The sequence below is a fragment of the Oratosquilla oratoria genome, chromosome 8 (assembly GCF_046742065.1).
Source record: "Oratosquilla oratoria isolate Oo_2021 chromosome 8, ASM4674206v1, whole genome shotgun sequence".
Taxonomy (NCBI): domain Eukaryota; kingdom Metazoa; phylum Arthropoda; class Malacostraca; order Stomatopoda; family Squillidae; genus Oratosquilla; species Oratosquilla oratoria.
The window spans coordinates 20,424,395-20,489,394 of NC_134784.1; the positions used below are offsets into that span (position 1 = coordinate 20,424,395).

General features: G+C 39.5%; 2 protein-coding genes across 9 annotated transcripts; one reads left to right on the plus strand and one right to left on the minus strand.

Annotated features, from left to right (window-relative positions):
• Positions 1–8,969: 8,969 nt before the first annotated feature.
• LOC143027628 (metallo-beta-lactamase domain-containing protein 1-like) lies at positions 8,970–46,871 on the minus strand. Of its 8 annotated transcripts, none has more exons than XM_076189008.1 (6): positions 46,196–46,258; positions 43,174–43,249; positions 42,668–42,832; positions 39,658–39,771; positions 25,091–25,164; positions 8,970–9,149 (listed from the first exon to the last, which is right to left on the minus strand). In XM_076189008.1, the coding sequence occupies exons 2-6, from the start codon at positions 43,184–43,186 to the stop codon at positions 8,985–8,987; spliced, it is 531 nt and encodes a 176-aa protein (XP_076045123.1). In that variant the 5' UTR covers positions 43,187–43,249; positions 46,196–46,258; the 3' UTR covers positions 8,970–8,984. The 8 variants fall into 8 exon arrangements, with proteins under 8 accessions (XP_076045123.1, XP_076045122.1, XP_076045124.1 ...); XM_076189007.1 differs by lacking the exon at positions 46,196–46,258 and adding an exon at positions 45,863–46,001; XM_076189009.1 differs by lacking the exon at positions 46,196–46,258 and adding an exon at positions 45,723–45,747.
• Positions 46,872–48,354: 1,483 nt separating this feature from the next.
• LOC143027462 (uncharacterized) lies at positions 48,355–50,457 on the plus strand. Its single transcript, XM_076188749.1, has 2 exons — positions 48,355–48,517; positions 48,646–50,457. The coding sequence occupies exons 1-2, from the start codon at positions 48,455–48,457 to the stop codon at positions 49,057–49,059; spliced, it is 477 nt and encodes a 158-aa protein (XP_076044864.1). The 5' UTR covers positions 48,355–48,454; the 3' UTR covers positions 49,060–50,457.
• Positions 50,458–65,000: the final 14,543 nt, after the last annotated feature.

Consider the following 65,000-nt stretch of genomic DNA (forward strand, 5'->3'; position numbering starts at 1 on the left):
TAGTAGAGTTTGTGTTAGGATTAGAAATGGAGAGAGTGAATGGTTGTTGTTGTTGTTGTTGTCGTCGTTCCCTAGACTGTCTGTCCGAGCAGTCCCGTCTCCCCAAGGAATGCCATAGCCGAAACTGGGTTTTCCCACAAATCCTTTATAGAGTGTATGTTGTGTTGTTTGCGTGCATGATTGTGTATAATGCAGTCTTCCATTATGTGTTGTATGGTATGGGGTGAAGTGTTACATCCTGGGCAGCTGTTCACAATGCGGTCATCCAGCCTCTTCGGGTAACTTAGAAGTGCTGGGTGGTGGCCACACTGCAGTCTGGCCAGGTGGACTCTGTCCTTTTGTGGGAGAGAGGATTCAGAAGGGTGGATATCAGGGGGTCTGGCATGCAGCAGTGTGTTGTCTTTCAGTGTGTTAATGGAGCGGTGAGTGATATGATTATGAATATGTTTCGGGAGGCTAGTATTTGGTGGTTGTGGAGGAAGAGAAAAGAGTATCTGTGTATGATACAGGTCTTTGGGTGTTGTTTTAATGTTTCTTGGTGTGTGTGGGTGTTCTGCCAGGTAGTGTAGCGGGTGTGATGTGTTTGTGGTGGCTGCGGCAAGTGTTTGTGTGCCACTCATGTTGAGGTGGTCCTTGACTTTGAGGACTTTTGTTTCATGGTGTAAATGGTCTGTAGGTGTTGTATTTGTGCAGCCTGTAATTGTTTTTAGGGCTTTGTTTTGTATGATTTGAAGGGTGTTGTGGTGTGTCTCACTGAGATTAGGAGCCCATGCAGGACTCGCATAATTCATCACTGAGCGTATGCATTGTTTGTATATTGTTGTATTAGTTTCTTTGTTTTGTCCAAATGTTGTTCCAGTGATTGACTTAAGTGCGTTAAGTCTAGGTGTGCATTTGTTTTTTATGTTTGTGATGTGTTGTTTGAAAGACATGGATGTATCGTATGTTACACCAAGAATTTTCGGTGTGTTTGTGTGTGGTATTAGAGTGTTGTTGATGTAGAGATGTGGTATGTATTTGTGTTCTTGTGTCCAGTTGGTGAGAAGTGTTGCTGTAGATTTGGTTGGAGCTATTTTGAGTCTGTTTGTGATGAACCATGTGTTGAGTGTATCAAGGTATGGCTGGATTATTTCTGCAGCTTTGTCTGTGTTACGATGTGTGCATGTGATTGTTATATTGTCTGCGTAAGAAGAGATTTGTATTTCTGAGGTGTCTGGTGTGGGTATGTCATGCATGTATAGATTAAAGAGCGTGGGGGATAGAACAGAGCCCTGTGGTACTCCATTCTTAATGTTTCTGATGTGCCATGATTGGCCATTATATGACACATAAGCATTCCTACCTGCCAGATAATTGGCCAGCCATCTTTTGGTGTTATTGTGCATGTCTGTGTTATATATTTTATTTGTTAGGTTGTGGCGGGGGATAGCATCAAAAGCTTTACTAATGTCTAATGTTATAAGAAATGTTCTGTGGTGGGGCCTATCTGAATTGATGCCATCTAAAATTCTTTGTGTGAGGTTTATCAGAAGAGTGTTTGTGGAGTGTAGTGGCCTAAAACCATGTTGTGAGTCAGCAAGGGGAATATGTGGTGTGACAAGTTGAAGTATTAGGCGTTCAATGACTTTAGAGGGGGTGCAGAGAAGTGTGATTGGGCGGTGCGATGTTGGGATTGTTGGGTCTTTGTTCGGTTTTGGAATGGTGATTATTTTACCATGCTTCCAGATGTCGGGTATAGTGATGTGTGAATAGCTGTAGTTCACAATGTTTGTGAGTGTGTGTATACCTTGTGGTCCAATGTGTTTTAGGTGGATGTTACTTATGTTATCAGGGCCACAGGCAGATGAGTGCTTGAGATTATGTATTATGTGTTTTGTCTGACTGTCTATGAAGGGTGTATAGTCTGAGTCTGTGGGAAAGTCTTTCTTACGTTGAATAGTGCGTCGGTTGTCAGGGTGAGAAGTGAGATGGCTTGTCTGTGCAAAATGATTTATGAGTGTGTTTGCTTGTTGTCTGTTTGAGGGTAGATTGTCTGTTGTTGTGATTATTGCTGCGTGTGAGCATGTTGTGTTACTGTTGGATAGTGTAATGCTGTTGAGTGTTTTGTACAATTTGCTGGTGTTTGTTTTGTGATCAAGTGTATTGATAAAGTTTTGCCAAATTTGTGTTTTTTAGTCGTGTATTTTATTGGCAATCACAGTGTTTAGTGTTTGTATTTGGTCTGCTATGTTTTGAGGGATAGGTGTGGGGGTATTGTGTTTAAGTGTGTCTCGTTGTCTGATGAGGCCTTGGATTTCTGGTGTGAAGTTGGGGTTGTGTGATTTTCTGTTGCCTCTAGGGATGTATCTCTTGTCTGCATTTTGTATGATTGTAAAGTGTGCACAGTGTTGTTTATGTTTGTGATTGGTGTACTGTTAAGTGTTTCAAAATGTTGTTCTCTTTTACTGAAGAGAGTGAATGGTTTGAGGTAAAGGTGGGACTTCATCAGGGATGTGTTATGTCGCCCTGGCTGTTCAATCTATACATGGATGTGGTGGTGCGAGAGGTGAATGCAAGGGTGGTGGGTCAGGGGTTGGAGATGGTTAAAGAAAATGGAGAAAAGAGGGAAATAAGCCAGTTGTCGTTTGCTGATGTCACTGCGCTTGTAGCAGGATCAGAGGATGGATTGAGGAGGTTAGTGTCAGAGTTTGAGAAGGTGTGCGAAAAAAGGAAACTGAAGATAAATGTGAGCAAAAGTAAGGTGATGAGATGTACAAGGGAAGAGAGTGACAGCAGGCTGGAGGTGAGCATTAAGGGTGAAAGATTGGAGGAAGTGGATAAGTTTTTTACTTGGGTGCGAATGTGGCAGGAAAGGGAGGAGTGGGGGTGGAGGTAGAATGTAGATTGAGAGAAACAAGTGAATGCCTTGATGGATTAAAAATTGCAATGAGAAATAGACATCTGGGAATGGATGCTTAGAGGAGGTTATATGAAGGAGTGATTGTGCCAACAGCACTGTATGCGGCAGAAACATGGAACATAAAAGAGGAAGAGAGAAGGAGTTTGAATGTGTTTGAGATGAAATGTCTGAGAAGTGTGATAGGGGTTACTAGGCTAGATAAAGTGAGAAATGAGGAGGTGAGGAGGAGAACAGGGGTGGAAAGGGAGTTGGGAGATAGGATTGATGAAAGGGTATTAGGATGGTTTGGACACATGGAAAGAATGAGTGAAGAAAGATTAGTAAAAGAGGTGTGGAAGGCAAAGGTGGAAGGAGTGAATATGAGGGGGCATCCTAGGATGAGATGGATGGATGGGGTGAAAGGGGCATTACAAAAGAGAGGAATGTCTGTTGAGGAAGGATGGGAGAGGATAGAAGATAGGGGTGAATGGAGAAGGGTTGTGTATGGATGATGCTGTGATATATAAGGGGGAGTGGGTGGGGGATGGAGGGTGAGGAAATATGTATGATAAATAATTTGACGCAGCCCGAGGGGATTTCTCCCTGTCTTCTCCTTTTCTGCATGAGGGGATGGAGAGGGGGGATCGCCGAATTAATGAAGCGACCTTGCTGTGGATGTGCTGTGTCTTGAGACACTGCCTCTGACCCAGGGCAGTGGACAAGATGCAGGGATGACCCGTCATCCAGGAGGTGCCAAGATGAGAGGGATAAATAGCCATTTGGTAAGTTCTTCACATTAGAATACCTGGATAGTAAGAAACCAAAGCTTTCATTGTCTCTCTGAGTTCCTGCACTTGATCTTTATACCAATTTCATCTCACAAAAGTTAAATACTTCTACAGTTCTCCATCAGCTTTTAAAACTTGTCTGCAATTATGTACATTTATTTGTATACTAGAGTGACTGCATAGCAGACAATACTTTAAGGACTTTAAATACATGAGAACAATTTAGCCTCACCATGGAGCACTTTACTGAGTGGTGCTTCCTACCAAACTCCAAAATATTCCACTCAGTAGTATTTTACCAAATACTTAAGTAGAGTTCACATATATGAATATCAAATAAATTTTTGGTAGAAGGAAAGCAGAGAGTGAAGGATAGGTGGAGAAAGAGGAAAAGGGCAGAAGGTAGGGAGGTGCTTAGCTTAAAGTAAACTACTTAAATGAGAAAGAAAAGGAGAAGGAATACAAGAAGAAGCTGAGAGAAGAGTGGGAGGGAGTGAAGGATAGAGTAGAACTAGGAGTGGAGGAGGAATGAGGATGGTTCAAGGAGGGAGTTACAAGGTGTGCAAAGATGGTGTGTGAAACAAGGAGGACAGGAGGAAATAGAAGGAAGGGTAGTGAGTGGTGGGATGAGGAGGCAAAGAAGGTTGTAGAAGAGAAGAAGCAAGCATTCACAGATTGGTTACAAAATAGGGTGAGAGAATCATATGGGAGGTACAAAGAAAAGAGAAAAGAAGTAAAGCATAAGATAAAGGGGGCAAAGAGGAGAGCAGATGTGAAATGGTGTTAGAGTATGACAAAAATTTTAAAGTAGTAAAAAGACGTTTTGGAAAGAAATTAAAAGAGGAAGAGGAGGCAAATCAAATAGAGAAGGTAAAAGGTGCAGATGGAGAGATGACAATGGAAGCGACAGCAGTAAGAGGAAGATGAGCAGAGTATTTTAGGGAATTGTTAAATGTGAAGAAGGATAGGGAGGGAAGGGTAGTTGCAGTAGAAAGCACTAAGAAAATGACAGTGATGAGTGAGGAAAATGGAGGAGAAATAAGGAAAGATACAATGAAGGTAGTTGTTAAGATGATGAGAGCAGGTAAGGCACATGGGTTGGATGGGTGTCATGCAGAATGTCTAAAAAAGAGAGGTATATTGATGGTGGACTGGCTGGTGAGGTTATTTAATGTTTGTTTAAGAGAGGGTAGAGTGCCAGAGGACTGGAGTAGTGCCTGTATAGCTGCACTGTACAAGGGAAAAGGGGACAAGTGTGAGTGTAGTAGTTTCAGAGGGACCAGTTTGTTAAGTATAGTTGGGAAGGCTTATGGGAGGGTTTTGATTGAGAGGATTAGGAGAGGAACAGAGGGTGAGGAACAGTGTGGGTTTAGGGTAGTGTGGGTTTAGGGCATGTAGGGGTTGTGTGGATTAGATTTTTGTGGTAAGACATATGTGAGAAAGCTTTAGAAAAAGGTAAGGAGTTTTTGGCGGACTTTTTGGATTTGGAAAAGGCTTATGACAGGGTAGACAGGAAGGCACTGTGGGAGGTATTACAGATATATGGGATAGGAGAAAAGCTGTTAAGAGCAGTCAAGAATATTTAAGAGAGTAGTAGAGCCTGTGTTAGAATCAGATATGGATAGAGTGGTTTGAGGTAAAGTTGGGATTTCATCAGGGATGTATTATGTTGCTTTGGCTTTTCAATTTATACATGGATGGGGTGGTGCAAGAGGTAAATGCAAGGGTCAGGGATTGAAGATAGTTAAAGAAAATGGAGAAAAATGGGAGATAAGCCAGTTGTTGCTTGCTGATGACACTGCACTTATGGCAGGATCAGAGGAGGAATTGAAGAAGTTGTTGATGGAGTGTGGGAGGGTGTGCAAAAGAAGGAAGTTGAAAATAAATGTGGGTAAAAGTAAGGTGATGAGATGTACAAGGGAAGAAAGTGGCAGCAGACTGGAAATGAGTATTAAGGGAGAGAGACTGGAGGAAATGGATAGTTTTAGATACTTGGGTGTGAACGTGGTGGGAAAGGGAGTAATGGAGGTGAGGGTAGAATATGGATTGAGAGAAGCAAGTAAATACCTTGGGGGATTAAAAAATGTAATGAGAAATAGACATTTGGGAATGGATGCTAAGAGGAGATTGTATGAAGGAATGATTGTACCAACAGCACTGTATGGGGCAGAAACATGGAACATAAGAGAGGAAGAGAGAAGGTGTTTGAGATGATGTGTCTGAGAAGTATGATAGGGGTTACTAGGCTGGATAGAGTGAGAAATGAGGAGGTGAGGAGAGCAGGGGTGGAAAGGGAGTTGGGAGATAGGGTTGATGAAAGAGTATTGGGATGGTTTGAAGACATGGAAAGAATGAGTGATGAAACATTGGTAAAAGAGGTGTGAAAGGCAGAGGTGGATGGAGTGAACCTGTGGGGGCAACCACGGATGAGATGGATGGATGGATGGGGTAAAAGGGACATTGGGAAAGAGGGGAATGTCTGTTGAGGAAGGACAGAAGACAGAAGATAGGGGTGAATGGAGAATGGTTGTGTATGGATGATGCTGTGATGCATGAAAGGGAGTGGGTGGGCAATGGGGGGGGGGGTGAAGGAGTATGTGTGAAAAATAATTTGATGCAGCCCGAAGGGATTTCTTCCTGTCTTCTCTTTTTCTGCATGAGTGGACAGAGAGGGAAGGTCACTGATTAAATTAAGCAGCCTTGCTGTGGATGTGCTGTGCTTTGTGACACTGCTTCTGACCAAGGGCAATGGGCAAGATGCAGGGATGATCCATCATCCAGGAGGAGCCAAGATAAGAGGGAGGGAGGGAGGGGGGTGAATGGGGGTGTGGAGTGTGTGGGGATGGAATGGATGGGAGTGGATTTTATGCCTTTAATTTTTTTGGCTACCTCACTTGTAAGGGGGAAAAAGCCTTTGGTATATGCATTTACCTAGTTGTATTTTGCAGGAGGAGAGCTATGCTTGTAGTGACCCGCAGTTGTATCTTTCTGCATCCAGTTCTTTCTTAAACTCATGTATAATTTTAGCACTCACTGTTTCCTCTTTCAGTTTGTTCCATGTATTACTCTGTGTGAAAAGCTGTTTTTTCTTTTTAGATTTCTTCTGTAACTGTCTTTAAGTTTCTTCTCGTGTCCTCTTGTATTTCTTCTGTCCCATTTTAGTAGGTCATCCCTATCAAGAATTTCCATCACTTTCATAATTGTGTAGATGGTTAACAAATCACTTCCTTCTCTTTTTTGTTCCAGGGTTTACAAGTTAATTTGTCCAATCTCTGTTCATCTGTCAACTTGCAAAGTGTTGGTACCATCTTTGTCACTGCTCTTTGAATTCTTTCTAGTTCCTTTACGTTTTTTTATTCCAGTTTGGGTCTTACCACTGTAACTGGTATCTTCTTTATCATTTCCTCATCCATGTAGTCAAAGGCCACTTTCATTGATTTTATCAAGTTATAAGTTGCGACACTGCTTCTGACTCAGGGCAGTGGACAAGAGGCAGGGATGACCCATCATCCAGGAGGTGCCAAGATAAGAGGGAGGGAAGAGGGTGGAGGGGAGTGGAGTATGTAGGGGATGGAATGGGTGGGAGTGGTTTCTATGCCTTTTTCTTTTGGCTACCTCCAGTGTACGGGGGGAAAAGCCTTTGGTATATGTATGTACAAGTTTTTCCAACTATTTTGTTAACTCGTTTGTCTGGTGTCATGTCATTTGAGATAATTACTCCTATGTCCCTTTCTAAGTTTACTTTTATAACTTCTTTTGTGCTAATTTCAAATTGACCCGATATTCTATTTTTCCTTTTTCCAAATTCCATACTGCATTTCTTAATGTTGAAATTCACTTCATTCTTTTTACTCCATTTCCAGACTTTGTCCAGGTCTTCTTGAAAAGATTTGCAATCTTCTTCTGTACTTACTCTCTTCAATAGTTTTGCATCATCTGCAAAAAAGTTCATATAACATTCCACGCCTTCATCCATGTTGTTTATATAAACAGCAAACATTATTGGAGCCAATACAGAGCCTTGAGGGACTCCACTTATCATATCTACCCAATTTGAGTTCTTATCTCTAAGTACCACCCTCAAGAAATCTTTCATCCATTCCAATAATTTTCTTTGTATTCCACCTATTGTTTCAATTTTTTTTAGTAGCTTTATGTGTGGTACTTTGTCAAAAGCCTTTTGTAAGTGCCAAATCATCTCCTTGTATTATTTCTATTAATCTTGAGTAAAAGCATATTAAGTTTGTAGTACATGATCTTCCACTTCTAAATCCAAATTGTTTGGGGCTTAGTATGTTGTTCTCTTCCAAGTGTTTAATCCATTTATTTTTAATAACTCTTTCACATATTTTTGCAATTGTGCTTGTAAGGGACACCGGTCTATAGTTTGTTGGATTTTCTTTGTCTCCTTCTTTGTATATTGGTACAATGTTTGCACTTTTCCAATCTTGTGGCACCCTTCCTTCTTTGAGTGAGAAGTCAATTATGTTGTGTATTTTATTAGTAAATTCATCTATACACTCTCTCAATATCCAGTTCGCTATTCCATCAGGTCCATATGACTTTCTGATGTCAGGGTTCTTTATTTGGTCCCTTAATTCTGTTTCACTGTTTTTTCTTTCATTTTGAGGGATCCTTCTCGCTGCCCTTCATCCCATATTTGTGAGCTTTCAATTGTAAATACAGACTTAAAGTGTCTGGTTATTACTTCAGCCATTTCTACATCTTCTATATATTCTTTGCTTCCTTTATGAAAACTACGGTTTAACATTTCAGAAATTACATTTGAGAACTTACCGGTCACCTTTGTTTCAACCAGCGTAGATTCTCTAAATGTAGATGCTTTAGAAATTCTAAAATTCTTGAAGGCATTCTGAACTGAAGACGTGATTCATTGGTTAGAGGTTTCCAAAAAAGAAGTCCTTCTTCGTCCTGAGCTCAGGGTAATCTGATCACTGTTCTGACGTTAGTGCACACAGTGTTCCAAGGGACTCTTACGAGTTCGAAAAGAGCTCAGAAGGCGGGTTAATATTTACTTTAAGGAATTTCTCAAAGTTAATTCCCCATTTATTAAACCAAAATTGTTACATTGATTTGATAGACAAAATAAAGAGGAGGGGAGTTTAATTGTATCTTATTTAAAGTTACGATAGGCGTGGTACAAAGTTTCAGGAAAGGCTCCTGAACCAAACAAAATAACACTTTGAGGGAAAGTTTCCCGTACTAAGGTAAACACTAAAATTCCCAATAACAATTACCACAACCTCTCCGACAACAAAAAGAAAGTACTTAATGAATACAACACTTTCGAGGAAAATTTACAATAACCTTTTAAGAGCTAGAGATCTTACTTGGTCCCTAGAGGATGGCGCAGTCTTACGAGAAGGTCTCAAAGAGGTAGGTTCTGGAGCGACACAGTCGTTTTCCGAAGAAATAACCTCCTCCGAGTTTGAGTCCTCTTCAAAGGGCTCCAACTCGCTAGCCTGCAAAATAGGATCCCCAGGATATTCATCCTCATGACAGGAATGTAACTCAGCATGGAGCTCTAGAGGGATTAAAAGTCTAATGTTAACTTTGATAGTTTCCATCGGGCTTAATGACAGAGACTGTATGTATCACATGGTCTTGGTCAGGAAAAGTTTCAACTACATGAACTAAGGGCCAGAAGGGTCTGGTTTTGAAAGGCAGTTTTAAAAAAGCAATGTCACCCTTTTCCCAGCTTCTAGAACTGTGGTGCACAGCTCTATCCCTTTCCCTTAAGCTGACCAAGTACTCTGTCAGTCATCGTTTCTTAAACTCTTCATAAAAATAATCCCTACAATCCATGACTAAGTTAAGAAGAGAAGGATAGTCTTCTCCTGATTCCCATTCAGGGACTTGTTTCCAAGTCGCCGAACATCAAGGAAGGAATGGTCCTTCCTATAAGGAAATGATTAGGGGTAATAACATCTACTTCGTTCTCACAGGAACGATAAGTAAGAGGTCTATTGTTCAAAACTTTTTGAACATCGGACAAAAGAGTGGTAATCTCTGCCAGGGAAGGAACAGACCTACCCAATACCTTATAGAGACATTGTTTCACTGTCTGAATCAACCTTTCCCATGTGGCACCATAACAGGCAGCATAAACAGGGATGGTTCTATGCTGAACAGGGGAAGTTTTAAACTTCTCTTCAAATTCAGAAGATGATAGAAGTTGTCCAATAATACTTCCCACTTGTATAAAGGATTTGGCATTATCAGAATAAACTACTGAAGGAATTCCATCTGTTAGTAAATCTAATGAAAGCCAAAATGAACTCAGCAGTGGGCATAGAATCCACAACTTCCAAATGGACAGCTCTAGTATTAAAACAAGTAAATATCAAAATGTAAGCCTTGACTTCATCTCCATTTCTGTCTCTAACAAATAAATACCCCATGTAATCCACACCAGTATAGGCAAAAGGCACACTTAAATTTACTCTAGAGACAGGTAAAGAGGAAGGAGAAAGATAGTTAACAGCACGGGAATTATATTTCTTACAAACTATACAACCCTTCAAAATGCTTAAAACAGCTTGTCTGGCTTTAAAGATCCACAATCCATGCATGCGAAGGAAATTAAGAGTAGCTTGCAGTCCCATGTGCATTACTTGGCAATGAGCAAATAATATCAAGAGTTTAGTCAAATGATGGGATTTGGACAAAAAAAGGGGATTCACTACCTCATATTTGAGGTCAATGTTCTTGTCAATTCTGCCCTTGGACCTTATGAAACCATTCTTGTCCATGAACAAGTTCAGTGGCAATTCTAGGGGGGGGGGGTGAGGCCATGCCCTCCCCCCAGTTTTTCAGCTGGCCCCCCTATTTTTTTTGCATATCCTATTTTTGAATTATATATACACATATATATACATATACATATTATATATATATATTATATATATATATTATATATATATATATATATATATATATATATAATACTGATAACCCACTTTCGGAGAACATACATACATACATATACCAAGGCTTTTTCCCCTTACAAGGGAAGTAGCCAAAAAGGAAAAGGCATAAAATCATTTCCACCCATTCCACCCCTGAATACACTCCACCCCCCCTCATCTGAGCACCTCACTTTCGGAGAAGAATAAGCGAAAGTATAAGATCTGTATATTTCGATCACTAACTGTGATCCTCTTCAGCAGATGTGAATTACAGAGTAGAGAACAATGTGTATTTATACAGAAGTAGTGAGGTAAGCAGGAAGGGACAGGGGCTCAGGTCACATGTCCGGCGTTGCATGGACCTTGGTGGATTTTGTCCACTGCTAATGTAGAAGGTAACATTTTATTTATTGCAAATGAAGATATACAATCTGGTGACCATTGACCATAAGAAATATTATAATTTGGAAAATTATTTATCAAAGAGGATTCTACCATTTTTCTTCTGAAACTGCATTTAGATTTGTAAATTATTTCAGTATCATTCCAATTTATCTGATGGTTTTTGTTGGCGACATGCTGAAATACAAAGGAATTTTCCTGCCCATATTTTACAGAGTTCTTGTGTTCTTTGACCCTGGTGGTAAGGTCTCTACCCGTTTGTCCCCAATATACATCCTTGCAATCTAAACAAGGTAACTTATAAACTCCTGGAGTTGTATTACTCTTGGATCTATGATGTATATTGACAACTTTACTGAACAAGTTGTTAGGATAATTGAAGATAAAATTTACTTTTTCTTTTGGTAACAAATGAGACAAGTCATTAATTGATTTATTATAAGGTAATTTTATACAACTATTATCCTACTTATGATTCATGGCAGAATGAGAATCTGATTTGTAAAAACTAATTTTGGCCTTACTAAGGGCTTTTTGTAAAAACCATGGCCCCCCCAGTTTTTCAGTTGGCCCTCCCACTTTCATAGTCCTAGAATTGCCACTGAACAAGTTCATTTGACTTACTAAAGGAGGTATGTCATTAGTATTGGAGTTCTGTAAATAAGCCATTTCAGTAGGGAAGGAATCCCTTTGCATTATACCCATCAAATAATTAGAAGCGACCTTAACTGAGTCAGCATTAGACTGCTTAAACAAAAAGACAGCCTTAAAGATCAAAGAAGTGTGATGTAAAAGTTTGCTGTAAGAAGAAAGCTTTAAGACATCAATTAGAGGAGGAGTGTCAACTTGCACAACAGCCGCATTGACAATGTCTCCCTTGATGCTGGAGGGAATACATCCCAAGTGACCCTTCGGCCATGTATGAGGTGGCAACATTAACCATTCTGGTCCATAAACCCACCAATCAAATTTTTCCTTGAACACCTTAGCACCGCAAGGTTTGGTTATAAAATCAGCCATATTATGTTCAGAAGGAATATAGGTATAGGAAATAGGAGTATACTTAGCTTTGAAATTTTCCTAAAGATTGGAAATATCCTTCAATCTATTATTAACAAATATATTCTTCTTAGGAGCTTTGTTGGTCAGGATCCAAGAAAGAGCAACTTGACTATCAACAAGGAGTACAACAGAATCAACCAGTGGGGGAGACACCACTCCTTCCACAAAAATAGTTTTGAGGCATTTTAAAGATAGTAAAGCTGCCATAACCTTCAAAGACGGTAATGTTCTTTGTTTAATAGGAGCCACCTTGACCTTGGCAAGTAGAAGAGAGCCATTAGACTCCCTTAACTCTCTTCTTTCTTGCCCTACATAGATGGCACATCCATAGGCTTCCTTAGAAGCATCAGCAAAAACAAATAACTTAAGGGGAGATTCAGAACACAAAGTTTTCCTTTTAACCCATTGACGACGGGTATCATGTATACATGTCATAGCAGAATTGCCACAGACGACGGGAGCATGTATAGGTGACATGACACTTGCCGACGGGGAAGTCATCCATAGCTGCACGAGTTGTTTTGGTACTAACGCCGGGCAACATGTATTGATGATTTCTCTACCGAAACGACGGGATATCATACATGCATGCCATATTTTTTATTTATTTATTTATTTATTTTTTATCTATTTATTTATTTTATTTATTTATTATTTATTTTTTATTCGTTCTACTTATTGTTCCCCCCATCCCTCTCCTCCTCCACCTCCCACACGCGAACCTGAAACAGTGGGGAGGGGGGGATGGAGGGTATGCTCCCCCCCTATCCCATGGGAGGGGGGATTCCCTCCTCTACCCCCGTTTCTCTCCTCCTCCACCTCCCATACACGAACTGGAGCCAATGGGGAGGGGGGGGAGGGGGGTATGATTCCTAACTCCATTTGCCCCCCAAAACCCCCCCCCCATCCCACTTTCCTTACACCAATTAGTGAAGGGGATATCATGGGAGGGGGGTATGCTTCCTAACTCCATTTCCCCTCCTACCCCCCCTACCCCCCAACCGAGGTTACAACAGGAGATCCTAGGCCTCTCTCGCCACTCGCTAGCCTGACATCATGCCACGCAAGCAACTCTCAACCGCTGCCTCAACCCCTGCCTGTTCTGGTGCTGACCCTGGTTCAGCTCAGCCTTCCACTTCTGGTCTTAGAGCCAAGAAGAGGACCCAGCGTCTTTCAACCCCTAGGCCTGACTCTTATGTTGACGACCCGGCAATTGCTACTCGACCTCCTCCTGCCTCAACCTCAACCCCTGCCCGTTCTGGGGCTGACCCTGGCTCAGGTCAGCCTTCCACTTCTGGAGTTAGAGCCAAGAAGAGGACCCGACGACCTTCAACCCCTAGACCTGACTCTGACTCGGAGGTAGACGACCCGGCACCTGTTACTCGTCCTCCTGCTACATCTCAACAACCTGCCACAAATGTAAGTGTGAAAATTTATGTTTGAAATGTAATTATTTTGATTGTAATATAAATGTGTGACAGTTTTCACATACACGTGCGAGATGCATATTTTATGTGATCTATTTTGTATATTTCAGGTCCCAGACTCTGACTTGGAGCTGGATACAGGGGGTGACGATGTCTTGCAGCTTCGGTCGGACAACTCTTCGTCAGAAGAAGAGGAGTGGTCTGACTTGGATTATGTGGACTTCACCCCATCAGACAACGACCCTAACACCTCGCAGGATTCAATCCCATCTGACGTCCCTCTTGCCAATATTCGTCAGGAAATGTTCAAGAGGAATGCTCCCGGGACCCCATCCTTCGTGTGGAAAAAGGCACAAAATATCCCACGGGTGAATGGTTTTTCAGCCTATCCAGGTGTAACACCATCCCTGGATGAGGAATCATCTGCCTGGGATATTTTTAGGACCCTCTTCCCAGACCATCTGTTGGACATCATGGCTGATGAAACAAACAGATATGCTCAGCAGCACCCACCCACCAGTTCCAGCCACATGAAGGATTGGGAGCCCATAACACCAAGGGACATAAGGACGTTTATGGGATTGAAGATGTTGATGGGCATCCACAGGCTCCCAGACCAGCGGGACTACTGGTCGAAAGACGAGTACTTGGGAGTCAACATTTTTAGAAAAAGTATGCCTCGAGATACTTTTAGTAAGATTGCCACCCACCTGCACTTCACCAACAACGAGGAACAACCCGATAATGACAAGCTCTGGAAGCTCCGCCCCGTCATTGATACCTTCACCGAGACGTTCCGTTCAGCCTACGTGCCCAGCAGAGAAATCACAGTTGATGAGTCCATCCTGCGGTACCGAGGGCGTCACCACGCAATTCAGTACAACCCCACCAAGAGGGGCCGCTTTGGCTTCAAAGCCTATAAGCTCTGCGTGAGTGACGGTCCAGCAGCTGGCTACACATGCTCCTTCAAAATATATATGGGGCAGGAGGACAGGGGAGATGTGCCAACCTCCCAGAAAGTTGTCGTCCAACTGATGGAGTGTGCCAGACTGTTGGATAAGGGGTATAATTTGTACTTGGACAACTGGTACAGTTCCCCTTCCCTCTACCACTACCTGCAGTCCAGGAGGACAAACGTGGTGGGCACTGTACGGCTGAACCGTAAATACATGCCACGTGATCTGGAGGCCAATAGGCGGGGTGATATTGACTTCCGATCCAGTAAAACCGGGATGTTGGCACTCCAGTGGAAGGACAAGAGAGTTGTCACCATGCTCTCCACTGTTCACACCAGTGAGACTACAGAAGCCGGCCAGGACAGGAGAGGGAACGTGAAAGTAAAACCGAAGGCAGTGGTGGACTACTGCAACGGTATGAAGGGGGTCGACCTCTCCGACCAGCTGGCAAAGTATTATGCTATCCCCAGGAAGGTAAACAAGTGGTATATCAAGCTTTTTTACCATTTGCTTGATTGCCTCGTAGTGAATACGTACTGTCTGTACAAGCAGCTGGGTGGAACATCATCCCAGAAAAATATGAGGCTTGGCCTGGTGGATAGACTACTGAACTTTGACCGTCGGAGAGGTCGCTCCAGAACCCCCTCGGTCCCTCCATCTGCCAACGGTATGGACACGCGGGTCCATATCCTGGTGGACACACCTGGCCGGAAGTTCCGACGCTGCCATGGCTGCTGGGAGCAGTCAAAGAAGAGGAAGATGGTGAGGTATATGTGCAGGGAGTGTAACCTCAGCTTCTGCCCTGCCTTCTGCTTCAACCACCACCACGGCCTCCAATAGCACAGGTTGACGTGCAGGTGGGAGGCAGCTAATAGAATAGGATAGATTTTTTTTTTTATAGGTTTAGTGGATAGGGACCTCTCAGATGGAATGAACCTTGACGTGGTTGAGAGGCTGAGTAACCAATATGGTAAAACATATTGGTGAAACCAATACATTCCAAATAGTATATAAAACAATCCATGTATTCAACTAAATAAAGATTTTCTGTTCTCGAGAGAGTGTCGCTATTGAAGAGGATGAGCTAAAGAATAGAAGATGGATTGACAGTTCAGAGGTCTTTGGCGGAGAAGAAGAAGAAGAAGAAGAAAATGATGAGAACCAAAAGCCGAACAGAAAACGGGTGGAAAAATTTGACGTAAAACACTGTCCCAAACGACGGGATGACATCTATAAATGCATAAACAATAAATCAATTTGCTGTAATGTTTACAGGCTTCAGTAAAAGACAAAATAGTATTAGACAATTTCATATTGTAATATATCTAGTACTTGATAATAAATTATATAATATATTATATAATGTATCATTATCATGGCCGATTCTCAAGTAATATGCCTCATAAACTCAACCTTATCAACCTCGAAAGTATTTTATATACAAAGCTGTATCGCCAAAGAAGGCAAACAGACACGAAAGGAAATTATTGTGTGAGGACTATACAATGTCGTCCGCCACTGTAGAGCGCCGGCATGAGCGTTACCGCTCGTTTTCTGTTGCCCGGAATACGGTGCTGCCAAGCCTACACCCGCCCCGTCGTCAATGGGTTAAAGGATAAGTCATTAACCTCCCTAAAGTTTTTGCATAACTTCTTCCATCTTGTAAGCAACTCGCTATCCAATTTCAAATCCCAATCTACCATTTTTTGGCACATCTCTCTAATAAGAATTTTTCCTTGTAATAACACAGGAGAAAAAAGACCTAATGGATCAAATATAGAAGCCAAAGAAGACAAAACTTGTCTTTTGGTTGAGGCATCTTTGTTAAGGGAAACATCCTTGATTCTTAAGGTATCATAATTTTTATTATAAATATATCCCAACACCTTTACCTCTTCCTTATTGCAAATGAATTCTTGTTCAAGAACAGAAAGAACAGAAGTCTGGTTGCATGTCCACTCCCTGAGAGGTAAACCTCCATTAAGCATGATCTCATTAATCCTCTCGACCATAGCAGGGAAGGAACGAAATTCATTGGTAGTGTAGACCAGATTGTCTACATACAATTCATCCTTAATTAAGGAGGCAGTTAGAGTGTCGGGCTGCATGGAAAGATGATGTTGTATAATGAAGTTCAGAATGAAGGGAGAGCAGATGAAACCAAAAATGATAGTATGATATCTGTAAGGAATATATTGGTCGTTAATCCTCCTAAAGAAACAGAACCTATTACGATCACCCTCACCCTTCAAACGGATCTGCAAGAAGGCTTTCATAATATCTGCTAAAATGACAAAATTGTTGGTTCTGAAGTACAACAAGAGAGAGAGGAGGTTGTTCATCAAATCAACTCCTGGGAATGCAGCTTCATTTAAGGAAGGGGCTTTTCCTATTTTGAGAGAGCAGTTGAAAACAGGTGGCAAGATCATCATTCTTGAGCACATGTCTATGGGGTATAAAAAGTTGGCCAGGGACTCTTTTAGTAACTGGTTCAATAATACCCAAGGTCTCTTGCTGGTCAAACACAGCTTCATACTCTTCCCTAAGGCCCCTTTGCTCAAGCTTGTCATAGACCTTTTGTGCCACTGCCAAGGCTATCTTTAGATTTGAGGGAACAAGGTGCACCAAATCCTTTTTCCACAGGATCTTTACATAATAGTGTCCATCCTCGAAGGAAATGGTCTGTTTAAATTTATCAACTTCCAAAGCATCAATGTCAGGGGTTTGTTCTTCTTTAATGCCAATGTTTTCTTAAGAATAAGAATTATCAAGACCATACTCTACATTAGAGTTAACAAAGACTTCCTGCAAGGGATCAAATTGTAAACTTACTGGTTCTAAACAGAAATTGACAAGTAACTTTTCTTTGCCTAAACTTTTGGGAGGAAAGTATTTAACAGTCCTTTTAGACTGAGTATGGGAAGCTTCCTTCTCAGGTTTCTTTAGAGAAATTCCATTGGCCTTTAAAGACGAACTGTGGAAAATAAGAGAATCCCCATTGTATTCCTCAATACAATTTAACAAATTGACTCCAAGGTCAGATTCAGGATTTATCCCCAAAGGTTCCTCCTTAAATTTGAAACTATCAGAATTTTGTACTTCATTAGAGGGCATTTCAGAAACCCCCTTTATCATTCTCCTTATATAGAAAGGTTTCTCACTAGGAGGGATATATTGAACCCCGGTCCCATATGGAATGAAACCATCACCAAATTTAATAACCTTGCAAGATGGGCTACCATATAAGGGGGCTCTCTCAATAGAAAACTGCTGAAAGTTTTGCAGAATGTCATTTCCAATGATGCCTAAAACCTTCAGCTGATCTCCCTTCACCTTGGGAAAACTAGGGGAAACATAAAATTCATGATTGTTCATACTTTGAAGTACAGAGGTTAATGAAGGAATTTGTATGGAGAAGTTGAACCCCTCTACTGCAAAAAACAAACTAAACAGTTTTAACCCAAAGGGGAGTTTGAGATTTGCAGCATAATTAAAATCCCTTTTATTCATTAGAGGTAAACCAAATGAAGAAACCAACTTGTCCATAGGAGGACTTAAACAAGGTCCTACTCTGTCCTCCAAGAATTCCTTGTTAATAATGGAAAACTGAGCTCCAGTATCTAATAGGAAGAGGCATTAGGCAGTTCTCTTGCCTCTGCTAACAGGAAGGGAAACCAAAAGAACAATTGAATCTGATAAACCATGGAAATTAAACATTTTCCCTTCGGAAAGAGGTAACTTGTTAGCCATAGGACACATGGCTCCATGGTGTTCGGATTTGTTACACACAAAACATTTATAAGGAAGAGCAGCCTTTAACCTGGGGCATTCCAAAGAGTCATGTCCATGATTCAAACATAGGTCACACAGTCCTAATTGAGTTGCTCTAGCTTTTCTGTGTTTAAGGGAAATATAGGAAAAACACTTTGAACTTCCATGGTCAGAAGTGGGGCAAAATCTACATCTGAAGATAGACTTCTTAACGGAATCTGGTTTGACCTTAAATGAGTGACTAACTCCTTTGCTAGAATCAACAGATTTTATCAAGGAATTTTCCTTAAGGTAAAGGGGCTGGTAGCATCACTTCATCTGGGTTTGACGTTAAGGTCGTCAGATCCCATTTTAAGTCTAACTAAAACAGATTGATAAACTTCTTTAAGTTGATTAAAATTGGGGTAATTTGAATTAATCACCCGAGACAATTGAATTAAGAAAAAATTTAGGTAATTTATTTAAAATTAACTTGCTAATCAAAAAGAGGCCCTCGCTTCCAGCCTTAGTAAAGTCAACTCCAATCCCCTTAAGGTCTTGTAGTTTAGAATCTACAGACCTAATGTAACTTTCTAGGTCCTTCAACTTGGAGACCTCAGGTGCATTAGTAATAGAATTTAATACCTTGTCTAAGATCTCCTCCTTATTAAAAAGCAAATCATCAAGAAGAAGGAACACAGTGTCATAATTAGAATCATCCACTGGTAAATTCTCCACTAAGTGAAAAGCCTCACCTCTGAGATACCCTTTTAAATAAATTAATTTCTGACAAAAGGACAAAAGGTAGGGAGGTGCTTAGAGTGAACTCTTTAAATGAAAAGGAAAAGAGGAAGGAGTACAAGAAGAAGCTGAGGGAGGAGTGGGAGGGAGTGAGGGATAGAGTAGAGCTAGGAGTGGAGGAGGAATGGGGATGGTTCAAGGAGGGAGTCACAAAGTGTGCAAAGATGGTGTGTGGAACAAGGACAGGAAGAAATAGAAGGAAGGGTAGTGAATGGTGGGATGAGGAAACAAAGAAGGTTGTAGAAGAGAAGAAGCGAGCTTTCACAGATTGGTTACAAAATAGGACGAGGGAGTCATATGAGAGGTACAAAGAAAAGAAAAGAGAAGTAAAGCAAAAAGTAAAGGAGGCAAAGAGGAGAGCAGATGTGAAATGGGGTAAGAGTATGACAGAAAATTTTGAAAGTAATAAAAAGATGTTCTGGAAAGAAATTAAGAGAGGAAGAGGAGGCAAATCAAGTAGAGAAGAAAAGGTAAATGGTGCAGATGGAGAGATGATAATGGAAGAGAAGGCAGTAAGGGGAAGATGGGCAGAATTTTTTAGGGAGTTGCTAAATGTGAAGGAGGATAGGGAGGGAAAGATAGCTGCAGTGGGAAATGCTAAGAAAATGACCGTGATGAGTGAGGAAAATGGAGGAGAAATAAGGAAGGATGAAGTGAAGGCAGTTGTTAAGATGATGAAAGCAGGTAAGGCACCTGGTCTGGATGGATGCCATGCAGAATGTCTAAAAAAAAGTAGGTACAGTGATGGTGGACTGGCTGGTGATGGTTATTTAATGTTTAGAGAGGGTAGAGTGCCGAGGGACTGGAGGAGTGCCTGTATAGTTCCACTTTACAAGGGAAAAGGGGACAAGTGTGAATGTAGTAGTTTCAGAGGGTTTAGCTTGTTAAGTGTAGTTGGGATGGCTTATGGGAGGATCTTGATTGAGAGGATTAGGAGAGGAACAGAGGGAGTAATTGGTGAGGAACAGTGTGGATTTAGGATGGGTAGGGGTTGTGTAGATCAGATTTTTGTGGTGAGACAGATATGTGAGAAAGCTATATGAAAGGGGAAGGATGTTTTTTGGGCTTTTATGGATCTGGAAAAGGCTTACGACAGGGTAGACAGAAAGGCACTGTGGGAGGTTTTGCGGATATATGAGATAGGAGGAAAGCTTCTAGAAGCTGTCAAGAGTTTTTACGAGAGTAGTAGAGCTTGTGTCAGGATTAGAAATGGAGAGAGTGAGTGGTTCGAGGTAAAAGTGGGACTTCGTCAGGGATGCGTTATGTCGCCCTGGCTGTTCAACTTGTACATGGATGGGGTAGTGCGAGAGATAAATGCAAGGGGGGTGGGTCAGGGATTGGATTGAATTTATGAAATTTGTGGCTATTTGCCACGCGCCGGAGCCAAAGGCCATTCAGCGCATATATGTGAACCAGTTATCTATACATTAAAATACTAATATACAATCTATTTTAGTTATAAAATCATAAAAGTTATTCTATATATTTAAAATATGTAGATGCTATTTTTCACATTCATAACAAGTAAGGTTTACTTCTCTACTCATCTACAACAAACAGAAGTATATCCTAAGCATTCACAACAAACATAAACTATATAATTAAATATCATAAAATAAATTCATCTTTTAAAAATTTGCAAACCTTTCCTACAGGGGCATCCATTCCTAAAATACTTGTTAGCGGTTTATTGGCTAAACTGAATTTTCTTCTTTGATCAGAATAGAGAGGACATTCAGTAAGTATATGCCTCACTGTGATGTTAATATTACAATTGGAGCACTGGGGGACCTGTCTCTCTGCTCCACTAGTTAGGAGGTACTTGTGGGTTAGGTATGTGTGCCCTATACGTAGGTGTGTTAAAACTATGCTGGACCTTCTGTCCATCCCTGTATAGGTCCAGGGGCTGACAGAAGGTCTGATTGATTTTAGTTTAAAATTATTGTTCGTGTTGGACCATTGGTCCTGCCACCTGACCCTACAGTATGATCTAATAAAAAAATTTAGGTCTTCGCAGGGAACCTTTATAGAGCGGGTACCCGGGGTGGAAGCTGCCTGTTTGGCAGCTGTATCAGCTTGCTCATTTCCACGAATTCCCACGTGTGAAGGAACCCAGCAGAACTTTATGTCAACTTGTTTTCGAGAGTGCAGGAGGACCAGCCAATTCTGCACCTCTTGGATAAGTTGATTAGAGGGTATCAATCCTTGTAGCGCTGTCAATGCACTTTGGAAATCACAATAAATAATATATGAATCCTCATTTCTGCTTGTGTTAAAAATAAATTTTAGACAGCTATAGATAGCATAAATTTCTGCATTAAAAATTGAGAATTGATTGGGAAGGCTCTTTTTAATTATTTTTTCTCCAAGGATGATAGCACATCCAGTTCCAGTAGCCGTTTTTGACCCATCAGTGTATACAGCAATCGAGTTTTTGTGTTCAGAAATATGGGCTAAGAAGTTACTTTTCAGTTGAGCACTTGAGTTGATGTTTTTGCTTTCCATTTGGCAAATGTTTATAGGTGGCCTACACCACGGAGGGTATTTTGCAAAAGTGATTTCCATAACTAGAGGAGGAATAAGGCCTACCTCTCTTGTACTATTGTTTAATCTCACTTCAAGGGGCTTAGGCAAAGTAGGTTTAGTGGGTGCTCTGCCGATAGGTTGTTTTATATACTTGTAGTTTGGATTAGAATGTGTAGTTAGTGCTCTTGACATATATCTGAGACCCTGTTCTTCCCTTCAAATGGAAAGAGGGGGAAAACCAGAGTCCACATAAAGACTTTCAACAGGAGAAGTCTTAAAAGCCCCAGTACAAATACGTAGCGCCATGTTGTGTACTACATCCAGTTTTTTCAATAGTGTCTTACATGCTGAGGCATAAACCTGAGAGCCATAATCAATCTTACTTAGGCATATGGTTTGATATAATCTTAATAGTGTAGTACAGTCAGCTCCAAAATTCATGCCACTAACAACTTTAAGAATGTTACATTGTTGTTTGACATTAATTGCTGTCTCATTTATATGGTCAGCAAAAGTTAATTTTTTGTCAAAAACAATTCCTAAATATCTAACTTTGTCTTCATATATTATAATTGAGTCTTCTACAAATAATGTACTTCCCTTTTTTGTGTTCTACAAAAGCGTATAGCTTTAGTTTTTTCGGTAGAGAATATAAATCCTTTGTTATTTGCCCATTTAGTAGCAGCATTAATTGCATTCTGAATTTTGATACAGGCTTCAACTGCAGTAGATTTACTACATATAAAAACAATATCATCTGCGAATGCTTGGCCAATTACTCCGACAGGGAGTTGTTCAAGTAATCCATTATGCTAAATGTAGATCAAAGAGAAGTTTGTGATAAGATTATTGATTGTTTGAATGGACTAAATAATACTAAGCTTAAAAAATTCTTAGATGCTCCAGGTGGAACTGGTAAAACATTTTTACTTAATCTAATATTGGCTAAAAATAAAGTTATTAATGGAAAATGTAGGAAAAAGTATTTCTGTTGCATCATCAGGAATAGCATCAACATTATTAGATGAAGGCAAAACTGTACATTCAATGCTCAAGTTACCATTTTCATCATCAATATCTGATGAATTTACAACATCAATAAGGAAAAATAGTAAATTATGGAACTACATTAAGAATTGTGATCTCATTATTTGGAATGAAGCTGCAATGTCACACAAAAATATGTTGGAAGCAGTTAATAAAACTTTTAAAGAGATTAAAAATAGCAATGATCCATTTGGAAATGTTACAGTACTACTTGCAGGAGATTTCAGACAAATATTACCAGTAGTACCAAGAGGAACAAAAGCTGATGAAATTGATGCCTCAATCAAATCTTCACAATTATGGAATCTATTTGAAAAATTATCTCTAAGGATCAATATGCGAGTTAATTCATTGAACTCAACTGATTTACAGTATTTCGCAAATCAATTGATTGAAATTGGTGTAGATAAAATCAATAGCTGTGATAATAGAATTGCATTACAATTTGGAAACCGAGTATCAACAATAGTAGTATTAATGGAATCAGTTTTTGACAACTTTGAATCTAATTACACAGATATGGACTATCTATCTGAAAGGGCTATACTTGCTACAATAAATGATGATGTTGACTCAATAAATAATGAAATGCTTGAAAAGATCAGTGAACCAATTTATACCTACAATTCAACTGATAAGGCAATAGATACAAATGAAGAAGTTAATTTTCCAGTTGAATTCTTAAACTCATTAGAAATATCTGGAACGCCACCACATTGTCTAAAGCTTAAAATCGGAGCACCTATTATACTGTTAAGAAATCTTAATTCACCTAAGTTATGCAATGGAACAAGAATGGTTGTTATAAGTTTGTCAAATAATGTTATAGAAGCTAAAATACTCAATGGCAAATATAAAGGTGAACAAGTGCTTTTACCAAGGATAAAGCTTATAAATGAAGAGCCAATTCAATTTTCAAGATTGCAATTTCCAGTTAGATTATCATATGCAATGACAATTAATAAATCTCAAGGACAAACATTTAAAAAAATTGGCTTAAATTTAACAAACGAAGTATTTACACATGGACAATTATATGTTGCTGTATCAAGAATAGGAGATCCAAGAAATTTATATTATTATCAAGAAGAGGAGAAGACAAAAAATATAGTCTACAAAGAAATTATCTAGAGATATGATTGCCAATGAAAAAATCATAAAAAAGTAAAAAAAAAAAAAATTACCAACAGTGGCGATAGTAACGTCCCTGCCCATCTTTCCGTCCATACAATGCAGTAATAATAATTTTTAAAATTTCTAAATGTATATCTCCTCTAAGAGTGAATATACAAAAATAAAATCCCCGCTAATTATTGAGTAAATTTCTTTGTATATTTTCTCATAATTTTATGTGAAATATCTGGCGGGTACATTAACAATGTGTTTGAGATGAAGTGTCTGAGAAGTATGATGGGGGTTACTAGGCAGGAAAGGGAGGAGTGGGGGTGGAGGTAGAATGTAGATTGAGAGAAACAAGTAAATGCCTTGATGGATTAAAAATTGCAATGAGAAATAGACATCTGGGAATGGATGCTTAGAGGAGGTTATATGAAGGAGTGATTGTGCCAACAGCACTGTATGCGGCAGAAACATGGAACATAAAAGTGGAGGAGAGAAGGAGTTTGAGATGAAATGTCTGAGAAGTGTGATAGGGGTTACTAGACTAGATAAAGTGAGAAATGAGGAAGTGAGGAGGAGAACAGGGGTGGAAAGGGAGCTGGGAGATAGGGTGGATGAAAGAGTATTAGGATGGTTTGGACACATGGAAAGAATGAGTGAAGAAAGACTAGTAAAGGAGGTATGGAAGGCAGATGTGGAGGGAGTGAAGATGAGGGGACGTCCTAGGATGAGATGGATGGATGGGGTGAAGGGGGCTTTGGGGAAGAGGGGAATGTCGGTTGAGGAAGGACGGGAGAGGACAGAAGACAGGGGTGAATGGAAAATGGTTGTATATGGATGATGTTGTGATGCATGAGGTGGATTGGACGGGGGAATGGGGGTGAGGTAGTGTGTGTTAGCAAAAATTTTTGACGCAGCCCGAAGGGATTTCTCCCCGTCCTCTCCTTTATATGGGGGGACGGAGAGGGGGGTCGCCGATTTAATGAAGCGGCCTTGCTGTGGATGTGCTGTGTCCTGCAACACTGCTTCTGACCCAGGGCAGTGGACAGGGTGCAGGGATGACCCGTCATCTAGGAGGTGCTAAGATGGGAGGGAGGGTGGAGGGGTGTGGAGTGTTTTCGGGGATGAAATGGGTGGGAATGTTTTTGTGCCTTGTCCTTTTTGGCTACCCCCCTGGTAAGGGGAAAAAAAGCCTTGGTATATGTATGTACATTAACAATCATCTTCCTTTAAAAAATTGGATAATTTTCATTGAGAAAAAGTAAATATATATTTTTTAAATTTTAAATTAAGAGTTTATCGAATTCATCAACATGCTGAGATCTCAGGGTCGAAGCCCTTTCTAACAAAATCTAGTTTATAATAAGAATTATGATACCTTGAGAATCAAGGATGTTTCCCTTACCAGAGATGCCTTAACCAAAAGGCAAGTTTTGTCTTCTTTGGCTTCTATATTTGATCCGTTAGGTCTTTTTTCTCCTGTGTTGTTACAAGGAAAAATTCTCATTAGAGAGATGTGCCAAAAAATGGTGGATTGGGATTGGAAATTGGATAGTGAATTGCTTGCAAGATGGAAAAAGTTATGTGAAAACTTTAGGGAGGTTAATGACTTATCCTTTAAAAGGAAAACTTTCTGCTCTGAATCTCCCATTAAATTATTTGTTTTTGCTGATGCTTCTAAGGAAGCCTATAGATGTGCCATCTATGTAGGGCAAGAAAGAAGAGAATTAAGGGAGTCTAATGGCTCTCTTCTATTTGCCAAGGTCAAGGTGGCTCCTATTAAACAAAGAACATTACCTTCTTTGGAACTTATGGCAGCTTTACTATCAATAAGATGCCTTAAAACTATTTTTGAGGAAGAACTGGTGTCTGCCCCACTGGTTGAATCTGTAGTGCTCCTTGTTGATAGTCAAGTTGCCCTTTCTTGGATCCTGACCAACAAGGCTCCAAGGAAGAATATATTTGTCAATAATAGACTGAAGGAAATTTCCAATCTTTTGGAAATTTTCAAGGTCAAGCATACGCCTATTTCTTTTACTTATGTTCCTTCTGAACATACTATGGCTGATTTCCTAACTAAACCTTGCAGTGCTAAGGTGTTCAAAGAAAAATTCAATTGGTGGGTTTATGAACCAGAAAGGTTGTTATTGCCACCACATACATGGCCGAAGGGTCACTTGGGATGTATTCCCTCCAGCATCAAGGGAGACATTGTCAATGCAGCTGTTGTCCAAGTTGATGCTCCTCCTCTAATTGATGTTAAAAGGTTTTCTTCTTGCAGCAAACTTTTGCATCACACTTCTTTGATTTTTAAGGCTGTCTTTTTGTTTAAGAAGTCTAATGCTGACCCAGTTAAGGCCGCTTCTAATTATTTGATGGGAATAATGCAAAGGGATTCCTTCCCTGCTGAATTGACTTGTTTACAAAACTCCAATACCAATGACATACCTCCTTTAGTAAGTCAAATGAACTTGTTCTTGGACAAGAATGGTTTGATAAGGTCCAAGGGCAGAACTGACAAGAACATTGAGCTCAAATATACATACATACATACATCATACATATACCAAGGCTTTTTCCCCCTTACAAGGGAGGTAGCCAAAAAGAAAAAGGCATAAAATCATTCCCACCCATTCCATCCCTGAATACACTCCACACCCCTGGGTCAGAAGCAGTGTCGCACAAGACACAGCACATCCACAGCAAGGCCGCTTCATTAAATTGGCGACCCCCCCTCTCCGTCCTCCCAAGCATAAAAGGAGAAGACGGGGAGAAATCCCTTCGGGCTGCGTCAAATTTTGCTCACACATAACTACGTCACCCCCCATCCCCCCCGCCCATTCCCCATTTTTTTGTCCAAATCTCATCACTTGACCAAAATGTTGATATTTTTTTCACATTGCCAAGTTTTGCACATGGGACTACAAGCTACACTTAATTTCCTTCGCATGCATGGATTGTGGATCTTTAAGGCCAGACAAGCTGTTTTAAACATTTTGAAGAGTGATATAGTTTGTAGGAAATACAATTTCCGTGCAGTTAATTATCCTTCTCCTTCCTCTTTACCTGCCTCTAGAGTGAATCTAAGTGTGCCCTTTGCCCATACTGGTGTGGATTACACGGGGCATTTATGGGTTAAAGACAGGAATGGAGATAAGGTAAAAGCTTATATTTTGATATTTACTAGTTTCAATACTAGAGCTGTTCATTTGGAAGTTGTGGATACAGGCACTCCTCGTTTAACGACCTACTCGGTTAACGACAACTCGGAGTAACGACAGGCTTTATGACAGACCAATATTCATTTAACGTAAATCTCCCGAAGTTACGACGTCGTGTACGATAATTAAGTTGGCTGAGGCAAATTTGTATGATGTTATAAATGAACTTGCACGGTGGATGTTAAAGATACGACCATCACTAAGTCGCCTTGCTAGGTGGTCTGTCGTCTGCTTCCCGCCATTTCTATATTTACTTGTTTTGAATTGGTTAGATTTGATTAATACTACCATTATCATTATAATGGTCTGCTATATATTTTTGATATGATTATGTTTGTACATTTATTTGGATCCAAGGAAAGAAGGTAATTATTTACCATCTTTGAAATATCTTGTTTTTGTAAGCAAATAAACAGAATCGACGCCATACCTTTTTGATTTGAACCCGCTCGACTTTTCTCGTAAGGCCGGCAGACATTGTGAGTTTTCTAACATTAACAATTTGGTGCCCAGACCCGGGAAACCCTATCTAAGCCCTTTAAGAATAAGGTTAACCCGTTTTAAGCTTAGACACGATGTCTGCCAATTTACAAGAAGCAAAGAAAAAGAGAGTGTCAGCCAAAGGCTGGGTGACACGAAGCGTCAACGAATTAGAAGGTTTAATGAGTGATGACGCTACCAGCCTCGAATTATTAGAAGCTGCTATTTGTATATTTGACCGCAGGCTTGCAGATCTTGAGAAGCACCAGACGGCAGTGGAGTTGGAATTGAACTCTGACGAAGTAGAGTCAGATATGGATGAAACTGACAAGTTTCAAAGATCTGCCAGGAAAATTAGAGCAAAGGCTGCCAAGCACCTGAAGGATATGACTGCCAATGTTGTAAGTGATTCTATCTCCGTTTCTTCTAAGGATAGATCAGAGGTTAGGTTACCTAGTTTAGAGCTCCCTAAATATGCTGGCGAAGCTATAGAGTGGCAACCCTTCTGGGACCGCTTTGAAGCTCTGGTTGACCAGAGTGACTTGCCTGTTATAAGCAAGTTCTCATACTTGCAGTCCCTCCTTCGAGGAGAGGCACTTTCTGTCATTCAAGGTTTGGTGCTTACCGCTGCAAATTATAAGATAGCATGTGATCTACTCAAAGAAAGATTTGGCAGCACTGAAAGAATCGTATTCGCCCATGTGTCGGGCTTAATGAACGCTTCTTTGATGTCTAGAGCTAAAGGAGCTAATCAGTGTGACTCCCTATGGAAGTTACGAGACCAATTGTTGCGGCATATAAGAAGTTTGGAAACCCTTGGATTCAGCGGCAACCAGTATGGCATGGTGTTGACTCCTATCATTGTAGCTCGCCTACCACAGGACATTCGTCTGGAATGGTCGAGGGAAAGTGCTGGACGTGAAGGCGATGTAGAATGGCTGATGAAGTTTCTGCAAACAGAGATCCAGCGTCGTGAACGATCGGAAATTTTTAAGGATTTGTCCATGGAGAAGAGCAACGCACCACAAGATATCGAAAGAAGAAAAGTTAGTTCGGCTTCAGCCTTGCAGACGTCAGCTGAAGAAGGATCACAACAGTGTGTTTTTTGTCACAAAAGACACAAGTCTGAAAAGTGCAATCAGATATTGAGATTGGATATCCTTAGACGTGAAGAGAAAGTGAAATCCTTAGGACTTTGTTTTAAGTGCCTCGTCAGAGGACATATGTCCAAGGACTGTAGAGGAAAAGTGAAGTGTGCGCAGTGCTCCGGTTATCACAATGTGTTGTTTTGCAGAACAGGCAAAACAATTTGTGTCACTAATAATTCACCAAGTAGACAGGGTGTCGCCCACACCCCCAGTGAACAAGTTAATAATGCAGTCAATACTGGTAGTGGTACTGTTGAGCATGTTGGCATCTCTCATGACCAGAGAGTTAAAAGGTCCACTGTTTTGCAAACTGCTAAGATCAAGACTCTAACTAATGATGGGAAATCTGTTGATGCTATTGTAATGTTTGATTTAGGGGCAGACACTACTTATGTGAGCCATGATATTGTTAGAAGAATCAAACCTAAGTGGGTTACATCTAAGTACACTTCATACTCAACCTTTGGGAATAAGAAATCACAAAATAGAAAAGAACGGAATGTATATGATGTGAAAGTGATTGACACTCAGGGTCATCCTCACTCAATATTAGCGGTCGAAGTTGAGACCATTTGCCCACCCTTAAGCCGTCAAAGGATTCCCTCTGATGTTTTGCGGTCCCTTTCACATCTACAGTTAGCTGATGACTATGGAAGTGATCGTGACCTCACTTTGGATATACTGACTGGTGTGGATAATTACTGGCGTTTTGTTTCCCCAGAGAACTTTATAAGATGTGAAGATTTAGTAGCCTTTGAGTCTTTGTTTGGTTGGATATTGTCTGGTTCTTGTATGAAAACCCAAGAAGAAAATGTATTTCACCAGATGTTATGTGTAAGTACTGCTAAACCTGTTAATGAATCTGAGCTCCATGAATTTTGGAGCCTTGAAAGTATTGGAATATGTGCTGGGAGGGATAAGCCTCCCAAAGACCCAGTGTTACATAAATTTGAGGATTCAGTTGAGTTTGTTGATGGCAGGTATGAGGTTGCTCTTCCTTGGAAAAGTGATGTTTCTAAATTGAGTCTGCTTAAAAATGAGACTGGAGCAAGGAAGAGGTTAGCTACGCTTAACTCTAAGTTTGAAAGGAACCCTAGTTTAAGAATTGAATATGATAAAGTTCTCAAGAGTTATGAGGACAGTAATATCATAGAAGAAGTACCTCAATCTGAAATGGAAGGCCCCTATCCCATTTACTATCTGCCTCATAGACCTGTAATTAAGGAATGTGTTTCATCAAAAATTAGGCCTGTGTTTGATGCTTCAGCAGTGGGATCTAATGGTGTTTCTTTGAATGACTGTTTGGAATCTGGGCCTTCACTAATCCCAGATCTAGTTGAAATATTACTAAGATTCCGAAGATGGAAAATTGGCTTGACTGCTGACATGACCAAAGCTTTTTTGCAGATCAGAGTTCAGCGCTCAGATCAGGATGTTCATAGGTTTTTGTGGCAGTGTGGACAATCCTTACGTGTAATGAGGTTTGTAACGGTACCCTTTGGTAACACCAGTAGTCCATTTTTACTGAATGCCACTATTAGACATCATTTGAATTCATATCCTGTTTCAGTGACAGTGCAAGAGCTTCAGGAAAACTTGTATGTGGATGATTGGCTCTCAGGAGCAGATACTGTTGAAGAAGCCAATACAATGTTTCTTGAAGCTCAGAGTATATTATCAGATGCTGGCATGACTTTGTCCAAGTGGAATTCTAACAGTAAGAGTTTAACTCATCAACTTAACCAGTTTTTTGAAGTTGGTGAGACTACAAAGTTATTGGGAATGCATTGGAAAGCCTCTAAGGATGTGTTTTCATTCAAGGGACTTGATTTGGATTGTAACTTTGATTTGAATTTCACAAAGAGGAACTTATTGAGTTTGATTGCTCGACTGTTTGACCCACTTGGTTTAATAAGTCCTTACACCATGTATGCTAAAATACTGTTTCAGGAAATTTGGCGTCTAGGACTTGGATGGGATGAAATCCTATCACATGACTTGCAGCTGAAATGTCAGCTGTGGATTGATGGTATTCAAAGTATTAAGACATTTGAAATCCATAGATGTTATTACCCAGATTCATCTTTAAGTTCATTAGTAGGATTGGAGGTACATGCTTTCAGTGATGCTTCTGAAAAAGGTTATGGTAGCTGTGTATATCTACGTATACCTAAATCAGATAAGGAGTTTCATGTATCATTTGTTATGGCTAGGACAAAGGTTGCTCCCATCAAACGGGTTACGTTACCCAGGCTGGAACTTCTTGGAGCCTTGTTGAGTGCTTGTCTCAGTCATTTTGTAAAATCTGCCCTACGTTTGAATAATTGTGTAAGATTAGTTTGCTGGACAGATTCTAAAGTTGCTCTGTCTTGGATAAAAGGTAATCCTAATAGGTGGAAGATGTTTGTTGCTAACAGAGTAAATGAAATTCAAACATTAACATCTCCAAGCAATTGGTTCCATTGCCCTGGTAAAGGCAACCCCGCTGATTTGATGACCCGAGGTCTTTTGGCTGATCAACTAATTTCAAATAACATGTAGCTCGGGGGTCCCAATTGGTTATCTAGTTCCTCATGTTTCCATGCTGGAGCTAATATTGATGATGAGACACACATTTTGGCTCACACCTGTAAAGAGAGTAAGGGAGAGGAAACAGCCTTGACTGTTAATGAGAAAGCCACATCTGTATTTGACTTTAGTAGATATAGTGAATTTAGCAAAGTTATGAATATTGTTGCTTGGGTTAAGAGGTTCATTAATAATTGCAAACCTGATGGCACAAAACATTCTGGCCCTCTCACTTATGAGGAGTTGATCAAAGCAAAGGACAATATTTTAGTCTGTGTTCAGAAAGAAAGTTATGAGAATGAAAGAAATGCTTTGTCTCAAGGGAAACCCATTCCTAGAATTTCTTCCCTGATAAGATATGACCCCTTTCTAGATTCTAATGGATTGCTGAGAGTCAAAGGTAGACTTCAGTATTCTGACTTAAGTTATGACAGCAAGCACCCCATTATAATTCCTAATTGTCATGTGGCCAAACTTATAGTACAGTTTCAGCATAACCTTTTGAAACATGCTGGTGTTCACACCCTCATGTCCACCATTAGAAATTCTTACTGGATAATTGGATTAAGACAAGTGGCCAAAAGAGTTTGTAGAGAATGTGTTGCTTGCAAGAGATTTGATTCTAGACCATGTAGTCAGTCACCCCCTCCTTTGCCAGAATTGAGGATTAAATCTACCTTCCCCTTTGCAATAACTGGATTGGACTACGCGGGTCCCTTGTTTGCAGTTGATCAACTATATCAGAAATTGTATTTTTTGTTGTTCACTTGTGCTGTTACAAGATCTGTTCATTTAGAGTTAACAGACTCACTTTCAGTGCCTGATTGTCTTTTAGCACTACGCAGATTTTCTGCCAGGCGTGGACTTCCATCAGTGGTGTATTCAGATAATGCCAAGACCTTTAAAAGTGTTGCCAAAGCTCTTCAGCAATACTTTAGTGTCTTGAGTCCCGAGTGGAAATTCATTGCTCCCAGATCCCCATGGTGGGGAGGCTGGTGGGAACGACTTGTGAGGTCAGTTAAATCTGCATTGAAGAAATGTCTTGGCACTAGATGCTTGACTAAATGTGAGCTTGAAACAACCTTGTTTGAAGTAGAGGCTTGTATCAATTCAAGACCTCTGACATATGTAAGTGATGATTATGATGCAAAGAACCCTTTGACACCCTCACATTTTCTGATTGGTCGAGTAGCTGGATTTCAACCTCATATTTCTGATGAGCATTTGGGTGTTGTTAGCCATAAAGACTTAAATGAAAGAGAACATGTTCGAGAAAGGCAACTCGACAGATTCTGGAAAATGTGGAGTGATGACTATTTGAGAAATTTACCTCCCACAGTGAAGGGATCCAAACCCAATTGTAATTTGAAGAAGGGTTCTGTTGTGTTGTTAAGAGAAGATAATGTACCTAGAATGAGTTGGCTTTTAGGTGTGATTATTGACTTACTCCCTGGTAGGGACGGTATAGTTAGGTGCGTCAATGTCAAAACTGCCAAGGGAATTTTTTGTAGGCCTGTCCAGAAATTGCATGATCTGGAAAGTTGTTTTGAAACGAACAGTGTTAAAGAAGATATTGCAAACCCCTTAGAGTGTTCTATGCCCGATGAGAAGGATGTTGCAAGGGATGAGGATGTGGAAAGTCTTGAAAAGGTGAAAACCTCTCGGAGTGGACGGGTAGTTAAGCCCCGTGTTCTGCTTGATTTGTAAGACCTGAGTTTGAGAATTGAGTCAGCCTTATATTTTATCAAGGACTCTATGTATAGGACTCATTCTTATTGTTACTTGATTTGATTGTGATTGTCTAGTTTAATAGGAGATTGAATGCTCCTATGGTGGGGAGTATGTTAAAGATACGACCATCACTAAGTCGCCTTGCTAGGTGGTCTGTTGTCTGCTTCCCGCCATTTCTATATTTACTTGTTTTGAATTGGTTAGATTTGATTAATACTACCATTATCATTATAATGGTCTGCTATATATTTTTGATATGATTATGTTTGTACATTTATTTGGATCCAAGGAAAGAAGGTAATTATTTACCATCTTTGAAATATCTTGTTTTTGTAAGCAAATAAACAGAATCGACGCCATACCTTTTTGATTTGAACCCGCTCGACTTTTCTCGTAAGGCCGGTAGACATTGTGAGTTTTCTAACATTAACAGTGGATATTAGCTGTGAGGTAAAGTGTTCTGAAGCTTAGGTCTACATTACCATCCTGCAAGCTGGAAAAACTACCTGGGGTACAATATATACCGGTAGTGGTAAATTTATAGTTTCGACCAAGGGCGCAATACAGCAATAGAAAATGAATTATTAATTTTGTAAATTATAATGTATCAACGTAATATGCAATTTTGTGAGCAGAAATAAAAAAAGGTGCTAAAACAGATTTCGTAAGTAACGAAGTCATGTCGGACGAATGGTACACCGTGTTTATGATAGATGCCGATGTCGAGGAAATGAAAGGATGATAAATTCGCCTAACCTAAACTAACCTAACCTGTGTTTGATAAATCATTACCTGCAAATTAAATGTCATCCGGCTCGTCCTCGTTGTCGTCGTCGTGAGAGACGTTGGCAGACAACAAGATGGCGTCCCGATCCTATGCTACCGTCTTCGTTCATTAGCATATTTTCTTGTAGTATGGTATTTTTTACTTTCATTTCCGCCCACAATATTGCATATTACATTGATACATTTTAATTTACAAAATTAATAATTAATTTTCTATTGCTATATTGCGCCCATGGTCAAAACTAAAAAAATACCTCGGTATTCAATATGGAATGTCAGCATACGCGGATTTGGTCATATACAGTAATTTTGGGAACATAACCACCATAAATAAATAGTAAATAAAGCTTTAATGTACTGTATAAAAGAGGGAAATACACAAAAATAAAGATACACGTATTGCTGGACATTGTACATACAGTACATGTACGTTTATGTATACACTTTCGCTTAACGACTAATTCGGTTAACGACGGCTCGCTGGTCCCAATTGTCGTCGTTAAACGAGGAGTGGTTGTACTATGTCCACTGCTGAGTTCATTTTGGCTTTTGTTAGGTTTGCTAACAGATATGGAATTCCTTCTGCTGTTTATTCTGATAATGTTAAATCCTCCGTACAAGCAGGAAGTGTTATTGAACAACTTTTGCCATCCTCTGAATTTGAAGAGAAGTTTAAAACTTCCCGTGTTCAACATAGAACCATCCCTGTTTATGCTGCATGGTATGGTGCCACATGGGAAAGGTTAATTCAGACAGTGAAACAATGTCTCTATAAGATATTGGGCAGGTCTGTTCCTTCCCTGGCTGAGATTACCACTCTTTTGTCCGATGTTAAAAAAAAAATTAAAAATAGACCACTTACATATCGTTCCAGTGAAAATGAGGTAGATGTCATTACCCCAAATTATTTCCTTATTGGAAGGACCATTCCTTCCTTGATGTTTGGAGATTTGGAACAAGTCCCTGAATGGGAATCAGGAAAAGACTATCCTTCTCTTCTTAACTTAGTCATGGACTGTAGGGATTATTTTTATGTTATGAAGAGTTTACGAAACGATGGCTGAGAGTACTTGGTCAGCTTAAGGGAAAGGGATAGAGCTGCCTACCACAGTTCTAGAAGCTGGGAAAAAGGTGACATTGCTTTTTTAAAACTGACTTTCAAGACCAGACCCTTCTGGCCGTTAGTTCGGGTTATTGAGACCTTCCCTGACCAATACCATGTGATACTTACTGTCTCTGTCATTAACCCCTTCGATACAATGACGCCTACGTAGGCGTCATGAGGAGCAAGTGGGTACACGAGGATGCCGATGTCGGCGTATTGATTATATATATTGTAGTTGTACCTGCGTGACCCCCATACTCTGTAAACTGGCTTAATCATATTTTCTATGGTTATCAAAATTCACGGGTGAAAGAGAACGAGCAATATACAGCAGTAACTTTACTTTTATAATGCAAGTATTATGACGCAACATCGCACGTCTGGCAGCTAATGCTGCCCACGAGATTTTGGCCAGGAGTGAAGGGGTTAAGCGCGATGGAAACTCTATCAAAGTCAACATTAGACTTTTAATCCATCTAGAACTCCATGCTGAGTTACATTCCCGTCATGAGAATGAATCCCCTGGGGATCCTATTTTGCAGGCTAGCAAGTCGGAGCCTTCTGAATAGGCCTCTAACTTGGAGGAGGCTATTTCTTTGGAAAATGACTGTGTCACTCCAGAACCTTCCCCCATGAGACCTTCTCATAAGACTGCGCTAGCCTCTAGAGATCAAGTAAGGTCTCTAGCACTTAAAGGGTTATTGTAAATTTTCCTCGAAAGTCTTGTATTAGATAAAACACTTTCTTTTTTGTTGTCAGGGAGGTTGTGGTAATTATTATTGGGAACATTAGTACTTACCTCGGTTCGGGAACTTTCCCTCAAAGTATTAATTTCTTTTGATTCAGGAGCTTTTCCTGAAACTTCGAACCACTCCTACCGTAACTTTAAATAAGATACAATTAAAACTCCCCTCCCTTCTATTTATTGAATCTATGAAGTAATTTTGGTTTAAAAATCGGGAAACTTTGAGAATTTGCTTAAGGTAAAAGTTAACCCATGGCTTCAAGCTTTTTTTTTTTAACACATAAGAGTCCCGCCAAATACGGCCACTATCGTCGGCCTGAACAGAACACCCAGAGCTCTGGGCAAGGGACCTTTTTATGTCTTCACATAAGAAGCCTTCAAGTTCTACATTATTTCAGACCAATAGTCTGAGAATGCTACCAAGTAAGTTCTCAGACATTCTTGTATTTGATTGTATAAGACCGTTCAGTTTTGTCTCCACAATTTTCATTATGTCTGGTTTCTCTATTGACAAATAGTTATCTAATTCATTTATTCCAGAAATCATACCATCCATGTTTGTAGATGCCACTTTTAATTTTTTCTTTTCTTCTTTTTTTTTTTTGGTTTATGTTTCCATTTTTCTAATGTACCATTTTCTCAGTCTCAGATCCAGTACTCTCCAAAAAAAATAATTTTCTTCAGTCTCCGATCTTTTCTTGCTTTTTACTTAGCTTCATTTCTTAGTGCCCTGTCTTTCTCTATTTCCTCTTTGTTCATTTCCTTTTTTATCCACACATTTTTGTAATTTTTACTGTTTGCTAGTTTTGCCACTTTTGACAGTATTTCTTCAGCTATCATTTGAGTCCTTAGTTTGATTTTCATTGGCCTGTAATTTTTTCTTTTGAGTATGTACTCATCATATCCACATCGTTGATTTCCTTCTCCAAATCCTGCCCCTTGTCCTGTACCACTTTCAGTATCTCCTTCGCAATCTCTTTCTTTTCTTTTTCTCTTTGGTATTTGTGTACATACATACATACATAAATACATATACCAGAGGCTTTTTCCCCCTTACACGGTATGTAGCCAAAAAGAAAAAGGCATAGAAATCACTCCCACCCATTTCATTTCCCATATATTCCACTCCCCTCCACCCTCCTTCCTATCTTGGCACCTCCTGGATGACGGGTCATCCCTACATCCTGTCCACTGCCCTGGGTTAGAAGCAGTGTCGCAAGACACAGCACATCCACAGCAAGGCCGCTTCATAAATTCGGCGACCCTCCCCCCTCTCCATCCCCTCATGCAGAAAAGGAGATGGGGAGAAATCCCTTCGGGCTGTGTCAAATTTTTTCTCATACATACTTCCTCACTCCCCCTCATGCATCACAGCCTCATCTATACACAACCCTTCTCCATTTACCCCAATCTTCTATCCTCCTGTCCTTCCTCTACAGACATTCCTCTCTTTTGTAAAGCCCCTTTCACCCCATCCATCCATCTCATCCTAGGATGCCCCCTCATATTCACTCCCTCCACCTCCGCCTTCCACATTTCTTTTACTAATCTTTCTTCACTCATTCTTTCCATGTGTCCAAACCATCCTAATACTCTTTCATCAACCCTATCTCCCAGCTCCTTTTCCACCCCTGTTCTCCTCCTCACCTCCTCATTTCTCACTCTATCTAGCCTAGTAACCCCTATCATACTTCTCAGACATTTCATCTCAAACACATTCAAACTCCTTCTCTCTTCCTCTCTCATGTTCCATGTTTCTGCCCCATACATTGCTGTTCACACAATCACTCCTTCATATAACCTCCTCTTAGCATCCATTCCCAATGTCGATTTCTCATTACACTTTTTAATCCACCAAGGCATTTACTTGCTTCTCTCAATCTACATTCTACCTCCACCCCTACTCCTCCCTTTCCTGTCACATTCGCACCCAAGTATCTGAAACTATCCACTTCCTCCAGTTTCTCACCCTTAATGCTTACTTCCAGCCTACTGTCACTCTCTCCCTTTGTACATCTCATCACCTTATTTTTGCCCACATTTATCTTCAGCTTCCTTCTTTCACACACCTTCTCAAACTCTGTCACTAACTTCCTCAATCCCTCCTCTGATCCTGCTACAAGCGCAGTGTCGTCAGCAAACAACAACTGGCTCACCTCCCATTTTTCTCCATTTTCTTTAATCATCTCCAACCCCTGACCCACTACCCTTGCATTCACCTCTCACACCACCCCATCCATGTAAAGATTGAACAGCCAGGGCGACATAACACACCCCTGATGAAGTCCCACCTTTATCTCAAACCATTCACTCTCTCCATTTCTAATCCTAACGCAAGCTCTACTACTCTCATAAAAACTCTTGACTGCTCTTAACAGCTTTCCTCCTATCCCATATATCTGCAGTACCTCCCACAGTGCCTTCCTGTCTACCCTGTCGTAAGCCTTTTCCAGAACCATAAAAGCCAAAAAAATATCCTTATCTTTTCCTATAGCTTTCTCACATACCTGTCTTACCACAAAAATCTGATCTACACATCCCCTACCTGTCCTAAAACCACACTGTTCCTCACCAATTACTCCCTCTCTTCCTCTCCCAATCCTCTCAATCAAGAAGGTTTTGTATGTTTATCAAAGGCAGCAAGCAAATTGATAATAAATGCAATTGGGAAACATATACATGGTACAAGAATGGGAATCCCCAGACAGCCAGCGGGATGACCTGTCTGTGTCCCCGTCTTCGAGTGTATAATTGTAAGGTTCAAGCTGTTTGTAGAAGACCAAGTCGGTCGAAACGTATAAGCAATAAAGAAGTTCCTGCCCATCATCACTTGTTCTTCCTTCACCCACAAGGGGGGGTCGCCGATTTAATGAAGCAGCCTTGCTGTGGATGTGCTGTGTCTTGCGACACTGCTTCTGACCCAGGGCAGTGGACAAGGTGCAGGGATGACCCGTCATTCAGGAGGTGCTAAGATAAGAGGGAGGGTGGAGGGGTGTGGAGTGTATTCAGGGATGGAATGGGTGGGAATGATTTTATGCCTTTTTCTTTTTGGCTACCCCCTTTGTAAGGGGGAAAAAGCCTTGGTATATATATGTATGTATGTATATATATATATATATATATATATATATATTATTTTTCCTTTTTTTTTTTTCAAACTCTTTTCTCAATTTTGCATTTTCATTCCTGAATCTATTGTACAATAATAATATAATATATGACTGCTCTTCCCCATTGAGTATTGGTAGACAAAGGAATCTACAACATCAGCTTTCATCAGCAGTAACTCTAGCCTAGCTGGTGTCTCTTCTCTTCTTATTTTTGTTGGTTCTGTGATTCATTTTGTCATCAAACTGTCTATTGCTATGCTTAGTATGGTATTACCCCATAATACTACATTTCTATTTGCTTCCCAGTCTTCTCAGTTTACCTCCCCACGGTTGAGGTCACTTAATAGAACCATATCATCACTCCTTTCGATTTCTTTCTTTAACTGTGTTCATATGTATAATAATATCTCTTGGTAATCTTCAACCCAAGCTCTTATCTTAGGGGATATATACATCACAGCAAATTTTCTGATCTTTCCTTCAATTTCCACTTTTATATCTATTAAAGTCTTTTCTTCTCCCAGTACCACATCAACCACCACACCTTCCTTTCTTTTGTCTCTCCCTTTTCAATATATTTTTGAGAAGTAAAGTAGTGCCTTCCTTGAATCCATGTTGGTTTGAGGTGGACAGATTAGTTAATTTCTTTTTTGAATCAGTCTTTCCATCAACTTAGATAAGGTTTGTAGGATGCTGGTGTTTCTGGTAGTTTGTTTAGTATGGGGATGATATGTTGTTGTTGTTGTTTTTTTCAGATTGTTGGAATTCAGTTGTACAACCAGGAGTGGTTAAAATAGTCAAGATCTTTACTGCATTTGGGCTAAAGTGTTTTAGATGGATGTTTGAGATCTTATCTGGGCTATCCATGTGGTAGTTTTTAAATTTCTTTAATGCTACTTCCATATTGGGGAAGGAAGAAGTGATATTTGTGACTAGTTTGATTTTTCATATTTCTTTAGTTAATTTCCATATTTCTAAACTCATAAGATATCAAAATTTGTCTGAAATAAATTAAAGTAAATATCATAGGACATTATGAGGTTAACTCAGTACAATATATAAGATAAATCACACTTACCAGCTACAACCACAGTACCCATGTCCTGGGTTCGAACAACCACACTTACATCAGCTGTGGTGTGACCTGGTGTTGGGAGCACTTCCACATTCTCGTCTATCTTGTATGGTTCACCTGAAAGACAAACATAATCATAAACTGGACCCATGGTGAATCAAAGGACCTTTTCCCCTTTGTAAAATGGAAAGCCAAATCAAAGTATACACCCACACCACACCCAACCCACACCTTCCTAACACCCATTCATTACCCTTCTCATCTTAAGACTTCATGAAAAAAGAGTCATCCCTGTACCTTAGTACAATGTATGTATCAGAGGCAATGCAGCAAGACACAGCTGAGCCTGACAATTGGACTTGGTTTACCCCTCTGCTTCATTATGATTACCCTTCCTCATCCACTCAAAAAATTTATGAAGACATGATGAATAACTTTTTAGGCTGCATCATTTCTTCATCTATTACAACTACTCTTCATTCATGTCTATGTTTTACATTGTCTCTACCTTGTTCATAAGATATTTTTCATGTATCTTGTGCTATCTTTACCTTATCCATCTACCTCATTCTTAGTCTTCCTCTCAAGCATAGGTATAGATTCTAAGGGTGATTAAAGGGATATATTTCTCATATCTCCTATTTACCTGTCTTCACATAAACATTTTATTTTTTATTATGCATGAGGAGGGCATACAATTTCTCATTAGCTACATTTCTCTTTCCCACATGGTTATACATTTGTAGGCATCACAGCACTACTTCCATGTGCTATTTTCATCCATATGACCCCTGACCCTAGAGAGTTGCATCCCTTCTCTGTGCTTTTCCCATTGACACTATGTCTTTGCACCATTTCCTCCTTGGGGGGTATCTGTACCTAATAAATCTTATTTTAGTTTTTTTATAGCCCTACATTTCTTATTATAGTTTTTCGTGTGTCTTAAATTATATCTTAAGCATGAAATTTTGACCATGATCCATTTGAAGTATATCATGGCATACAAGACATCATATGTGAACACTGCATGATGCATCACATGACAGCCCAAACCCTTCCATCATACTAATATGACCTTCAGCCAATACATCAAAGATCTGAAAGTGAAAATTCACAAAAAATAAACATATCAAAATCAGTTGCAAGCATGGGCTTTAGACAGCAAAAGGAAACTCTAATTGCAATCTACAAACTATTCTTGAGAACCACACATTTCATTCCTTCTGTTTTTCTTTTCATGAATTCTTTACAACCTACATTAAAAAAATTCCCCAAAGCTATTCATTTTTTTTTCTCCTAAATTATATCTCCACTACCAGTACAAATTCATTTCTTGGCTCTATATCTCCTTTGTCCCCTGAAATTTGAGTATTATGTGATCACTTTTCCCTATAGGTCATATAACATTTTACAGAGCTGGGCGCATTCCTTGGTGCATTCCACTTTAGTTTGGCCACGGTTAGCACTCACAAACTATTAAAGCAATATAGTTGCCAGTATAGTATGTGGCCTACAAAATTTTTCTTTGGCCTACCAGACTTATTTCGGTATGAACCTGTCTCTTAAGCACTAATTGCAGCGAAACTAAAGTGGAACGCACCAAGGAATGTACCCAGCTCTGACATTTTAAAGAATCAGTGACATGCATACTATAGTTAACCTCTTACTCTTGAAATAAGCACACCATTTAGGTCCACAAGAGCCACTAAAGTTGGGGGATATATGATTTTTGGTTGAATTATAATAAAAAGTTAATATTCTTTCCTTCTTACCAACATAAGTTTATTAAACCCTTTGAGTAATGATAGTGTTTCTTCCAGCAGCCAAAATATACAAGATGACACCACTCCTGAGTGTGATTAGATAGGCTTTAGCAATTTAGATTATAATAAAAAGTTAATATTCTTTCTTTCTTACCAATATAAGTTTATTAAACCCTTTGAGTAATGATAGGGTTTCTTCCAGCAGCCAAAATATACAAGATGACAGCACTCCTGTGTGTGTTTAGATAGGTTTTAGCAATTTAGATAGTAAGGTGTCTTCCCCTCTATTTAATGAAACTGCTTGCTAGTAGCCAAAATGATTATACAAGATATCCCTTCAAAATTGGTTGTCAAGAAACAAGATTAAAATCTATCATAATATCAATAATAACATATATGACAGTATGTTCATTATCTACAGCACAAACAATATCACAGATAAAGTTATATAAACATGAACCAGATAATCATTACTGTTTCCTCAAATTTCACTGCCTGGAAACCTACATCCTGAAAATGGCTCGCAACAGATCTTGGGTCAGCCAATAAATCTCTTAGGGAGGAAACTTTGGATTGCTGCCCGAGTTGTATCAGTGTAGGACATTTTTTTATACCACCAGCTAATAGTAGTGTGAGGAAGGGCACAGTCATTTATCAGCTATGCTTATTTGAAAAGGTGGAATACAGCTGAAATTGAAAGATCTTGGCCCCAATCTGGAGATCATATGTCTGCCACTGAGAACTACACCTCTAGATGGTTAATCATTTCAATACAAGTCAAATTCTCATGTGCAGCATTGGCTGCCATATGTATGATGCATCACACTACTCACATTATAAGATATAAAGTCACTGCTGTATTACTCATTCTCTTTTACTCTGAGTAATAATAAACACAGAAAACATGATCAAACCAGTTCACAGAATCCGGGAGTAACTCATGTACAACTACAAAAATATATATATAATCAAAATGCTAATACCAGCATCCTTGTGTACCCACTCCTGCCTCATGATGCCTACATAGGCGTCATTGTACCAAAATGGTTAAGAGGGTGTTGACTGGTTCTGAAGATGGATGGTGGGGAGATGATTCTCTCTGATATCCATTTTGCAAAACCACCACATGCAGGTACCCTAAACATGAGATACAAGATGGTTGAGAGAGAAAAGGCTGAGCACTAAATTATGATTACATCATTTGCCTTTCTGGAAGGGGAAGAATTCAACAATGGAGTGCCTTTACTAACCTGTTTCAAAGGGATGAATGAAGAACTCATGCTGGTAAGATATGGTGAATCCTACAATGTGCTTTGCCTTCAAGAAGAGATTGAGATTCCCTAGGTGGTCTGAGTGGCCATGGGTTGCTATGGCATATCCAATGTCATCACAGTTCAAGCCATGTGATGCCACACCTGCATTGGAACCATGACTTATTAATTGCATTCTTGGCACCAGGTACTGAAAACTAATACAAGCTACCATACATTAAAACTGTATATGCTTAATCAACAAGTATGCAAAAGTATTTTTTTCCAATTCCATAATCAGTGAGTGGAGTAAAATTGCTGAAGAGGCAATAAGAATTCAAAACACTGACATTCAGTTAAAAAATGCCAATATACCAACTCTTCATTTTCTATTAATCAAACCTGGCTCACAGCCATTTCATGATTTGGATGATGTTGCTGTCATGAGCAATTATTCCACAATTGTTACAACAGCAAAGCAAATAAAATTTTTAGGGCTGCCTTACACACAAGTAGCATCAGCAGTCACAATAAAACCGAACTTCAGGGCTGTAGTTTCTCAGCTGATACGACTCCTGGATGCTAGTATAAGAATGTGGTTAATGACTGTTTCAATGATGTGTGTAGGATTCATGCTCAGTGGTCCCCTGTTAAAAAGCTGGCTCACTGCCACTTAATTGAATTAGTTACTATCACAACCAATTTATAACATTACATATATCCAAGAGTTGACACCTTGACATGGTGGATATGCTTAAGAATCTTAATGACTACAAAAGCTATGTTGATAGAGATGAAAATCTAAGCAGGGTCACCCATAATGAATAGGTTCTGCAACAAAGATGAGACAAGAGCAGCTCACACATACAGTTGCAGGGCCTACTGATGACTAGCACATCCCTGATGGTCTAGATAAAGTAGTTTACATGATAGCAAGTTTCATCCAATGACCCATGATTTTGAAATTGGTATCACTTCCCCATATATATATCAACAGAAATATGTGATGTGGTTAAATGATTCTATAAATATGGATGTCAACAATATGTGTACTGTGAGGCTTGCCAGCAAGCTCGGCCCATCACAACTCAGCCCATCTACTCAACCAAGTCAGCCCATTACAGCTAGGTTAGGTAGGTTACATTAAGTTTGGTTAGGTTAGATTAGATAGGTTAGGTAGGTTAGGTAAGTTAGGTGAGAGTAGAGGAGTTTAATATACTTTCATTTCTTTGACCTTTGCATCTATCAAAACAAAGTGTCTCAAGTGGCCGATGGGCAGAGTTGGTGATGGCCCGAGTTGGAGATGGGCCAAGCTGGCAGGCAAGGCTCTCAGTACACATGTTGTTGACATTCATATTTATAGAAACCTTTATTGGACAATTTATAGTTTCACCCAACCAATGATTTTGATATGTGGCTTATCTTATGTATTTCTGGTGAGAAATGTTGTATACGAACAATGGTGTACATCATTTCCATTGCAAATGCGTACTTTTCAAGTAATTGATTATTCAAGTTATGCACTTATGCCTACACCTCCCCAACAATCTGGGGGGGGGACCTGTGGGAAATCAGGGTTTTTGGGTGGGGAGCACTAATAAATCGAGTAATGCACATTGCAAAACAGGTATAAAATGAACAAGAACACATAAAAAAGATATAAATATATCTGCTACATTTAGTAAAGGCCACTCCACCCACGCAGGAGTTGCTAACCGTAAACTAATGTAACCTAACCTAACCGTTCGGTTAGGTTAGGTTACGTTAGGTTTGGTTAGGTTATGATGGGTTAGGTTAGGTTTGCTTAGGATAGGTTATGTTAGGTTAGGTTAGGTTACGGTAGGTTACATTAGGTTACGTTCGGTTAGGTTAGGTTAGGTTTGGTTAGTTTAGGTTAGGTTAGGATAGGTTAGGTTATGTTAGGTTAGGTTAATTAGGTTTGGTTAGGTTATGTTACGTTAGGTTAAGTTGGTTAGGTTACATTAGGTTAGGATAGGTTAGGTTCTGTTAGGTTACTCTAGGTTAGGTTACGTTTAGGTTAGGTTACGTTAGGTTAGGTTATGTTAGGTTTGGTTAGGTTAGGTTATGTTACGTTCAGTTAGGTTAGGTTACATTAGGTTTGGTTAGGTTAGGTTAGGATAGGTTAGGTTACATTAGGTTAGGTTATGTTAGGTTAGGTTTGGTTAGGTTAGCTTAGGTTTGGTTAGGTTACATTAGGTTACGTTAGGTTTGGTTAGGATAGGTTAGGTTTGGTTAGGTTATGTTAGGATAGGTTAGGTTACGTTAGTTTACGGTTAGCAACTCCTGCACGGGTGGAGTGGCCTTCGCTAAATGTAGTGGATATATTGACAGATATTTTGAATCATTGGTAACTTGGTAAACAAACATGGCTACCACTCGCATTAGCCGACCACACTCTGGACCTCAAAGGTGATTTTTTTTTTCTTTTAATCTTTTTTGTGTTCTTGTTCATTTTATAACTGTTTTGCAACACACATTACTCGATTTATTAGTGCTCCCCACCCAAAAACCCCGATTTCCCACAGGTCCCCCCAGATCGTTGGGGAGATGTAGGCATAAGTGCATAACTTAAATAATTACTTGAAAAGTACGCATTTGCGACGGAAATGATGTACACCATCATTCACATCACAACATTTCTAACCAGAATCATATATAAGCCACATATCAAAACCGTTGGTTAGGTGAAACTATAAATTGACCCATTTATCTAACCACACCATATATTTCTATTGATATATAATATATGGGGAAGTGATACCAGTTTCAAATTCATAGGTCACTGGATGAAACTAGCTATCATGTAAATTACTTTATCTGGACCAGCATTTCCCAACCTGGGGTGCTGAAATTATTATAGGGGGTGCTGGGAAGTGATGCACACAAAAATCATATTGATACCTAATTGTGCATATTTGAATTTTTCCATGCTATTTCATTTTACTAGTGTTCTTACTTCTTCTACAAACAATATTGTCAATTCATTTCAGTTCTAAGGAATCAAGAAAATAAATAATCAAGCAGTACACTTCACTTTTTATCCTTCTAATACCAAGATAGGGGTGCTAGACTGCTTAGACATGACAACAGGTGGGTGCTATGGTCGGAAAATGTTCTCAAACGCTGATTTAAACCAAATAATTTCCTTATGATAGTATACGTCAAGTTACCAACCTTCCTCAACAATCGATCTGTCCCAGGCAGTCATTGTATCAACAATTATGTTGGTTGGTCCTTTTATAAGTGTACATGAACAGTTTGCCAGCATTGCTTCATTCTGCATGGTTGAAAACCCATTTTGCAGAACATGGACTGTATAACTCATGGTCTTTAATTTAGAAAAAAGTAAATAAGTAACCCTATGACAACAATTTTTCCTTTGAAGTGCGACCAAGTCATATAATACATGAAGGATGTACTAGTAACTATTAAGTCTCACGACGACGACGATATAAACAAGAAATAGGAAAACATTTGAGATTTGTATTTTGCCAACGCCAGCTATACTAAATTAAAATTTCTGTAGTTTTGTTTATTTACTACCGGAGGCAAACTAAACTTTGCAAAATTTGACTGACTGTTTGTTTACTAATTTATAGGACAGTCTGTGCTTTTGCAAAGATTTTCTTAGGACTGTTTGAAAACTGTCTTACTCTATGAGTCTATCCTTTTCCCTTCTATACAGTAGAGTTCCTGTCTTTCGGTATCAGTGACCATATTTAGCATAATTACACTAAATTCAGAATGATTTTCATGAGAGTATGTTTAGAATGAATATAAGCATACTATCAAATCTAGTCTGGAAGAATAGCGTATTGAATTCTTGAACTATGTATGCGCTTTTGCTCTTCATGAATCATCATGATTTAGTGGAAATGAGTCTCTAAGCTCATGACATTGTCAATAATATGATTATTCATTTCATTGATATATACAACCAGCAACAAAAGCAGTGTCACCTTTCTAGACCGAGCTCGGACAGGTAATGTCCTTCTTACCCTGAAAGGTGTCTGGCCTAAATTGACGACCCGCTGTAGTTAGACTCGCCATTGAAGTCATTCATTTGTATAATTATAATACAATATGTTCTATGTGTGAAGATGCACAATGAATATCAGACGGGTCACAGCAATAGTTATGTACATCAACATAATTTGATAATAAGAATTGCAGCAAATATTACACGAAATGTAAGAATGTTTTTCTCTAACATTCTAGCTATTCCAACATTTCGCAAGATCACTGCAACGGGTGTCCCTTCTCAATGCATATCAACATTCCACGTCCATCCTCTACGTGGTGGAACTTCAACATACGGACCATAAACAGACTTCATGAAAATTTGCAACCTTTCATAAATGCCTTACTGAGATTCAGTCAATATAAAATGCATATCAAAAACCGACAGAAGCAACAGGAATTTAAGAATACCTGAATGATGATTATTTCAAGTTTTTATTAGTACTTTTTCATTACATTATGCCTCATATTAATAATTTATAACCAAATGCAATCTCAAGAAATATGAGTGTTTAAACTTTGGTAAATAATGATTACACATACATAATTTACATATTAAATTGGAGATGCAATCTGACTTGTGAGTCCTCAGAATGAGAGATATAGTCAAAAACTTAGACTGGATGGAACAATTAAACGCCATAACCCCCTCATGGGTCAATGGCCTTAGGATCCAAGAAGAAAAAAATAAACATATTAGCGTGTGTGGTGCAATTTTAAATTTGGAAGTGGTGACTTACAGTGAGGTAGTAGTGAGGGTGAATGAATTAATGAGATGCAAATTATGGTGGATAAGGTATTGTGTTGAGACGCTGCACCGTGCGTTGCATTTGTGAGATCTGCTTCTCTTTTTCTATGTATGTTTGACAGCGGTAGGTGTGGTTGGTAGCCATTGTAACTTGTTAGGTAGGACAAAGGAGATGTAATGAGCAGCAGCAACCATATTGGTCGTTACGGGGCTGCTTGCGAATTAAATGAGGGTAGAAAGTGTTAAGAACCACTGACTGTTTAACTGTGCTGTCGAATTGTAGAATTCGTCTGCTATTGTGGAAAACAAAAGCTACTGATGACGCTGTGTCGACAATTCGTAGAATATGTAGAATTTTATTCTTCTGTTTTCTAATTAATTTAATTAAAATTAATTTATAATGAATATTAATATAGACTATTAAAGGCTTTATTACTATTGATATGTATATAGACAATGAAAACGTAAAGATAATTGAGTTCTTTACTATGCGCATCAGTTCGAAGTGAACGGAATCTAATATTTATATACATATTTTGTCTGTATTTTTTTTTGTATTTTTTTTTTGTAAAGATTTCAAGAATATAACAATTTATCGTAAGTGACATAGATGGCGTATTAAACATGACGTCATATTTTGGCGGGGTTTTGTTTTCTTCGTCACCATTCTCTACCATGGCTGTCATTACACCCACGTCCACTGACCAGGTAAGTCTTTGTTTTCTTTTCAATAATAACTCTACCTTTGTTGCATTAAAACGTGTTCATTTTAGACGTAATCTCTATATTATGTGGGTATTGTAGTTAATTATTATTTTTACGTAATTTTTAGATTGATATGGCTCCTAAGAGGAAATTTAGAGATGTGTTGATAGCTGACCCTGCTTTCCAACCACGGTTGTCTTCCGTAATAGAAGATCCTGAGAAGGCAAGCTGCGTATTCTGCAAGAGAGTTTGGGGCTCATTTGACAGCCATAACAAGGCACAAGGAGACAAAGATGCATATCCTCAATGCGCAAAAATTCGAAGATCTACCCAAGCAAGAGACTTCATCTTCTCCTGTAGGGTTACATATAATTTCCTATTTACTTATCTATTCAATATGAATAGAGAGCAAGTATGTTACCTCAAAAATTATACATCTAATGAGTCAAAAATACGTGTATAACATAGTTGAAATCCTTTTCAGGTTGGTGCCAGCGTTGCTGTAGCTGTGGCTCTCCTGATGGCATTCATTGCAGAGCACAATCTTTCATTCTCCATCATTGACCCTATGGTGGAGCTAGTGAAAGTTATGTTTCCCGACTCTGCAATTGCCCAGGGGATTCACATGCATAAGACAAAATGTAGCGAGACCATGATTAAGTCACTGGCCAACGCCATCACAGAAGATCTCACGAAGAAGCTGAGGATATACAAATTCTCAATCATAATAGATGAGACAACCGATGTCAGTTGCACCAAAACGTGTGCTGTACTCGTAAGGTATTTTGACTTGACCAGCCACAAAATAAACACGTGTTTCTTCTCTTTGATCAACCTTTATAGCAGTAGTTCTGTGGGATCGATCAACAAACAGGGGAGAACTTATATGAAAAGTTAATGGAGACGCTAGATAGTCATAACATCGCAAGGAGTAATTTTATTGGATTTGCAGCGGACGGTGCCTCAAACATAATGGGAGAAAATAACTCTAACCAGCCGCCTCAAAGATAGTTTGCCTGGCATAACAGTATTTCGCTGTATATGTCATTCCATCCACCTTGCAGCATCAGAGGCAGCTAAACAACTTCCTCGTAAATGTGAAGATCTGCTAAGAGATATATATTCCTTCTTTTCTCGTAGTGCCAAAAGGAAGCACGAGTTAAAGATTTTTCAAAATTTTTGCAATGTCAAGCCACATAGGATCCTGCACCCCTGTCAAACACGCTGGCTCTCATACCACGAAGCTGTAGCTCGCATCTTGGAGCAGTGGCGGCAACCTCTAAGGCTTTACTTCACCGAAAAAGAATCGGAACTAAGGTTACTTTCAATTCAAAATATAATTGAAAAGATGCCAGATCCCTCAGTGAAAATCTGTCTTACATTCTAAAAATTATATTCTTACTAAATTTAAGAAAATAAATCTAATGTTTCAAAGTAATGAGCCAACTATTCACTTACTGTAAGAATCCATCACTGAACTACTCGGAATGTTTATTGAGATCTTATTGTAATGCTGAATATTTTAGAAACATCAATATAGCAGATATAGATCCTACAGATGATAAGATTTTCTTGCCAACCAATCAAATTTATTTGGGACCCGAAATGCACCAATTATTCCAGGACCAATCAACCTTAAAACATCCTACATTAATAACAGATGTGAAAACGATGTAGGGATTTCCTCATCACAATGGCGGTGCAAATAAAAAAAAAGGTTCCCAATTGATAGCGACCTATGGAAAATGGCATCTTTTTTTATCACCCAAAGAAATAATGGGCAAACGTACAAGGGATGAAATGAATACGCTTGTAGATTTTACAAAAGCTGTGCCACGACTGTTTTCAGGAAATATAAATGAGCTCGATGATGAATGGCGCAAACTTGATTTTGTAAATTTCCTTAAGAATGGAAACGCCTCAGTGCAGAAGATTTTTTTTCATAAGAATTATGGATTTTGAAGACCACACTGGCCATAAAAAAATATTACAATTTTGCACTCTTCGCTCTACAAGTCCTCGCACTACCTACATCAAATGCTGACGCCGAAAGACTTTTTTCAATTGTCGGAAATATCAAAACAAAAATTCGAAATTCTTTACAAATCCCCTCACTCACTGCTTTAATAAAGGTATCTGAAGCGGTCAAGGCTGATGGGGGATGCATTAAATTTAATCCTAATAATGCTTTGTTAACAGTGTGCCGATAGATTCTAAAATAAAATGTAACCTTAGTTAGAAAAAATATCATTACCCCTTACTAACTGAATTAACTGAGTATTCATTTAACTTCAATATTTGGAGCAAAATAAATAATAAAAATTAAAGGTACAACAATTATATAGGCCCTATCACCTTTAGCGAGGTGTCCCATAACAACATCGTTTTCTCTTATACAAGGTAAATAGAAAACGTGTAGAATTCGCTTATGGTCTCGCTGTTGCCTTCCACACTTTCACGTTCCTTTCTGAGAGTGTCGTGGTGTTTCATCCTCCTCTCGCCTTCTCCTCCTCCTCCATTACTGGAACTCCCATTTAAAGAACTACAGAGGAAGAGGAGAGGGCGACCACCGATATGTGGAGGCTCAAGGGGGAAACGCCCATGCGAAGAGGGGACGAAAACAGTCCTCCACGTCTCCTCAACTTAACCTAAAAGACACATTGATGAAAATGTAAAAACATGAAAATTATAAAATAACAATAGCAATATCTTGGAACGATAGTAATCATTGAAATTTGTAAACAAGCAAAACGAAAGATAAGTGTTTAGTACAATAAGAATGAGCTACAATAAAAAGTTAGGTGACTACGTATGCTTATAAAGTATATCATAGATGAATAGAAGATGCTAGTGTTGATAAACGTATGCCAAGAGCCAAGTAGCTGCGGCCGAAGCCGTCACCTTTGCTCTATGCGCTTTGACTGTTGGGGCAAGCAACAGTTACTGCTGGTGATCGGAGAGATGAGTGGGACTCGAACCTACAACTATACGAATGCGAGACCAGAATGCTTCCGATTAGTCCACTATACGCGTAGAGGTAGAACTATACGTTACACAAGGACACAATGATGACAAATTACTGAACCCAACGACAACATCCAGACCCAATTATCAGTCTTTTAATAATCAAGTCGTGATGGACAAAATTATTTTACATAGAATATATTTCCAGAAAATAGGAGAGACCAAGACATAATAGGCATAGAAATCAACCAAAAGAGCATTAGGTTAAAAGGGTCGATTTCAGGTAAAGTAAGACACGACTGATGGTGAGTCACATAAGTTAGTAATAATTCATAGTATGCAGAATCTGAAGAAATCTCCCATCACGAAAAAAATAATTTTACGTTGAGTCTATCAAGAAGACTAATGGAGTAGACGCACTTCAGACAAAACCGGGAACTGGGGACTCAGGTGTTCCTTCTCTTATTAAACAGGAGTTAAGACCTTGTGACTTCCCATAATCCCACAAAAAACGTGTAGAAAGACTAAACGAAAAACCTTTCCGGAAGAACACCTAACGTCAACAGTTTTAAAACACGAGATTGAACTTAAGGCATAACACCAATCTGCACCCTATCTTACAGGATAACTCATAGCAGGAAAAAAATTGTGTAGACTTGTGTTGCTCTACATTAGTTTGGAGACGTTGAGATAAAGACGTTGCTTGAATGTTTTTCTTTATTGGTAAGTCTTGGCAGTAGCATAGACAAGACTCGTCTGTCTCTTGCCACACAGGGCGAGACGAAGAAAATGCGTGTTGGTTGCCAACACGGTTATAATTACACATGTCTATTTTCCTTATCACTAAATCTATTAACAATATAGAACTGAGCGTGAGCACACAGTATGATTTATAGATACCCATATACTGTATATACATATATACAGAAAGAAACATTATCCTATCGACGTAATTAATAACATGTTTTAAGGTAACATTGTCTCTGGTCGTGATGCAGGTGTCTTTGACGGTCGGAATCTGAGGTCACGCTAAAGTGACCGCGGGTCGGGTCAGACAAAAGATGGTACGTTTAAGCTTGCTGATACCATGATCTGACGTTGTGTAGCTAATGCAAGCACATGCGCATGTGCACGTTAGTGCTACATAAAGTGCTACATAAAGTTCCTAGTAACGTTTAACTTTTCTAAATATCTGGATGTCAATATTTTACCAATAATCTACATTTTAATATGTTACCATATACATTAGAAATATCTATCTGGAATATTCTAACATAGCTAGATCATTCTTTTGCTGCCTATATACACAAAACCTATGATAAAAAACAATTACAAATGACATTTTTTCACAACTAAATTTACTAGTTGATAATAACTCACCTGTTCATATATATCATCTATGTATGTATATATATGATGTAACTAATAGTTTTATAAAGTGAAGTACTATTATCAACAAGCAGATCAATAATGCCCGTGATATCATTGGTTGTATTGTCCATGGTGGGTCCATGGTAGGCCCTTTGGATCTAATGAAAAATCACACGAAAGTAATCACCATTTGCAGCAACACTGTAACGCTGGCGATTCCCCAACAAAGTTCACATAAGTAAAGTCTTTCAAATTTTGTCTGTTTACGCTTAATTCCGTCCTTTAGATGTTTGATGTGAATCCCTAGTTATATCTAGGATAAACTACTGGTATATAACATACTATACGAGGTAGAAAGGATAATTGCTTTATATAAGTAGAGGCATTTTTTACGTTTAAATGAATTTGCCTAGAGATATGATATCTAGACAATTTTGTACTTTCACAGAGGAGGAGTTATTCCTAGAACTTAATAAAATCACTTGGCGAAAGACGAAATCTCAGTAAAGGAATATTACCAAATAAGGGGTCATTATGTAAAGATAAAACATTGAAAGTTTTTAGATTTGAATTCCGTTTCCCTCTTTGTCGTTGATATACAATTTCATTTTTTTGAGTTCAAGTAATTGAATGGAAGCATTTTCCTTCCCCCAAAACTGTGACTTGAATTCCTTACAAAGACGCTCTCAATTTCATTAGCTTCCTCGACTTACTTCTCGTGAATTCAATTCAGTTTTACGAATTCGTTTACATATCGGATATTGTTTCCAAAAGACATTATTCCTCAAAACTCATTTTTTCTTTATCTTTTTAACTTTCTAATAATTCTACATTTCTAGGAAGTGCTACTATAGAAGCAAACTTATTAAAATGAAAGTTATTCATCCAAAGCTAGAAATAGTTACTTTGAATTATGATTTTTGCTGCACTATGATGGATGTTGGAAGCTGGTACAGAAAAAAAATACTATTCTTATTTATTTAAGATTGAGGTCAAGCATTACCTTATGTACCAAATTTCAAAATCTCTAAAAATCAAAATAAAACAGTTATAGTCAATGACAGCTATATTGCTACAGCTATACATGCGCTGTTCAACACAAGTGATCGTTTTATACTGAATGATATTGTAATGCATAACACACGCACTTGCCCCCACACACACACACGCACACAACCACACACAAACACACACACACACACACACACACACACACACACACACACACACACACACACACACACACACACACACACACACAACCACACACAACCACACACACACACACACACACACACACACACACACACACACACACACACACACACACACACACACACACACACACACACACACACACACACACACACACACACACACACACACACACACACACACACACACACACACACACACACACACACACACACACACACACACACACACAGTGCCTGTGATTACAAATAAAAGAAGTGCAACCAAAAAACGAAAAGTCGAGCCAAGACAACGAATTCTCAATGAAGTTCCACGCGTTTGGTACAGCCTACCCTCCATCATACTATCTAATGTTACCTCATTAGCCAACAAAATGGAAGAAGTGATTGAATTAGTGCGCTCCACAGGCTGTGATGTGATGGCAATTACGGAAGCGTGGCAAATAATTCCCGAAGTGTGTAATATAGAAAATTTTGTACTTTTTCACCATCTCAGAGTAAACCGCAGAGGCGGTGGTGTGGCATTGTATTGTCGAGCTGACCTCAACCCCTTACACCTTAGGGTTGACATACCAGAGGGAGTCGAGGCTTTATGGGTCAAACTCACCCCCCGCTTCCATCCCCGCCACACCGCCTCTATTATAATGTGCGTCATATACCACCCTCCTCGTGCCAACACTGCCCTTCTCCTCAACGATCACATCATTGAAACTGCTGACTCCCTCCGCTTAAGGTTTCCTGCTGCCAAATTAGTTGTGTGCGGGGACTTTAATCGTCTGGACACTAGTGATATTTTACACCATTTAAATCTCAAGCAGGTAGTGACCTTTCCCACCCACGACCAAACAACCCTTGACCTAATTATGACTGACATGGCGCAACTGTACTCTACCCCCAGACCTCTCCCCCCCATCGGTAAGAGCACGCACCTCACCATCCAATGGTCCCCAGCCCCTAGTGCAGCCATTCACAGGATTAAAGTAACCAGACAGCACCGCCCTATGCCTGATTCCGCCATGAGGGAATTTGGCAGGTGGATAGTGGAACATCCCTGGCCAGAGGTTCTCAACGTTGAAGACGTGGAGACCAAGTGGACAAATTACTCCACCACCACAATTGAGGCCTTTCACCACTTCTTCCCTGTAAAGGATTTCTCTGTCCATCACTCTGACGCTCCTTGGATGACACCACATATCAAACGTCTCATCAAACAACGCAACAAGGCATTTTACACCGACCGAGCCCAGTTCAGGTTCCTGAGGAATAAGGTCATCAGAGAGATCATTACCGCCAAATCCTCTTACTACCCAAACAAATTGCAACACCTCAAACAGCAACGCAATAACACTCAGTGGTTCAGCAAGATCAGGGCTCTCTGTGGCCTGCAGGGTAACAAGACCCCCCACCTCCCTTGCATCTCGCACCTGTCACCTGACCTAGCAGCCCAGGAGATCAACTCCCACTTCGCCTCTATCTGTCAGACATTACCCCCTCTCGACCCTTCCCGCCTACCTGCCTACCTCCCTTCCCCCTCACCCCCCATTCAAGTTCAAGTTTCCGACGTAGCTACTAAGCTGGGTAAACTCAAACAAAATAGATCCACAACCCCCTCTGACCTTCCTATTAAAATCTACAAGGAATTTGCCCCTGAACTTGCCCTCCCACTCTCCTCCATAATTAATGCCTCTTTAAGCCAAAACACCTGCCCCAGCGACTGGAAAATATCATATGTTACTCCCATCCCCAAAACCCTCAGCCCACAATCACTAAGTGACCTTAGGCCCATCGCCATCACCCCTATCCCAAGCCTTATATGTGAAGATTTGGTTTTTTAACTCCGTTTACAGCAACATAAAACACTCAATAGATGCACAACAATTTGGCAACATGAAATCCTCCTCTACCACTCACTGTCTCATTGACCTACTCAACTTCCTTCACAGCAACCTAGACAAGCGTAACACATCCCTAGCTGTTACCTTTGTAGACTTCAGGAAGGCCATAGACCTTGTTGACCACAAAGTTGTTCTCTCCAAAGCCATCCAACTGGGGATCCAGCCCCACCTAATAGCATGGCTGGCAGATTTCCTCATCGGACGACGGCAGGCGGTCAGGTACCAAGGGTCAACTTCTCCCCTCCTCCCTTTAACTTGTGGGGTCCCCCAGGGTACCAAAATGGGTCCCCTATGCTTCCTCATCCTTATCAACGACGCCCTCATGGACACTCCTCACAGATGGAAGTACGTGGATGACAGCACCGTAGGCATCCCCATCAACACCAGGCGGCCTGATTACGCACCACTACAAAACACCCTGAACAAGCTCATGATGTGGACGGAAAACAACAACGTCACAATCAACACCAACAAGACCGTAGTGATGCACTTTTGTACCTCCACCCAAGCAGTACCTCCCCCACAACTTTCATTGGGCCCCCACCCCCTCCAATTGGTGCAATCCACCAAGATCTTGGGCATCACACTCGATGCTCAATTAAATTGGAACCAACATATCACCAATATAGTCAGGACAGCGTCTTACAAACTGTATATGCTGAGTAGGTTAAAATCACTAGGAACACCTACATCTGAGCTACAGGAGGTCTACAAAACTTTCATACTCCCCACCCTCATGTACGCCTCACCAGCCTGGTGCAGCTCACTTACCCTCACACAGAGACAAAAGCTGGAGAGGGTACAAAAGAGAGCGTGCAGGATCATCCTGGGCGTGGAGTACAGCAGCTACGACCATGCTCTTACCACCCTTACTCTATCTAGGGTGTCCCAGCTGCACGGGGAGGCACTAAGGAAATTTGGGGAAAGCCTGCTTTCCCACCCTAGACACCGTCACCTCCTCCCTCCTGATGCTCCACCAACTCGCCACGCCACTAGACACATAAATAGACTCATACCAATCAAAGCGCCAAGGACAGACCGCTACAAAAACAGTGCTATCCCATCTATTGTGCACATAATTAACTCATTGTAAAATTGCTCCATGTATATATTCCAAGTTTTATATCTTTAATCAACTTTTCCAATGTAATATTGTCAGTGTACCACTGTAATAGAAATAAACCTTTTATTATTATTATTATTATTATTATTTACACACACACACACACACACACACACAAATGCACATACATATCTCTGTCTCTCTCTCTCTGTGTGTCTCTATTTCTGTAATCTCTCTCTCTCTCTCTCTCTGTGTGTCTCTATTTCTGTAATCTCTCTCTCTCTCTCTCTCTCTCTCTCTCTCTCTCTCTCTCTCTCTCTCTCTCTCTATCTATCTATCCATCTCTCTCTCTCTCTCTCTCTCTCTCTCTCTCTCTCTCTCTCTCTCTCTCTCTCTCTCTCTCTCTCTCTCGCTCTCTCGCTCGCTCTCTATCTCTCTGAGAACTCATCTGGGAAAGTAATATCTGTCAATGAAATATAAAAACGGTGATGGTAGATGTGACGTTGAAGTACGAGAGACTGGGAGAAGTGAGGAGCTCTAAGTAAATAGGGTCAGGTGCATAAGCGAATGAGGGAGATGAGGTGAAGCCGGATTATAGAGTAAGGAACGGGGTAAGCTGGGAGTATTTAAGCTGTTGTTTTATTTATTTGTCCACACTCTGAAGAAGTCCTTCTAGAACAAAACATCAGTAATAAAACTCCAATGGTTTTTGGGAGTTTACCTTACCACTCTTCCACTCAGAGTAAGAAAAGTAAATGTATACTATGAATAGAAAGTGTTATGAGAAATAAGTATCTAAGGATTGAATCTAAGAGATGATTATTCGAGTGATTATGCCCAAGACACTGTATGAAGGGGCGACTCTAAGATTGAAGAAGACTTAAAAAATAAATCTTAAATATGTTTGAGATTAATTGTTAAAGAATTATGATTGATGTTACAAGAACAGTAGAGGACAGGATCCGGGGAGAAGAAGCTGAAAGAGAGCTGGCAGATTCTTCATGAAAATGCTGATATGGTTTATGCATATGGAAATAGCGAGTGAAGAAACAGACTTGCAAAATGTGTGGAAACTAAAAGTGGACAAAATGAACTTGAAGGGAAGTTCAGGAAAGGTTGGATAAATGGGGCGTGGGGGATATTGCTGGCAAGAGGAATGTCTGTGTGGAAATGTGAGCGCGCGAGTGTATATATATATATATATATATATATGTATATATATATATATATGTATATATATATATATATATATAAATATATATATATATATATATGTGTGTGTGTGTGTGTGTGTGTGTGTGTGTGTGTGTGTGTGTGTGTGTGTGTGTGTGTGTGTGTGTGTGTGTGTGCGTGCGTGTGTGTGTGTGTGCGTGTGTGTGTGTGTGTGTGTGTTTGTGTGTGTGTGCCCATATAACGAGCCTGGGAGCTCTCCCCATCGCGCTTATCTTTGGAGTTTTGGATGGAATTTTGATGAGCTTCATAAAACAACAAAATTGTCTTTCCCAGAGAGCTCTAGAATATGCTTAAATTTCTGTGTGTGTGTGTGTGTGTGTGTGTGTGTGTGTGTGTGTGTGTGTGTGTGTGTGTGTGTGTGTGTGTGTGTGTGTGTGTGTGTGTGTGTGTGTGTGTGTGTGTGTGTGTGTGTGTGTGTGTGTGTGTGTGTGTGTGTGTGTGTGTGTGTGTGTGTGTGTGTGTGTGTGTGTGTATGTGTGTGTGTGTGTGTGTGTGGGTGGGTGTGGGTGTGTAGGTGTGTGTAGGTGTGTGTTATATATTGGAGAAATTGTTTTATTGAGAAAAGATAGGGCTACTACTCTATATCCAATGTCACCAATTACTCCTTCGCTAATAAAATGAAATTATTAGGTAAAAAATAATAAAACTTTTAGTGACAGGATTGTCTTACACCATTCGTACAAAAACTGTACAAGAATTATCATCTTAGAAACTTTTTTTAATAGAAAATTGCAATCTTAATTTGCGTCACAAAAATATCCGAAGTCCTGTACGGCCTTCCCACTACCCAGCCAGATAAATATTGCGCGTGTTCGTATGTGTGTTCAGCTTGTGGAGCAAACTGAGCATCAACGTATATGTTGGTGATCCAATAACTTTTTTTTTTTTTTTTTTTTTTTTTTTTACAATTTTACAATTATTTGTTTTCCAGAACATATAGTTACGGTTTCTTTTACCTAATTATTCTAATTTTTTATACGTATAGAGAAGGGGGAGGGGATGAGAAAATGAATAATATTAAAAAAATATTTTTTTCCCATTGAGAGGGGTTTGCAATGTGATTTTGTAATATTCGTATTTGGAAAAAGTATATTTTTTCTATTATCCGATGATTTTTACATACTTATGCTGCCATTAAACATTATGCAACATCATCTTCTATACAATAACATAAGCCAATTATTGGAATTTTTTTTACTAGTTCTTGTTTTGATTTTGGCTTTGTTCATTAGCATCGTTTTTTGCAGGATCAATACAAAATTGACGATGATGTATGGTATCTACGTTATTTGGTTTTTGGACTCGTGTATATATATGACGCATATCTTTAGTATCGTTTCTTGCAGGATCAATATGAAATTGACGATGATGTGTGGTATCTACGTTATTCGATTTTTGGACTTGTGTATATACATGATGTATATCTTCAGTATCATTTCTTGCATGATCAATACTTTTTCCACCTTACAAGGGAGGTAGCCAAAAAACAAAGGCATAAAAACCACTCCCACCTATTCCATCTCCAACATACTCCACTCCCCTCCACCCTCTTCCCTCCCTCTTATCTTGGCACCTCCTGGATGACGGGTCATACCTGCATCAGTGTTGCTGGATACGTCATACTACATATAAACATGCAAAAATACATACGCGTGCCAATCTACACACGTACACTGCATATGACCATTATAATCATTATAATTCACATAGACCTAGATATCTCACATGGACCCAAAACTCTAACAACAAATTCGATAGTGATGACTTTCTGGGAATAAAGGATATACGTTTGGGTGAAATGAGGCCAATTTTGGAATGGATTTGAAATTTTCTTTCGTCAGCAAATAGCGCAAAGAAGCATAGGTTTGTGGCACAGTTCATAATGGTCGCAATATTCCTTTCCAGGAATTCCTTCTTGCAAATTCTCCTCCAGTTCCTCTGGAGAACCCTGGGGAGGGAGAGAGGGAGGAAATATCCTTCACGCAAAACTTAATAACTTGGTTGTGATAAAAGAAGATTTTTTCTTATTTTTTAAGATTTAAATCTACGTTTTAATGGTAATAGTCGTTAAGGCCTTGACATGGGTTCAGTATCTGCTGCATCGCGTCACTTAGGGACACACACATACAAAGCTGTTTGCATAACATAAGAATAAAGGAGACTGCAAGAGACCATAAGGCCTACACTAGGCACACCCACATCCACCCCCCCACACAGGCACATATGCACACGCATACACACTCTCTCTATATTTCTCTCTCTCTCTTTCTTTTATTTCTCTTTTTCTCTCTCCCTCTCACTCTCCCTTTCTCTCAATCCCCCCGCTCTCTCTCTCTCTCTCTCTCTCTCTCTCTCTCTCTCTCTCTCTCTCTCTCTCTCTCTCTCTCTCTCTCTCTCTCTCTCTCTCTCTCTCTCTTTCTCTCTATCTATCTATCTATCTATCTATCTATCTCTATCTATCTATCTATCTATCTATCTGCCTATCTATCTATCTATCTATCTATCTATCTATCTGTCTATCTATCTATCTATCTATCTATCTATCTATCTTTTTATCTCCCTCTCACTCTCTGTCTGATTGTCTGTCTGTCTGTCTGTCTGTCTGTCTGTCTGTCTGTCTGTCTGTCTGTCTGTCTGTCTGTCTGTCTGTCTGTCTGTCTGTCTGTCTCTCTCTCTCTCTCTCTCTCTCTCTCTCTCTCTCTCTCTCTCTCTCTCTCTCTCTCTCTCTCTCTCTCTCTCTCTCTCTCTCTCTCTCTCTCTCTGGATAAAGTGCTGATTGCATATTTCTTGAGCAGTCGGTAGTTTAGGGAATTTAATAAAACATCTACGGAGTCACGCCACATTCTTTTATGAATGTAGGTAAAATTATATATAAAAATTCTAATAACTTTTGACACTATTATCTCTCCTTTCTACTGTCTATCTATATAACAAAAGTTCTCCCACCTCCTCAATTATAAGAGAGGTAGCCAGTCAAGGAATTTAACCACCCTTCGCCCATCCTCACTGGCATTAGTTACCCATTAGTTTGTACTTCCTCTGAGCTACTTGTGGACGAAGAGTTACCACGGTCTCCCTTTCACTGCCCTGTTTAGAGGCTATGCAGCAAGGCACAGTACATCCTCAGCGGATCCAGCTGCTTCGTTTACACTACGAGAGCTTCTCTAGTCGTACCTTTGTGTGAAAATAGAGAAGACTAGGAGAAATCCCTTTTGCAGAGTCAATTTATCGTCCATTCACAACTATTCTCCACTCACAGCTAAACTTTGCCTTCTCACTTCTCTGCACGACAGACATTCCCCTTTTACTCAAGGCCCTCCTAACTTTATCCATTTATTTTATTCTTGGTATTACCTTAAATGAATTGACACCATCCATCTTTACCTTCTACACCTCTTTTGGTAATCTTTGCTCACTCTTTCTTTACACGTTCCCATCCCAATGTACTCTCATCAGCTTTATCTGCTAACTTCCTTTCCAATCCCCCTGTTCTCCTCATTTTTTCGTGTGTGTGTGTGTGTGTATGTGTGTGTGTCTGTGTATGTGTGTGTGTGTGTGTGTGTGTTTGTGTGTGTGTGTTTGTGTGTGTGTGTGTGTGTATGTGCGCGTGTGTGTGCGTGTGTGCGTGCGTGTGTACGTGAATGCATTGAGCCTTGTCAGGAGCCAGTAGACTTCCCTCGGGCAATAAGACTTTTCCCTTGTGAATGACAGAGGAAAAAGATTCGATTTATTTTCTGATACAATGAGGATGTCCTTGAGATGAATACAATGGTCTGGCATCGGGTAAGATGAAAAGAACATGCCATTTGCAACAGGAGAGGATATATTTATTTTTTCTCACAAGTTTTGCATAGATTTCATGGCTTAGAGGAATGTTCTTTTATATTTCTCTTATGGCAAATGTCATGTGATATTAATCAGCTTTGTGGCGATTGGTCTTTAACTTAAATGGAGCTTCGATTGTATATACGGTGGTCGGCACAAGTAAAGTGATATTAACTAAAACACTTCATTAATTATTGGATTTATATGATTAGGCCTATTAACGCTGCCTTAAGGTCATATAATACAGATTATTTATTAAGATAAGTTACTGTTACTACAAGCATGAAGTACTTACTCCATACAAAGTTCAAATGATTTCCTTACATTGAGACAGTATCTTTCTTTATTTGTTTCTTTTCTATGTGGTATAAGGCAGATAATCTAATTAGATTTGCTCTAGTAATAGTTGAGATACAAATTTTCAAGTTTAGTCTACCAGTGAAGGATAGTTGAAAATGTTAGGTTACTGGAAGCAAAAGGTTTTTGTCAATTAAAGAAAATAGGATACTTTGTTGGAAATTATATTAATTGGAAAGGTAAAGGAATTGAGTTTTCGTGGCCTTAAATGTGACATAAAAGTCATAAGAAAATAAGAGTGGAGGAGACTGCAGGAGACCATAAGGCCTAAATTAGTTAGTTCCATGTCCCTTACCACCCTCACTACATGGTTACTAAGTCTATTTCATTCGGTAACCATTTTGTTGGTAAATCAGTTCTTGCTTACCTGTTTTTTATATCTAAGTTTGTCCAACATAGATATATTATAACGAGTACTGACCTCCTGTCTTAATATCATAACCTTGTCTGCATCACCCTTGTTAAAGCCTTTTACCTGTCATCCAGGAGGTGCCAAGATAAGAGGGAGGGAGGAGGGTGTAGGGGAGTGGCTACCCCCCGTATAGGGGGAAAAAGCCTTTGGTATATGTATGTATGTATGTATGTATGTATGTATGTATGTATGTATGTATGTATGTATGTATGTATGTATGTATGTATGTATGTAAATAAGTAAACAAAAGGAGCCTAGACCAAGAGGTGCTGTTACCTTTGCCTTGTGAACTTGGGCTGCTGAGAAAGGTAACAGTCACTGCTGGAAATCAAAACTAAGTGCGGGAATCGAACCAATAACTAAACATATGCGAGGCTAGTAGGCTTCCAATTACGCCACCAACGCACTACGTAATCTATGAGTAGGAGGCAAAGTAGAAGAGGTTAGAAAAGAACCCTGTGGGACGCCAGAAGTTATAGACACGAGGGAAGAGCTGTGATAGTCTACAATACTTGTATATATACATATATATATATATGTACGATATATATATATATATATATATGCATATATATATATACATATATATATATGTATATATATACATATATATACATATATATATATATATATATATATATACATACATATATATACATATAAACGCCAAGAGGCGTTTAACTACGACCGAAATTATCACCTTTGCCCTATGTGATCGGGCTACCAGGATAATCAAGGTTCTGCGGAAGATAGAACGTGGTTGTAACCAACCCTCCACACAAAACTATAGAAATGAAAATATGTAATTAAAGAAAATTAATTTGAACAACCAGTGTACAGTTGGTTTTGAGTGGACGTGTCATACTTTAAGCGTCAATCAAAGTCATTTTACAACACTTATAAACGCAAACCCTACCTGAGCCTTCCGTCCTACTGCAGTACACACTTTATACTTCGGGGACTAAAAAAAAATGGATTACTAAAGCGTTGGCTGCGAAGTATTACATCCAACGACTGCATCTTCTATTTTGACGGACATTAGATTTCACCAACCGGAAAATAGTTCACGAGGTAACTTTTTTGGTTGACGTAATTAAAAAGCTGCAGCGTGCCAGTCGAGGCGAATGTTTATCCCCGCAGTGAAAATATCTCCGCCCCGGACTTAATTAGCAAACATATGAGAAATAAAAATAAGATTCAACCACTGACGTTCCACTGACGGGGGGTGCTCGTACTATACATTAAATTTTCAAATGAACTTCTTGGCTATTAACCTGTCTTTTGCCTTTTGGAATAATCTCTTGTTGAGCGAATGGAGTACAGAAACAGAAGCTGAAAGGAAGGAATGAAATGAGATGAACAATTTCTGTGTTGTCATTAGTGCCAAGGAAAGATAGTTACAAAGAATTACAAAGGAGAAACACGTCGACAGGAGACCTTTTGGTCCATAACTACTCGTAGGTCGGATGCGAAAAAATTATGATAATGATAAATAAATACATAAACAAATAAAAAGTTATAACAGCATAGATAATAACCGAAAAAGATAAATACATAGGTATAGTTAAATAATAAACAAACAGAAAAATAGTAAATAATAATAAATTGACAGATAAATGATAATAATAAATTGAAATTAAACAAATGATAATAAACAGACGTGAACTTAGATTCACGTGTCTTATATTTTTTTCCATGAAACACCCAAAGCAATGTTTATGTTTCAGGAACCCTACATAAAAAATATCATGTATATTTATTAGTCTTATATATATCAATCTCTATTTTTCTTTCATAAAATCAAGACTCTAGTTAAAATGATCTTTTTGGAGACTGGTTTAAGAAAATAATTAACTGTACTAAGCTTATTATCAATGCAAAAGTATGGGTATAAAAACTAAGTACAAAAATATGTTAAAAAATGCCTTTTCCAAAATCTAATCATACGTATCACTTCTCCTCGTTGAAGCCTAACGCCCTCTCGCGAAACTAGATTATGCTTAGGAGGTTCATACGGTGGGCTGTGTATACTTGTGTCTCGAACTTATCTCATAATCAGCGTTTATAGATATTGGAATACTTATAGGTGACCACTTTGAATGGATCTATCTATCAATATACAAAGGATTTCCTCCTCCTAATAAGGGAGAAAGCCTAGTCGAGACACTCCCACCCAGTCCACTCCCACCCAGTCCACTCCCACCCAGTCCACTCTCACCCAGTCCACTCCCACCTAGTCCACTCCCACCCAGTCCACTCCCACTCAGTCCACTCCCACCCAGTCCACTCCCACCCAATCCACTCCCACCCATTCCACTCCCACCCAATCCACTCCCACCCAGTCCACTCCCACTCAGTCCACTCACACCCAGTTCACTTCCAAACCAATCCACTCCCACCCAGTCCACTTCCACCCAGTCCACTCCCACCCAGTCCACTCCCACCCAGTCCACTCCCACCCAGTCCACTCCCACCCAATCCACTCCCACCCAGTCCACTCCCACC

What these genes read in the sequence shown, in the direction of transcription:
- LOC143027628 (XM_076189003.1), bottom strand. Translation starts at nt 46,013, where the DNA reads ATGAGTTATACAGTCCATGTTCTGCAAAATGGGTTTTCAACCATGCAG. An exon ending in CAGATCGATTGTTGAGGAAG is followed by an intron (nt 42,833 to 45,862) that starts GTTGGTAACTTG and finishes GTTCCAATGCAG; the next exon opens with GTGTGGCATCACATGGCTTG. An exon ending in TTTTGGTTAAGGCATCTCTG is followed by an intron (nt 9,150 to 25,090) that starts GTAAGGGAAACA and finishes CCTATTTTGCAG; the next exon opens with GCTAGCGAGTTGGAGCCCTT.
- LOC143027462 (XM_076188749.1), top strand. Translation starts at nt 48,455, where the DNA reads ATGCATATCCTCAATGCGCAAAAATTCGAAGATCTACCCAAGCAAGAG. An exon ending in AAGAGACTTCATCTTCTCCT is followed by an intron (nt 48,518 to 48,645) that starts GTAGGGTTACAT and finishes AATCCTTTTCAG; the next exon opens with GTTGGTGCCAGCGTTGCTGT.